General features: G+C 53.1%; 5 protein-coding genes and 1 long non-coding RNA gene across 7 annotated transcripts; 2 read left to right on the plus strand and 4 right to left on the minus strand.

The window, feature by feature from the left end:
- Window positions 1-2,165: 2,165 nt before the first annotated feature.
- On the minus strand, window positions 2,166-6,310 carry MOGAT3 (monoacylglycerol O-acyltransferase 3). Its single transcript, XM_059415926.1, has 7 exons — window positions 5,719-6,310; window positions 5,386-5,493; window positions 5,227-5,297; window positions 4,759-4,963; window positions 4,256-4,430; window positions 2,519-2,721; window positions 2,166-2,424 (listed from the first exon to the last, which is right to left on the minus strand). Exons 1-7 carry the CDS (start codon window positions 6,095-6,097, stop codon window positions 2,270-2,272), a joined length of 1,296 nt encoding a protein of 431 aa, XP_059271909.1. The 5' UTR covers window positions 6,098-6,310; the 3' UTR covers window positions 2,166-2,269.
- A 3,231-nt stretch (window positions 6,311-9,541) lies between these two features.
- Window positions 9,542-16,965, minus strand: PLOD3 (procollagen-lysine,2-oxoglutarate 5-dioxygenase 3). Its single transcript, XM_059414606.1, has 19 exons — window positions 16,415-16,965; window positions 15,920-16,011; window positions 15,624-15,760; window positions 15,355-15,518; window positions 15,072-15,184; window positions 14,875-14,938; window positions 14,439-14,536; window positions 14,096-14,194; window positions 13,830-13,955; window positions 13,530-13,651; window positions 13,025-13,129; window positions 12,781-12,906; window positions 12,380-12,521; window positions 12,181-12,294; window positions 11,912-11,980; window positions 11,343-11,447; window positions 10,702-10,848; window positions 10,362-10,487; window positions 9,542-10,002 (listed from the first exon to the last, which is right to left on the minus strand). The coding sequence occupies exons 1-19, from the start codon at window positions 16,533-16,535 to the stop codon at window positions 9,847-9,849; spliced, it is 2,226 nt and encodes a 741-aa protein (XP_059270589.1). The 5' UTR covers window positions 16,536-16,965; the 3' UTR covers window positions 9,542-9,846.
- A 489-nt stretch (window positions 16,966-17,454) lies between these two features.
- Window positions 17,455-30,002, plus strand: ZNHIT1 (zinc finger HIT-type containing 1). The gene is made up of 5 exons (XM_059414605.1): window positions 17,455-17,559; window positions 28,583-28,753; window positions 29,294-29,373; window positions 29,506-29,675; window positions 29,757-30,002. The coding sequence occupies exons 1-5, from the start codon at window positions 17,538-17,540 to the stop codon at window positions 29,776-29,778; spliced, it is 465 nt and encodes a 154-aa protein (XP_059270588.1). The 5' UTR covers window positions 17,455-17,537; the 3' UTR covers window positions 29,779-30,002.
- A 4,872-nt stretch (window positions 30,003-34,874) lies between these two features.
- CLDN15 (claudin 15) lies at window positions 34,875-40,103 on the minus strand. 2 transcript variants are annotated; one of them, XM_059414609.1, is made up of 6 exons: window positions 40,005-40,103; window positions 39,277-39,734; window positions 36,496-36,591; window positions 35,595-35,676; window positions 35,391-35,507; window positions 34,875-35,308 (listed from the first exon to the last, which is right to left on the minus strand). In XM_059414609.1, exons 2-6 carry the CDS (start codon window positions 39,491-39,493, stop codon window positions 35,191-35,193), a joined length of 630 nt encoding a protein of 209 aa, XP_059270592.1. In that variant the 5' UTR covers window positions 39,494-39,734; window positions 40,005-40,103; the 3' UTR covers window positions 34,875-35,190. The 2 variants fall into 2 exon arrangements, with proteins under 2 accessions (XP_059270592.1, XP_059270591.1); XM_059414608.1 differs by having other exon boundaries at window positions 36,496-36,660.
- On the plus strand, window positions 39,742-43,139 carry LOC132026584 (uncharacterized). Its single transcript, XR_009406940.1, has 2 exons — window positions 39,742-40,052; window positions 42,775-43,139. It is a non-coding gene; the product is annotated as an uncharacterized LOC132026584 (long non-coding RNA).
- FIS1 (fission, mitochondrial 1) lies at window positions 41,488-45,565 on the minus strand. The gene is made up of 5 exons (XM_059414610.1): window positions 45,424-45,565; window positions 44,424-44,556; window positions 42,648-42,724; window positions 42,101-42,206; window positions 41,488-41,790 (listed from the first exon to the last, which is right to left on the minus strand). The coding sequence occupies exons 1-5, from the start codon at window positions 45,466-45,468 to the stop codon at window positions 41,693-41,695; spliced, it is 459 nt and encodes a 152-aa protein (XP_059270593.1). The 5' UTR covers window positions 45,469-45,565; the 3' UTR covers window positions 41,488-41,692.
- Window positions 45,566-67,375: the final 21,810 nt, after the last annotated feature.

Consider the following 67,375-nt stretch of genomic DNA (forward strand, 5'->3'; position numbering starts at 1 on the left):
TCCCCAGAGACAGGCATCTACCACTCACAGAGGAGAAGGGCAGGGGGCTTTTTGGAGGAAGGCCCACAGCGATCCAATCGCCATACCCCCCGCCGTTGGTGGCCAGTTCTCACTAGAAGATGGTGCCTTTGTCCCTCAGGGGAAGAATCCAGAGAAAACACGTGATGCGATCCTTAAACCCCACGCAACAAGCAAGACCACATTTTCTAAGCCAGTGATCGAGAAGTGACCCTTGAGTCCCCAATATCCATGACAAGGATCAGAACTTGGACACCAAGGAGAGAGGTGTCAGGGAAGGACTTCAGAGCTCTGTAAGCCCCCCCCCCCCCCCGGCGGAGGACCAGGCTTCCCTCCACAAGATCAGCGACAAAGGTTGCAAAACTCAAAGAGTGCCGCCTACCCCAGCATTCTCGGAGTATGTCCACCAGAGGAGTCCAACAGCCAGACGGTAGCTGACCGGATGTTCCCATCCAGGAAGGACAAGTGGCTGCATTGAACCTGTATTCTGATGGTCTCCAGGCTAAGCGTGTTCCAGCCTCCGACTGTTTAGTTTCCATCCCTCTCAACCTCTCAGCCTGGAAGAGCAGTGGGATTCCTAAGGAGAAATCCTGTGTCAAGTGCATGAGCAGAAAACCAAGGACAGACGAAGTGGCAGAGAAAGCTAAAAGGGAATACTCCAGAAAATCCAGGAGAGCCCCCCTGAGGACAAGGAATCAGCTTGGAAGGTCTGGAGGCCCGGAGAACATGAAGCTATCTTAGGACAGTGTTGTCTAAAATGTCGGGGATCGGGGCGCCTGGGTGGCTCAGTGGGTTAAGCCGCTGCCTTCGGCTCAGGTCATGATCTCAGGGTCCTGGGATCGAGTCCCGCATCGGGCTCTCTGCTCAGCAGGGAGCCTGCTTCCCTCTATCTCTCTCTGCCTGCCTCTCCATCTACTTGCGATCTCTCTCTGTCAAATAAATAAATAAAATCTTTTAAAAAAAAAATGCCGGGGATCCTCCTTCCCCTCCTCTGCCCCTACCCTCCATCCCAAGGGGTCAGTAACAGTGTCTAGCAAGGGAGGGGGACCCTAGGGAGGGGGAGAGGAGGAGGAAAAAGGGCAACCCCACCCCATTTCCACTGTCCCTAGCTGCCCCTGCTGTTTAGGAAGGCAGCCTGGAGATGGAGGAGTCCCGCCCTTGGACGGAGATCCAAGGGTCGATTACTTCTCAAGCTATAGGTCTGTGTACCAACTAAAGGTGAATGAAGAACTTACCACCCCCGCCCCCCGCTCCCAGAATGACCCAGATAAGCCACAGGGCCACTCAGATTTTCCTCCAGGAACAAGAAAAAAATTCTTCCACTGAATGAATGTATTTTATAGGACAGTGGGAGACTAGTGTAGGTGCATTCCGATTACATTCCAGCAAGTTCTTCTGAATTCTGGGATACAGACGCAGAGCCAGGCAGCAAAGGGGGCAGATGCAGTCAGGGAACACTGTGACCACGCGAGGACCCTTAGACGGGGCGGTCTTACCTCCCCCCCGCCCCCGGGACTGACGACGTGTCTGTGATAAGGGTGATGGTAGTTTGCCAATCTCCGTTCTGAGCCCTTATATTTTAATTCTTCGATCATCACAAGAGTCCTGCGCTTTCTGAGCGGATGGGCTCATGTGGACGTGACGCTGGGCAAGGAGCTGATGTGATGCTGGTCAAACAGGTTCCTGTTTCATTCACTGCCCACCCACAGGGAAACCTAACGGACAGACAGGGGCGTAGTACGGACCAGCATCCTCAGTTCTCCCATCAGAGATCACGGCGTTCCCCATACGGCCAGGAACCCTTCACGAAACTCAGCTTTCCCTCGGGCTGGCTGTTCCACCCTCCGTCCTGTCTTCTCCAGCTCATCCCGCAAAGCCGACTCCCCCCTAGAGCCGCCCTCCGCAACTCAGTCCTGAGGCCCTCCAGCTCTCGGGGAAGCAGAGGCCTTCATTCCCAGAGGGAGAAAGGGCTCCGCAAAGGAAAGAGGTGGTGCAGCCGGATTAAGGCTTGTTGGGATGAGAATTCAGGGTTCCGATCCCCACAGTCCTGGAGGATGAAGGCGGTTCATTCCCGGACCAGCTCAGCCCCCCAGAGCTGGAGGGCGAGCTCTGTAGAAATCCGATTCTACAACATCATGGTGGGAGAGAAGGAGCTTTTATTGGAGCAGTACAGAGAGGCAGTAGGTATAGCTCTCAGTGCCCTGGGGGGAGGGGCTCAGGGCTGGGGGGAGGGGAGGGGGGGCAGCAAGTGCTAGATGAAGGTGAGGTGAGTAGAAGCGGGGACCCCGCAGCTTTCCTTGTGGTCCTCAAAGAGTTGCTCCAGAGCCTCCATAAAAAGCATGTGATAATGGTCCACTTCCTCCTCGGTGGGGTCCAGGCGCTGGGGCACTGGGATGGGGCGGCCCACTGCAGGGAGAGGGGAGACAGAGGTCGGAGGTGGGGGAGGTCCTGCTGCCCGCGCAGCGGACAGCAGTTTTCTTGCCCGGAGAGGGGTACTCACCCACGGTGGTGATGGGCCTGGCGAAGGGGAGCAGGCCCCAGGAGTTGGCCGAGAAGAGCCCCTGGCCCCAGAAGATGCAAGGAGAAAAGCCCATGATCCTCTTAAAGGTGATCTGACACAGATACTGCCAGGAATTTGTGGCAAAGGCCTTAAATTTGAAGATGTCATTCTCCCCAAAGGAGTACACAGGTACCAGGGAGGCTCTGGGAAGGGGCAGAGAGAGAGAGAGAGAGAGAGAGAGGAGGGTGGTCAGGCCCGCGGCTTTTGGAGAGAATCACAAGTCCCTCTCCACACCTCTGGATTCCAATGGCCAAGGCCATTTCAAGCAGATGACCAAGATCTGCAGAGAAGGGACTCATGGTTCTTGAGAAATGAGTGTGTACTGGGCCTTCCTATGTTGACCCTTGAACAACATGGGGTAAGGGGCACTGACCCCCACCCCCAAAATCCTCATATAACTTAATACTCCCCCCAAACTTAACCCCTATAGCATGTCCAATAACATAAATAGTCAATTAAGACATAATTTGTGTATGTACTATATACTGTATTCTTATACTAAAGTAAGCTGGGGGGCCTCTGGGTGGCTCAGTCAGTGAGGCATCTGCATTGGGCTCAGGTCATGATCCTAGGGTCCAGAGATCGAATCCCAGGTCCAGCTCTGCACTCAGCAGGGAGTCTGCTTAAGATTCTCTCTCCCTCTGCCCCTCCCCCAGCTCATGCTCTTACCCACCCCCACCCCCCGCCTTCAAATAAATACAATCTTAAAAAAATCATCAGGGAGTGCCGGGGGGGCTCAGTTGGCTGAGCGGCTAACCCTCGGTTTTGGCTTAGGTCATGATCTCAGGGTCTTGGAACTGAAACCCAAGTTGGATTCTGCAGTCAGGGTGGTATCTGTTTGAGGGTCTCTGCCCCTCCCTCTGCTCCCCTCCCTCATGCCTCTCTCTCTCTCTTTCTCTCAAATAAATGCATCAAATCTCTAAAAAATGAAAATCATCAGGAAGAGAAAATACATTTACAGTACTATATTGTAAAAAAAAAAAAATCCATGTATAAGGGACTGGTGCTGTTCAAACCCATGTTGTTTAAGGGTCAACTGTATACATTTTGTCCTTGAGCCTTTGCAACTACAGCAACTCCTACAACTCCTAGCACAGTAGTGTTAGTCCTATCCCACGGGCAGAGATACATGTCCAGGGTCTTGCCTTTGAGGCAGTGTCAGAAAGGGCTTTGAACTCAGGATTTTGGAGCACAAGGTCCTACTACTTATGCTATGATCCTGCCTCTCTCTCTCTCTCTCTTTTAGATTTTATTTATTTATTTGAGAGAGAGAGAATGAGAGCCAGCGAGCCCAGGAGGCGGAGGGTCAGAGGGAGAAGCAGACCCCCCTCCCCCCCCCGCCAAGCAGGGAGCCCAATGCGGGACCACGACCTGAGCCAAAGGCAGTCACGCAACCAACCAAGCCCCCCACACTCCCCCTGCTCCTGACTCCTTCGGACGGCCCTCTGCCACTGTCTCTGCTGCCAGAAGCCTGGCAGAAGTGGTCATGGTGCTTGGCACAGAGAAAGTGCCCAAGTGTTGATGCGTGCCAGAGGGCACAGAGTGGGCTCTGGGGACACAGAGGCCCAACTACAGGGACCAGGATGGGTGGGGACAAAAGAGTGTGGACCCCCAGACACAATGTCAAGTTCTGACCTCCAGCAGCAGCCCCGGGCTGGGCGCCTGTACCCCACTCACCCGTGCCTCAGTGCCAGGCGCACAAAGCCTTTGCGATTGCGGAGAATGAGGCAGTGCTTCCCCGGGACGGCATACAGGGACTCCTGGGCACCCCCAACCATAATGATGACAGCCTGCCCACGCTGGGGCTGTGACAGGATAAAGTCCAGGCTCTGCCGGCTCACAGGACGCAGTCCTGCACAGGAGAGGAGGTGGGGAGCCGTCACCACCCCCTCCCAGGCTGCCTGGCCCTCAGCTGCCCTTTAGTGAGCCTCACACCCCATTCCCTCCAAACCTGCCATCCCCGTGCCCATGTCAGTGTGACCTAGAGTGCCTTTCCTTGCAAGGATGAGGGTCATTTGCTCTGGAGCTCTTCACTGATGCCCGCTGTGAAGCAGGCCAATGTTCAGGCTGGGTCCCTGCACTGGGTGCCTGGGAGGCAGTCGGGGGTGGGGGCGGGGGTGGGGGTGGGAGTGGGGGTTGGGAGGGAATGGCTGCCTCCTCCTGCTCAGCTCCAGGCTCACCATAGGACATGAGGTATTCACGATAGACGGGAAGGTGGAAGAGGACGCCCAGCCCTGTCATTGAGGTCTGAATCCCGGGGAACTTCTTGGAGAAGCCGGTGACGTCGGTGGAGAAATTGCAGAAGGCTCCCACGCACATGATCCCGTGTGGGTGGACACTCAGCACATAGTTGCGGTCAGGGGGCAACTCTGCGGTTTTCACCAGCTTCAGGGCGGGGGTGGTGGTGAGGGGATGCAGAGAAACAGGTATGGAGGAGGGACACCGGCTGAAAAGAGCTGCCCTCCGCCCTGCCCGACTTCAGAGTCCAAGGTCCTCGAATGCGGTGGGCAGCACAGAGAGCCTACTGTGCAACGCCACTCTGCACCGCCCACCCCGTCTGAGGTTAGGGAGCCCAGGGTGCACAGGCAGGGGTGAGTAAGTGTGGGGGATTGGGAGAGGGAGGAGGAAGAGAGTGGATGACCCGGTACCTTGACAGGATAATAATCCCTGACATGTCTCCACATGGCCAAGTTCCTTATCCACTCAAAGCGCCTTCCACCTTGGGGCAGAGAGATGCGTGGCAGGAACCCCTGGACGGCCCCCTGCCACTGTCTTTGCTTCCTGGGCACAGGTCCTGCAGTGCTTACCTTGCTTGGGTGTGTCCCAGTCCAGGCAGAGCCACACCAGGTACAGAACAGAGACCCACCAGAAGGACGTGAAGAGGAGGAAGAAAATGAGAAGAGAGAAGAACGGCCCTGGGGGAAAGATGAGAAAGATGAGTGCGTTAGCTTTTGAAGAATCATTCCATGCCACCTGCTCTCTCCTACCCCTCACAGATGGCAGATGTGCCCCCAGCCATGGCCCTGACCTCTGGCCGCCTCCTTCTTCCTTTGTCCTCCGGGGCACAAGCGAGTGGAGCCCCAGGCTTTCTCCCTGATGCCCCTCCTCCCCTTGGGGACCCCAGAGCACCAGCCTCTCACCCAGGAAGAGGAAAGTGAGCACGTATTGGTAGGCGCCCACTACTTCTAGCCACTGTTTCTGCACGGACTTCATGGTGGGGCCACGGCTGGTCTGTGCAGATGCCTGTCGCAGTCGCTGCCCTCTGCCAACGGGGGCTCCAGGACCCCGAGCACAATCGAGGAAGGTTTGGGCGCTGCAGGAAGTCTTTCTTGCCGGAGGGACCAAACCCTCGGGGCCTCCCGGTGCTGCGGGTCTGTTGCGTGTGTGTGGAGAGGGAGATCCCTGGATCCGGAGCGCAAGAAGCCTCCAGAATGATCTTTGAACTGACAGTGTTAGTCGGTTTGGGCTGGCCCCTGGCCGCTGGGCGGAGCTGGGAGGTTGCAGGGAATGCATATGCATAGGCGGTTCCGGGACTGATGTGGGGAGGAGGCTCCGAAGAAGTCGGAAAGCCCATCCACCGGGTCCCAGCCGCTGGCCTGGGCAAGAAGCCCGGCTGAGACTGTGGGATCTCCAGGGCGACCGGGCAGGCCCCCGCTGCCGGGTGGTCAAGATCACCCGGAGGCACGGCCGCGTACAAACACGCACACACCGCAGCTCTGTTCCCACGTTTAATTTCCCTGCCCGCACGCAGCCGAGGCGAGCACCGCGGGGGTCGAGGGTCGGGCCGCGCGCCTAGGTGAGGAGGGGGTGCGGGTGGGTCGCGATGCCGGAGCGCGCCTCGTGTGCTTCGAGCCCCTGCGGGAGCCGCTCCACGTCGAGCTCGTGCAGCGTCCACCTGCGCCCCGCTGGGCCGCGCGCTTCGCTGCACGGGGTCCGCCCCCCCACCCCCGGCGGGCAGAACGGGACGCCCGAGGGGCGGTGGTTGGGATCCCCAGCCGGCGCCCTTCCTGCCCAGCCGTTCAGGCCCTGGGCGGTTGCCAAAGAGGGCGAGGCCGGCGTGGCCAAGGCGTAGCCAGCAGCCAGGGACCTTCACCGCCCCGCGCCTCCTGCGCGCTCCGCAGCCACGATCCCGGAGGGTTCGGGAACTGCTGGAAGCACTCGTCGTCCCCGAAAGAGAGGACAGGCACCAGGCCTGCCCTCGAGGGTAGCCCGCGAGCGTCCCGCCGGGCCACTGCGGCATCCTCACCCGTGTTCCAGGGCCAATTCGACAAAGCCCTTCTGATTCCGGATCTGCAAATCGGCTCGCTGCTGGGTTTTGCCTCCAGCGCTTCCAGGGCACCTCCCACGGCGAGGACCGTCACCTGGCCGCCCCCAGGCTGGGACAACAGATAGGCTGCGCCGGCCTTGTCTTAGGACTCCAAACCTGGGGAAGGGGACAAGGGCCCAGATGCCTGGGTCTTTGAGAAAAGAGGGAGGAGGGCACCGTGCAGGTAGAGAGGGGACCAGAGAGGGGGGGGGGGGGGTGACACAGCAGGGACTGGGGGAATCTCCCCTCTTCTCATCACTGCAGGGGAAGAGGGGGCGGCGGAACCGACGAGGCAGCATGAGGAGGTGTGGCGGGAGGCGGGGGGGGGGGGGGGGCAGGCTGGAGAAGCCGGTGGCCTCCCTGCGGATGCTGCTGAACGCCCTGGTAAAGGACCCGGGCCCCCTGGGAGTGGAAGCCAAAGAGAAAGTTGCGAGAGGGATCAGTTCTGGGGTTTTAACCAGCTGGGGCCCCCACTCTGGCCAGATTAGACTCTGGGGGCAGAGGTGGTAACCAGAGAAGAGCCTATTCCAAAGCCTCCCCCCCCACACCACCACCCCACGACCCCCGGTCTCCTCTCCTCCCCCCACAGCACACCATTCTTGGATGGCCTCACTGACACAGGGAAGTAATCTCAGAAATGTCTCCAGATGGCCCAGCTATGGCCCCAGGGAGAGGGGTGGCCTCCTGCCCATGGTGTGTTCCTGTCTCTAGAGCCAGACCAGGTAGAGGGTGGCTAGGATCCAGGCTTGGCTTAGAAGAGCAAGGGGCGACAGGGCCAGGCACACCTGGGCTGGAGGATGAAGTGGGGGTTACTCAGGGCCCAGGCATTTCGTTCCCAGTTACCCGCCTCTGCCCCCGCATCCCTGTTCCATGGTTTCAGGCCCTCCCGCCCAGGCTAATTCCTTCCCATTCCTTCATTGGGCTCCGGAGAGCCCTGTCCTGCTTCCCTCCTGGTAATAGGGAAGCAGAGTGCAAGGTGCTAAGCCTCACTGAGCCCCAAGAAGGAGAAGACCTGTTGAAGGACAGCAACCAGTCAAGGAGCCCAGAGGAGGTGGCTGGAGGGGGCCGGCATACTGTGGAGGGACATCCCATAGGGGCCACTATGAGTTCTTTTGTGGAGGGGTTCTTAAGTACACTCCTTGTGGTCCAACACACTGGCCCTGACCCTTGGCCCTGGTTCAGCTCCTGTGTCCACCCCTGCTTGCTGGCCTGAACCTTGCACCCTCGTGAGCCCTGGCAAGAAAGGGTTAACCACTACTGAGCTCACAGAGTTGTGACCAATGGGACCAAACAGAAATGCCCAGGGGTGTGGCCAGAAACCTGAGAGCCAGGGTATGTGGGCAGGACCTTGGGCCTGGGGGGGAGGGGGGGTGTGGCTTTGAGGAGCTTGCTGGCAGAGGTCTGGGAAAGTGGGGTATCATCAGGGTGGTGTGTGCCATGAATGGCAGGGCTCCCCACATGACTGAGAGCATCTAGACACCCCTTTAGTTGCCACAGTCCAGCCCCTAAGGACTCTGTGGGAGACATTCCAGAAAGAAGGGCTTTTTGGAAAGGGCCAGTGATGGGCCAGCCCAAAAGAGCACACCCTCCATGTGGGCAGGGACCAGTCCTCACATGGCCAGGGTCCTCCCCAACACTGGCCAGGGCTGTGGAACTGGCACCGTCTTGGTTCCCTCTCTGGGTGGGGAAATGCCACTTGTGGGTCATAGGACACACGTTGAGCAAGCCACTGTTCAAACTGGCACACCCTTTCTGCCTGTCCCCTGCTTGTGCCCCCCCCCCCCCACTCCCCGCCTGGAGGTATTTTCTCCTGTCCCTGCTCAACCCACTTCCATCCACAGGGAGACCGGGTGAGACACACTAAAAAGTCTGGCCAGAGAGATGATCAGTCCGCTCGGCAGGGGGACTGGCCCTACCTGTCAGGAAGGCCGGTTTCACCGGGGGGTTTTCCTGGGAGTCCAGGCAATAGGAAGGAAGGGCTGGGTGGCAGGTAAGGTGTTCGAGGCTAGAAATGCCCAAGGACCCGCAAATATTTGGTTTTCAAAAGGCGGTCCGTAGGGCTTCTCCAGGGGTCTTGCTTGCTTGGCAAGGGCTTGATGGGTGCCCCCCAGAGGCTGGAAGACATAAGCTCTCAGGAGGTCTCGCCTCTTTTGAAGGCTACTTCCCATTCCCCTCTTCCAGGAAGCTTTCTTGGGATGATCTTCCAAGCCTTCCCTTTTTCTGATCTTTCCTACCCAAAAGCTTGGGTCCCATAAGCCTCCCGTGTCTTCCCTTGAAACGCATGCTTGCCTTGGCATTGTCCCCAAAGCCCAGCCCTGGGGATCTCCCACCCCCACACTTCACGCAAGGAAGAAAATGCCCTCAAGTGACGAAGCTCAAGAGCTTTAGAGAAGAGGTTGCAGGGGTGGTGGGGGTGGTGCTGAGGTCTTTGGGCCTGGCCCTTCTCAGGCTTCCCCACCCACGCCCCAGTCAACACAGGGGAGTTAGAGATGGCATCCGGGGAAGCTTCTCGGTTCTCACACTGCTCCACAATCTGCTTCTGCCTCCTTTTTTCCTCTCTGTTCTTTTTCTTTGGAGTAACTAACTCCAGGTCTCCCCTCTGCTCTGGGGGCAGGAAGGATTCGGGGTCAGTAGCGAGGGGAAAGACAGACACGGACTCAAGAGTTACAAATCCTCCTTTATTGGGAGGGAGGCTGAGAAACAATAATTTATTGTATGGGGAGCCCCCAGAAGTCTTCTCCCCATGAACGTTTGGGGAACGAGGGGTGGGGCAAGGGGGCTCCCAGGAGCTTCCTGAGAGGGCTGTGTGTTGGGGGGGGCACATTCAGTCCCAGGCACACCCAGCATCCACTCAGGAAGGGAGGCGCCAGACACAACCCCCGCTCCAAGGCTGTCGGGTGGGGGGGGCGCGCACGTGCGGAAAGGCACAATGGTAGGGAGAGTGTGGCAGAGTGGTTGAATGTCAGGGGTCGACAAAGGACACCATGATATAGCGGGTGCCCCGAGTCGTGGGCAGCCCCTCATGGTAGTGGGTGAGGCGGCCGGGGTGCAGGAGCCCCCAGCCCTTCCGTGGGGACGAGACTATGCAGTCATAACGCAGGAAGCGACAGCCACCTCCCTGCAAGAGGACAGGAGATTGGAGGTGGACAGTGAGCGGACAGGGTGCCAGGGGTCAGGCCGCCACAGGGGGGGGGGGGGAGGTGAGAGGCAGGCACAGGAGCTTGGAGGGTTGGCACACAAGGGAGGCACAGGAGGGACAGGCACACAGCCCGGAAGAGGCCCAGGAGATGGCACCTGCGAAGGAACTGGACATGGGAAGAGGGCAGGCCGCGGGGCAGGGCGGGTGACAGAAGGGGGTGTGGGGGTCCTCGGGGGTGGGGGGCAGGCCAGCAAGGTCCCCGGGGCTCACGTGAGCGCGTGCACGTGTGTGGAGGAGCCCTGCTGGTGTCCTGACGCGGGCGGGCGCTAGGGGCTCACCTCATAATCCAGGCCCTTGTGGTTGAGGGCCACGTTGAGGGTGAAGGTGGACGAGTCGTGATGGGGCCGCAGAGAGGGCTGCTCGTCCGGCCGGTAGCGGACCACGAAGTTCATCACCGCCCGGGTCTGTGGGGACACGAGAGAGGACACCGGAAGGATGGCCGCGAGGTCCTGGGGGCCTTCCGAGGAGGGTGGCAGGGGTAGGGCCGCAGGGGTCTCACTGCTAACTGGTGGGACCCCTTCCCACAGGGCTCCGGGTGCTACAGGGGCTGAAGGGGCGCCGTGTGGAGACTTCCAGCAAGGACCGGGCTGTGTGGGGTCGGCAGGGGCGGCGGCCCACCTTGGTGTGGTAGCCTGGGAACAGGCTCTCTGTCATGGGTCCCACGTACGTCCTCAGCAGCTGTAGCCACTCGTCCTCATAGCCCACCTGCTTCATGTGGATGTCCACGGTGGGCACGTTCTCGTAACCTCCGGCCAGCCTCGAGTCCTGCGGGCGGCGGGCACTGAGCCCCGACAGGGCCACGCCAGCCTCCCCCCTCCTCTCGCTCTCAGCCCTGAAAGCTTGCGTGACCTGTGTCTGGGAGCCTCGACCGTTTAGCCTGACCACCCCTACTGGCCCTGAAGATGTCACCTCTTCCGTGAAGCCCCTCGGTCCCCCCACGTCTGGGCCAAGGGCCCCTCCGGTGACTCCCGCAGTGTCTACGCTGCCCGTCATAGCCTTCAGGAGCTGAGACTGTGACGGACGCTAGAAGCTGAAGCGCACAAGGGCAGGGCGTGACCAAGTGTGGCTCAACATGTCACACCCCCTAGGTCAGTGGCCAGCGTCTGGGACCTGCCAGCACTGGGTAAGGAGTTCCTAAACGAATGCATGCACACAGGCACGCAGTTGTGCCCCCTGTGGGTCCCCCCCACCTCTCCTCCCCTCCCCCGGGGTCCCCTTCTCCGGGCACCCCCCCCCTCCCCTGCCCCGGCCCCTCTCACCTCATGCCGGCCCCCTGACCACTGGCCGTAGTGCTCCATTTCCTCCACCAGCTCGTCGCACATCTGCTCGGACAGCAGCGGGAACCAGTACACGTCTGGGCACGGCTGAGGACGGGCAGGGGACGAACAATGGGGCCGGGGGACCCTTGCAGACCTCTCGGGAGGAGACAGGCAGCCAACCCAGGGGGGCGAAAGCCGCAGCAGAAAGGGAAGCCAGGAGTTGGGAGAAGCTGGGGGCACGGGGATCAGAGCACGGGGATGGGCCGGGAAAGGCGGGGCCGGAGAAGGTAGGAGCGGCGCAGGGAGCCCGGTGCAGACGGCGGGGGCATGCCAGAGTCCCAGGTGGGCCTTCTTTACAAAACTGTCACTTCACCCACAACACCAATAGGCCCAACAGATAAGAGAGAATCGCTCTGATGAGTGGCGGGGTGGGGAGCCGAAGGCCTTTCTGCTTGGCCTTTGCCTCTGTCTGCCCGAGGGCAGTCGGTTTGGGAAGCACCCATCCACCCAGCAGCAGCGGACTCAGGGCGGTGTCCACCGGGGCAGTCGGGGTCCTGCTTGGGGCTCACCTGCTCCACAAGTCCCTCCCCTTCGAGGGCCCGGCTGTAGTTCTCATGAATGTACTGTTCCTTCCAGTCCTGCGGGAGAAGGGGGTGGGGTGCGCACCTTGACGTGTGCCCACTTCACTCCCACCGAGGGACCCCCAGGGCCACGACCGTGACGGCCTCTCCCCAGGCAGGAGCAGGACCTGGGAGTGAGCGTGTGTGTGCACCCATGCCTGTGCCCTCCTGTAGCCAAGGGCACGTCCCACGATCTGAGCAAGACGGCTGGCACTTACCAGGGGGTTGTCGAAGATCTGCCAGAGATCAGGGTGCAGATGGTCGGTGTCGTACCGGGAAGTGGCCAGGAGGCGGCCGAATTCGTGCTGATTGCTCAGGTGGAGAAAGATGCCCTGGAGTGGGGCAGGGGGAGGGGGTGAGGAGACACCGGTGGCTTCTGGCCAGCACCCCGCCTTCGGGCACGCAGGCCGCACTCACCTTGTCCCGCAGGCTCTTACAGAAGGCCATGTCGAGGTCAGTGTCGCTGCCCGAGAACACCTCCCTCTGGGGCAGCTCTGTCCTCAGGGTCTCACCACGGATCACGTATGCCTGGGATATATAGGGCACATTCCACACGCCCCTGGAGGCACCCACACGGGGGTCAGTGAGGTGGGGGACCCTTCCCCAAGGCTGCCCAGGTCAACCCCAGAGCCCCTTCCCTTGGGGCACCCCACTCTCCGAGCTGGAAGGTCCACCGGCTTCCCGGTCACAACACCTCAGGCCGGCTGCCCCGTGAGCCCGGCCCCAAAGCTGGGGCCGTTTGCGACGGGTGAGGCTTTGGGGGAGTGTGCAGGGGTGTGTGGGCCCCGACGGATGGGAGGGGCCTTGGCAGGACTCACACTCGCTTCCGCTGTACCAGCTCTACGTAGTCCTCCGAGCGTGCATAGTACTCGTCGGGGCTCAGGGCTCCCCAGAAGTTGGACCACAGCTTCCCGTGACGGGACAGCATGGGCGCTATCACCTTCCTGCGGACAGGCGGAGCGGAGGGCCGGGCACAGGTGAGCCCCGGGTCCCAGGACGGAGGGGGGACAGGGACTTCCTGGGGACTCTCTGGGGACCCTCTGGCTGAGCCGGGCAAGCGACCTGTTCTCTTCGATGAGGATGCGCAGGGTCTGCTGGTTGGTGAGGACGGCGTCGGCATCTAGGCTGAAGTAGAATTCGCACTCCGGGTCCTGCCGACAAGTGTCCCTGGAGGGGCCAGGTCGGTGAGCAGAGGGGTAAAACGGAAGCGGGTGGGGGAGGAGGAAGGACTGTGTGGGGGGTGGGAGAAACCCCCCACTACCCGCTGACGAGGGGAAGAAGAAAGTGGGTAGAAACATCAGCAAGAGAACAGAAGGAAGACTATGGGGGGAGGCTTTGGCTCCCCGCACTGCCACTCATTAGAGTGATTCTCTCTTGTCTCTTGGGCCTATTGGTGTAGGGGGGTGGTGTGCATGCTTCCCCAGGACCCCGAGGTTCTCCTGGTTGCGAAGGTGCCCCCGTGAAGGCTGAGCACAGGCTGCACAGTGTGTGGACGGGAAAGGGCGGGTGCGGTGGCCGGCAGACCCCCTTGGCTCTCACCCGTGCTCCCCGCCCAGTGCTCACTCACATGGCTATGTCCCTGGCCTCGCCTGGCGTCAGGGCCTCCTCTGGCCCCACCAGCTTCACAGCTGAGAAGTGGTCCTGGAGCTGGGGCCAGGAGTCTGCGATGTGGGGCTCATGGTACACCTCCTGGAGAAGCGGGGGGTAGAGAGGGCAGAGAAGATGGGGTCTGAGGGAGAGGAGGGGGCAGGTGGTAAGCAGGAAGGGAGCAGGAAGGAGTCTGGGTGGGCGGGAGTTCCAATCCAGGCAGGGGCAAAGCCCCTCGGGAGGGCGCACAAGGGAGAAGCCGCCTGCAGGGGTGTCTCACGTTGTTATGCAGGAAGAGGGTGATCCTGTCCGGGGGATAGTCCAGGAGCAGCAGCCGCTGCAGGAAGCGGGGCAGGAACGGGGTAGGTTGTTCCACAAACACAGCCAGAAGCACCCGGGGGGGAGGCTAGAAGGTACAAGATGGTGCTCAGAGGAGAGCCCGGGCCCCCACACCGGTGTGTCCTCCACCACCCTGGCAGGCTGGGAGTCCCCAGGAGCTCCGGCCTGTGCCCTCAGCACACTCTCCCTGCACCCCTCCTCACCTGCCCCCCCCGGGAGTGTCCTCCGGTCCCGGCCGCAGAACCCACAGCCTCCCTGGGGGGTCCAGCCGTTAGGGACATAGTTTCCCAGGTAATTCAGCTGGAGCTGTTGGGAGAGGCAGTGAGAGCAGGAAGCAAAGGGGTCCAGCAGCGGAGCTGGGGACGGTCAGGTGGACGGACAGGGGACAGGGCAGGGAGGGGAGAGATGGACACTCAGAACCTCTCCCAGTACCTCTGCCGCTGGGGCTGGGGAGGACTGGCTGCTTGGAAGGGCTGGAGGTACGCAGGGGTGGGGGCTAGGTCTGACGGGGGCAGGGGGGGGGGGCTGAGGGTATGAACCACTGGAGCACCTTAGTGGGACCGTTCCCATGGACCACGACAGGAAGTGTGTCATAGGCCACATTCCGGATACGCACACGGTTCCGATCAAACTTTAAAACCACCTCATCTGGGGAAGAAAAGCCCAGCTTTATACTCTTTTCCTCTCAAAGCTGCCAAGCAACAGATGCTTCTAAATATGGAGGGGGGGCGGGGAGCCCAGCTGCTCTAGAGAGAGGATGGACTGTGGCTCCAGGGGCGTGGGGGGAGCAGCCACTGTCTCTCTCCTGAGGGTACTGACCAGACTCCGGCCACCGTGGGGAGCACCACCCTCCTCCCTGGGTGACCCGGGCAAGTCACCTTCACAAAGGCAGTTTCCTCCCCTGTAACGGGTGGTAACCATAGGTCCTCCTTTCGTAGGGCTGTGGTATTAAATAAAATCACAGAAGCGGTGCCCTTTCTCCTCACCTAAAGCCCCATTGAGGTTCTGAAAGATCCGGGATTTATGATCCAGATTGAGGCTGAGTTTCTCCTGGATGGGATGAAATGGGGTGGGCCATCATTACCCACTCTTTCTAGAACCTCCCTAAAGCCCTAGCCCCCTCATCTCCCCTTCAGGCTGCACCCAGAGCCACAGGTGGCCGCCCTCCACCATCCCTCCCTACCCTGAGCCCCGGGTCCAGGTAGAGTCGTGTATAGAACAGCTGGTCGTCGTCATCGTCTTTGTACTTCCACTGGCGGACGACTTGGTGGATGGTGGGGGCAAAGCCAATGAATCCTGTAGGGGTGGGCGGGCGCTGACCCCAAGACTCTCAGAGTCCCAGGGACCCATCCCCACTCCCTCTCTAGGCTGGGGGCCCCTGGAATGCTCCAGGCCCCAGCACCCCCCCCCCCACGCTCCATGCCCTAGTACCCCCACTCCCATGCCTTGGGCACTCTGCCACTCACCACCAGAGTTGAGGAAGCGCTTCCCCGTGCCCACCTCAGGGTACTGCTCTGCCAGCCCCCACTCGGGCCAGCAGAAGCCCTCCGCAGAGAAGAGCAGGCGGCTGCCGGTCTGGACAAACTTCTTCAGCAGCTCCGAGGGGCTGCCAGCCAGAATCACGTCGTAACTGGGTGAGGAAGACTGGGTGTGAGCGGGGCAACCACGGGAACCTCGGCTCCTTACCCCCTCCTCCTGCTTGCCCCCACCCCCTCCCCGTCAGCGGCCCCTTTACCTGTCCACAAACATGATGACCATGTCCTCCCGGTCTGCGTATTTCTCCATCTCCTTCTTGAGCCACCTGACCTTCTGTCCTCCACCAACTGTTCGGGCCACATCACCCCCTCGCCACTCCTCTCCCAAGCCCAGGGTCTGGGGGGGGGGGGAGACCCGCCAAGCCAGGGAGGGACTCAGTCGGCCAGAGGGGCCCTCCTGACCAGGCTCACCGCCGGGCCCCAAGCATGCAGCTCTCAGCCCACTCCTCGCGCCCCTCCTCCCCTCCTAAGGACCAGCAGGCTTTCCTCTCCTCACCCGCACTGTGTAGTTGAAGAACTCCGCGGACCGCAGGAAACGCCGGTATCCTTCCGTCTCGGCTGTGGCCACCGTGATCACCAGCAGCTTCTCTGTCACCAGCCGGGAATTGGCGCTCGGGACCCACTCACCCAGCTCACCCCCCGCCCCCCGCAACGCGCTCCGCTCACCGCAGACCCCCTTGCCCTCCCTCCGACGCTGCTCCTGTCCTGTTTTTTTCCGATTCCCTCTTAAACTCTTCCCAACCTGGGAAACTTTGGTGTCCGTGGAGAGCTGGATGGGAGTAACACCCAGGAATTCGGTGTCAGTTCACAGGCGAGGCTGGAAATCCCAGCCCAGGGTGGGCAGTGGGCGAGGGGCCGCGTGGTTCACCCTGTGCAGGGCGCACGGCGTGGAGAGGCCGGCCACCCCCTCCCGGCCTTGACCCTTCCCCGGCGCCGCGGGCAGGCACGCCAACCCGGCGCCCGCTCGGCTCGGCGCTCCCGGGGTTCTCACCTGGGTTGACCGGGTCGCTGCCCCGCGGACGGTCGGAGGCCGAGGTTGCAGGAGGCGGCGGCAGCAGCAGCAGCAGCAGGAGCCCCGGCAGGAGCCGGAGTCCCGGGCCGGAGGAGGCCATGGCGTGGGAGCGGGCGGAGACCGCACAGCGGCTCTCAGGGCGCTGGGGCAGTGCGCCCGGATCCCAACTCCGGGGAGGGGCTCTGGGAAGAGGGACCGGGGCTGCCGTGCGGCCAGCCGCGAGGAGGAGCAGGGCTGGGGCGCCGCCCTGGAAAAAAGGCGTAGCCCGAGGCTACTGAAAACTCGAGAAGCCGGCGCCGCGGACAAGGGGAGGATTGTACCCGGGCGTGAGCGCGCGGGTGGCGCGGAACCAGCAGAGGGGGCGCCCGGCCGCGGAGCGGGGGAGGGGCGGGGGCTCGGGCCGGCGATCCGGAGCCGAGGACTGAGGTGAGAGGCAGGCCGGCCCAGTGCCTCCCGACACACGAGGAAACTGAAACCCGGAGAGGGGAAGTGACCCCCTGCAGGTCGGGCGGGATGCGGAGGCGGGTCTTTGCCGCAGCCCAGCCCGGAGCCGTGGGGCGGAAGGCTGGGAGAGCACGGCGGTGGGAGCGCGGGGAGCTTGGGCGAGCGGAGGAGCCGTCGGCAAGGAGGGAGAAGGTCCAGCAGTCTGCGGCCCCAGGGGCAATGGGGGTTGAGCTTTCGGCAGAGGGTCCCGGGGGGCCTCTCGGATTGCCCACTCAAGCCTGCCCACTTTCTTCGGTAGTCCAGCCCATCATCTCTACCGCCCCCAGGAGAAGCTCCAGGGGTTGCCTTTGCGATGATGGCATCTTCAGAAGAACCGAAGGAAAATGACATTTCTCAAAAGACCACTGGCATCGCCTCTTTAAAGTGATACATTTCGGGGAGTCCCACAAAATACACAACCACGCAGACCGGAAGTAGTTTTGCCCCTATAAAATATGGCGGCAAGCTTGTTCGTCTCCTAGGCAACACCACCTCCTGCGTAGGCACGTAGGGATGACTCTGCGCACGCGCAGTAGGACGCGCCGCCGGAAGTGATGGCACCGGGGGTGGTTTATAGCGCGCCGGCGCAGTATGCCCTTCCGGCAGCTGTGTTGTGGAAATGGTGGAGAAGAAAACTTCGGGTATGTGAGCCCCCGCGGTTGACCCCCTACCTCTTCCTGTCCCAGACCGACCCTGGCCTAGGGTGTTCTGACTCAGTTATTAGTCTCAAATCCCCTCCCCGGCCGTCGGGTCCTGGCGTTCCGGTAGAGCCCTTCAGACCATCCATTCGTGTTTTATTGATGCCGGCTCCATGCCCGCGCTGGGGATGCAGAGAGGAAAAAGGTCCCTGTCATCCAGAAGCTGGCTCTCCGGGAGGGGGACAGACACGCGAGCCTACCGTTGCGTTTCAGAGCGAGACGTGCGACGGCAGAGGGGTGTATAGCTCGGGGGCGCGGGCAGCGGTGGCACGTAACCTCGCTTCTGGGACGGAGGGGACTGGGAAGGCTTGGAGGGAGAAAAAACGCTTGGTCTGAATCTGGAAAGTCGAGTCACGGTTTCGCTCAGTGCAGGGGCGCCGAGGCTCATTCCCAGCAGCGTGAACCGCACGTGCAAAGGCAGGAAAGCGAGAATAAGCAAGTCGCTTAGGAAGCCACGTTCACAGTTCGGGGCTTTCGGAGGAATAGTGAGAGTTTGGAGGGTTGGGGAAAGGAGCATTTGAAAGGCATTCTGTACGGCGCCGGGGAGCTTCAGTTCTCTCCGGAGGGCCGTGGAGAACCGTCAGTGGCTCTTTTAAGGCAGAGGCGTGACCCGGATTTATCTTTTAGAGAGGCAGTTCTGGCTTCGGTGCCGCACTGTACGGAGGAACTTTCTAGAATGGTGGGAATGGTCGTAATCAGCACTGTTTAGCTTGGCAGCCTTTAGCCACATGTGGCTTTTGAGCACGTGAAATGCGCCTGGTGCCACCGAGAAAATGAATTTTAAATTTTATTTAATCTTACTTGATCTGCGTTTGAATTTGGGGCGCTGGGTGGCTCAGTTGGTTGGGCGACTGCCTCTGCCTTTGGCAGGGCCCTGGGATCTAGCCCACATTGGGCTCCCTGCTCAGCGGGGAGCCTGTTTTTCCCTCTGTCACTTCCCCTTCTGTAGCCTCCTGCTCTCTCTGTCAAATAAATAAATAAAATCTTTTTTTAAAAAATCTACATTGAATATGTTTTTGTTTTGTTTTGACAGAGAAAGAGAGCACAAGTAGGCAGAGAGGCAGGCGGGGGGGGGGGGCAGGCTCCCCGCTGAGCAGAGAGCTGGATTCTGGGCTGGATCCCAAGACCCTGAGATCATGACCTGAGCGGAAGGCAGAGGCTTAACCCACTGAGCCACCCAGGCACCCCTCTACATTGAATTTGAATAACCACGTGTGAGTAGTGTCTACCTATATTATATAGAACCTTATTATTATATATTTAGAGGCTGGAAGGCCAGTTAGGGAGTGATGGAGTTTAGTCCCCATAAAAAGATAGGGAGGGCGCCTATCTGGAGGCTCCCCATGGAGCAGGGAGCCCAATGCAGGGCTCCATCCCAAGACCCTGGGATCATGACCTGAGCCGAAGGCAGCCACTTAAGCAACTGAACCACCCAGGCGCCCCCATGTCAGTCCTTTCTTAAAACTCCTTGCTGGATCTCCTTTATTCTCATTGTAAATCTCCAGATCCAAATTCCTTTAGATGTGTAAAGGCAAGACTTTTAATGGTCTGCCTGACTTTATATCCACACAGTCTCCCGGACACTGCAACAGACTTGATGTAGGAGCCCTACTGAGCTTCCTTCAATTTACTGAAGGCACTTTGGTCTCCCATTCAAGCTTTCTCTCATGCTGATAGGAAAGCCTGACACACCCATCCCTCTCCCCGAACCAAGCTAACTTCTGTCCCTCAGTCAGATCTCAACCTAGACATTCCGTCCTCTGAAAAATCTTCTGACTACCTCAAGGCCGAGTTAGGTGTTTCTGGCATGTGCTCCATAGTTCTTTGTACTTCTTGTGTGATCATATACTATGCTCTACTCTTCTTGCTTATTTCATTGTTTGTATGCCCCTCCCCTCAACCCCGACTGTAAGCTCATGTATTCCTATGGCCTAGCACACCCCCGGGGACTTGGGGCGGAGGCAGTGTGCAGGGATCCAGAGCTGGGCAGTTCTGGGTCTGAATTCTGACCTAGCCACATACTAGCTATGTGAGCTTTGGACATACTTCTTAACCTTTGTACTTCAGTAAGCGGTATGATGGTAATGATAACTCTCTCATAAGGCTGATAAAGGGTTAAAGCTCTTGCACAAAGAGCCTAGTGAGCCTGGCTCACAGTGCATGCCCGGTAAGCATTAGCCACTGGGCCATCGCTATTATTATGGTTACAGGCACTCCATAAATACTTGTTGAATGAATAAAGAGATATTTTGTGTGGAATTATCAGGCCCTGATAGAGAGATTTAAAATAACTCCTGGGTTTCTTGTTTAGCATGTCTGTGTAGATGATTCCATTTACGTAAAGAGTATACAGGAGGAGAAGGAGACTTTGGGAAGATTTTGAATTTAGAGCTACAGCGACAGTGGGGCCATCTCTGGCTAGTCTCAAACCTCTCATGTGGCCTACTCTCTCCCCACTAAGGAGAGGGCTGGCCCCATGCCTTTCTCAATCTTTTCACTCTTCCTGGGATTTCAAACCCAAACGTGGGGCTCTCTCACCCAAAAGCGAATGACTCCAAAAGTGGTTCTCTCGATTGTGAACTTTCTCCTGAGCCCCAAGGCTGTTGACTGTTCTGTCAGCTGGAAAAATCACCTGCTGACCTCACCATTTTATTTTATTTGTTTGTTTGTTTATTCTTAACATACAATGTATTATTTGCCCCAGGGGTACAGGTCTGTGAATCATCAGACTTAAACACATTTCACAGCACTCACCGTAGCACATACCCTCCCCAGTGTCCATCACCCAGCCACCCTATCCCTACCCCCTCAACCCCCAGCAACCCTCAGTTTGTTTCCTGAGATTTGTAGTCTCTTATGGTTTGTTTCTCCCAATCCCATCTTGTTTCATTTTTTTCCCTCCCTATCCTCCACGAACCCCGACTCTGCCTCTCAGATTCCTCATATCAGAGAGATCATATGATAATTGTCCTTTTCTGATTGACTTATTTCACTTAGCATAATACCTTCTAGTTCCATCCACATCATTGCAAATGGCCAGATTTCGTTTCTTTTGATCTGCTGCATAGTATTCCCGTGTGTGTGTGTATACACACATACCACATCCTCTTTATGCATTCATCTGTTGATGGACATCTAGGTTCTTTCCATAGTTTGGCTATTGTGGACATTGCTGCTATAAACATTCGGGGGCACATACCCATTTGCATGACTGCATTTGTATCTTTAAGGTAAATACCCGGTAGTGCGATTGCTGGGTCATAGGGTAGCTCTTATTTTAAACTTTTGAGGAACCTCCATGCTGTTTTCCAGAGTGGCTGTACCAGCTTGCATTCCCACCAACAGAGTAGGAGGCTTCCCCTTTCTCCGCATCCTCGCCAACATCTGTCGTTTCCTGACTGGTTCATTTTCGTCATTCTGACTGGTGTAAGGTGGTATCTCACTGTGGTTTTGATTTGTATTTCCCTGATGGTGAGTGATGTTGAGCACTTTTTCATGTGTCTGTTGGCCATTTGGATGTTTTTTTGCTGAAATGTCTGTTCGGGTCTTCTGCACATTTCTTGATTGGATTATTTATTCTAAGGAACTTATCAACTCTACACTACACTTTATCAAACTCTTTTGGACACTAGCCCTTTATCTGATACATCATGTGCAAATATCTTCTCCCATTCTGTCACTTGTCTTTTGGTTTTGTTGACTGTTTCCTTTGCTGTGCAGAAGCTTTTGATCTTGATGAAATCCCAATAATTCATTTGTGCCCTTGCTTCCCTTGTCTTTGGTGATGTTTCTAGGAAGAAGTTGCTGCGGCTGAGGTCGAAGAGGTTGCTGCCTGTGTTCTCCTCAAGGATTTTGATGGATTCCTGTCTCACATTGAGGTCTTTCATCCATTTTGAGTCTGTTTTTGTGTGTGGTCTAAGGAAATGGTCCACTTCCATTCTTTTGCATGTGGCTGTCCGATTTTCCCAACACCATTTGTTGGAAGAGACTGTCTTTTTTCCATTGGACATTCTTTTCCTGCTTTGTCAAAGATTAGTTGACCATAGAGTTGAAGGTCCATTTCTGGGCCCTCTGTTCTGTTCCACTGATCTATGTGTCTGTTTTTGTGCCAGTACCATACTGTCTTAACGATTACAGCTTTGTAATAGAGCTTTAAGTCTGGAATTGTGATGCCGCCAACTTTGCTTTTCTTTTTTCAACATTCCTCTGGCTGTTTGGGGTCTTTTCTGGTTCCATATAAATTTTAGGATTATTTGTTCCATTTCTTTGAAAAAAATTGATAGTATTTTGATGGAGATTGCATTAAATGTGTAGATTGCTTTAGGTAGCACAGACATTTTGACAATATTTGTTCTTCCAATCCATGAGCATGGGATGTTTTTCTATTTCTTTGTGTCTTCCTCAGTTTCTTTCATGAGTACTTTATAGTTTTCTAAGTACAGATTCTTTGCCTCTTTGGTTAGGTTTATTTCTGGGTATCTTACTCTTCCATGAGGTTTATTTCTGGGTATATTACTGGTATTTTGGGTGCGACTGTAAATGGAACCGACTCGGTAATTTCTCTTTCTCTGTCTTGCTGTTGGTGTATAGAAATGCAACTGATTTCTGGTCATTGATTTTATATCCTGCCACTTTAATGAATTTCTGTGTAAGTTTGGGCAGTTTTGGAATGGAGTCTTTTGGGTTTTCCACATAAAGAATCATATCACCTGCAAAGAGAGAGTTTGAATTCTTTGCTCATTCCAATGCCTTTCATTTCTTTTTGTTGTCTAATTGCTGAGGCTAGGACTTCAAGTACTAAATTGAATAGCAGTGGTGATAGTGGACAGCCCTGCTGTGTTCCTGACCTTAGCAGAAAAGCTCTCAGTTTTTCCCCATTGAGAATGATACTCGCTGTGGGTTTTCATAGATGGCTTTGATGATATTGAGGTACATACCCTCTGTCCCTACACTGTGAAGAGTTTTGATCAAGAAAGGATGCTGTACTTTGTCAAATGCTTTTGCAGAATCTATTGAGAGTATCATATGGTTCTAGTTCTTTGTTTTATTAATGTTTTGTATCACACTGATTTGTAGATGTTGAACCAGCCTTGCAGCCCAGGAATAAATCCCACTTGGTTGTGGTGAATAATCCTTTTACTGTACTGTTGGATCCTATTGGTGAATATTTTGGTGAGAGTTTTTGCATCCGTATTCATGAAGGATATTGGCCTGTAATTTTCCCTTTTGATGGGGTCTTTGGTTTTGGGATCAAGGTAATGCTGGCCTCATAAAATGAGTTTGGAAGTTTTCCTTCCGTTCCTGTTTTTTGGAATAATTTCAGGAGAATAGGTATTAATTCTTTAAATGTTTGGTAGAATTCCCTTGGAAAGCCATCTAGAGCTGGGCTCTTGTTGGAGGTTTTTAATAACTGCTTCAATCTTCTTACTGGTTATGGGTCTCTTCAGGTTTTCTATTTCTTCCTGGTTCAGTTTTGGTAGTTTAACCCACTGAGCCACCCAGGCGCCCCACAGTTTTGGTAGTTTATTTGTCTCTAGGAATGCATCCATTTCTTCTAGATTCAGATTTGCTGGTGTATAGTTGCTCATAATATGTTCTTATAATTGTATTTTTTTGGTGTTGGTTGTGATCTCTCCTCTTTCATTCATGATTTTATTAATTTGAGTCCTTTCTTTTTTCTTTTTGATAAGTTTGGCCAGGGGTTTATCATTCTTATTAATGCTTTCAAAGAAACAGTTCCCAGTTTCATTGATTTGTTCTTCTGTCCTTTTTGTTTCAATTTCATTGATTTCTGCTCTGATCTTTATTATTTCTCTTCTCCTGCTGGGTTTAGGCTTTCTTTGCTGTTCTTTCTCCAGCTCCTTTAGGTGTAGGGTTAGGTTGTGTACTTGAGACCTTCCTTGTTTCTTGAGAAAGGCTTGTGTTGCTATATACTTTCCTCTCAGGACTTCCTTTCTGTGTCCCAAAGACTTTTGAACAGTTGTGTTTTCATTTTCATTTGTTTCCATGAGTTTTTAAAATTTTCTTTAATTTCCTGGTTGAGCCATTCATTCTTTAGTAGGATGCTCTTTAGTCTCCATGCATTTGAGTTCTTTCCAAGTTTCATCTTGTGGTTGAGTTCTAGTTTCAGAGCATTGTGGTTTGAAAATATGCAGGGAATGATCCCAGTCTTTTGGTATCGATTGAGACCTGATTTGTGGCCCAGAATGTTCCATGTGCACTAGAGAAGAATGTGTATTCTGTTGTTTTGGAATAAAATGTTCTAAATATATCTGTGATGTCCATCTGATCCAGTGTGTCATTTAAAGCCTTTATTTCCTTGTTGATCTTTTGCTTAGATGATCTGTCCATTTCAGTGAGAGGAGTGTTCAAGTCCCCTACTATTATTGTATTATTGTCAATGTGTTTCTTTGATTTTGTTATTAATTGGCTGCTCCCATGTTAGGGCTGTAGATATTTAAAATTGTTCAAGGGTCTGTCCAACAAGAAGATCTAAGTATGGTATAGTGTCCTTCCTCATCTCTTATTATAGTCTTTGGCTTAAAATCTAATTTATCTGATAGAAGGATTGCCACCTCAGCTTTCTTTTGATGTCCCTTAGTGTAGTAAATTGTTTTCCACACCCTCACTTTAAATCTGGAGGTGTTTTGGGGTTTAAAATGAGTTTCTTGAAGACTGCATATCGATGGGTCTTGTTTTTTTAATCCATTCTGATACTGTGTGGTTTTTGATTGGGGCATTTTTAGCCCATTTACATTCACGCTAAGTATCAAAAGATATGAATTTACTGCCATTGTATTGCCTGTAAGGTGTCTGTTACTGTATATTGTCTCTATTCCTTTCTGGTCTGTTATTTTGAGGCTCTGTCTCTGCTTAGAGGACCCTTTTCAGTATTCCTGTAGGGCTGGTTTGATATTTGCAAATTCTTTTAGTTTTTGTTTGTCCTGGAAGTTTTTCTCTGTCCTGTTTTCAGTGAGAGCCTAGCTGGATATAGTATTCTTGGCTGCATATTTTTCTCATTTAGTGCTCTGAATATATCATGCCAGCCCTTTCTGGCCTAACAGGTAGGTCTCTGTGAATAGGTTTGCTGCCAATCTAATATTTCTACCTTTATATGTTACAGACCTCTTGTCCCAAGCTGCTTTCAGGATTTTCTCTTTGTCACTGAGCCTTGAAAGTTTTACTCTTAGATCACAGGGTGTGGACCTATTTTTATTGATTTTGATGGGGGTTCTCTGTGCCTCCAGGATTTTGATGCTTGTTCCCTTTGCCAAATTAGGGAAATTCTCTGGTGTAATTTGCTCCAGTATACCTTCTGCCGTCCTCTCTCCTTCTTCTTCTGGGATTCCAATTATTCTAACATTGTTTCATCTTATGGTATCATTTATCTCTCGAATTCTCCCGTTGTGGTCCAGTAGCTGTCTCTCTTTTCCTTAGCTTCTTTATTCTCCATCATTTGGTCTTCTGTATCACTAATTCTCTCTTCTGCCTCATTTATCCTAGCAGTAAAAGCCTCCATTTTTTTATTGCACCTCCTTAATATCGTTTTTTATTTCAACTTGGTTAGATTTTAGTTCTTTTATTTCTCCAGAAAGGGATTCTCTGCTATCTTCCATGCTTTTTTGGAGCCCAGTTAGCACCTGTTTTTTGGTATTCCGGACATGAGTATGACATTCTGAACTGTAGTTCTGACATATTACTAAGTTCTGTATTGATTAGGTTCCTAGCCATTGGTACTGCCTCTTGTTCTTTTATTTTTGAGGCGAGTTTTTCCACCTTATCATTTTATCCAGATAAGAATAGATGAATGAGCGAACAAAATACTACCAAAGGTAGCAATGACCCCAGAAAAATATACACTAACCAAATCAGAAGAGACCTGATACTGGCGGGAGAAGAAAGGATGGGGGAAAAAAAAAAGAAAAAAAGCATATAAGACTGGTGAACAGAACAGAGCCACACACTTGATTTTGGGTGTATTTTGGTCTGTCAAAAGAAACTGTCTCCCAAAATTTTAAAGAAAAACATATATATACACAAAAGTAAGGGTAAACATGATGAAGGGATCGAATTTGACTATAAAGATGAAAATTTTTAGGGGCGCCTGGGTGGCTCAGTGGGTTAAAGCCTCTGCTTTTGGCTCAGGTCATGGTCCCAGAGTCCTGGGATCGAGCCCCGTATCGGGCTCTCTGCTTAGCAGGGAGCCTGCTTCCCTCTCTCTCTGCCTGCCTCTCTGCTTACTTGTGATCTCTGTCTGTCAAATAAAATCTTTAAAAAATAATAATAAAGATTAAAATTAAAAAAAAATTTTTTAAAAGGTATCGATAATACAAGAAGTTGGTTGAAAAAAAGAGGAGAAAATAATGTGATTAGGCTGGAGACTAGAACAAAGCCATGCGCTTGATTTAGGGTATATTTTGATCTATTAGAAGAAACTGGGAGTGCCTCGGTGGCTCAGTGGGTTAAGCCTCTGCCTTCGGCTCAGGTCATGATCTCAGGGTCCTGGGTTGGAGCCCCGTGTCGGGCTCTCTGCTCAGCAGGGAGCCTACTTCTCCCTCTCCTTCTCCCTCTCTCTCTGCCTGCCTCTCTGCCTACTTGTGATCTCTGTCAAATAAATAAATAAATCTTAAAAAAAAAAAAAACTGTATCCCATAATTTTAAAAGATGAAAAACCTATATGTATACAAAAAGTAAGGTCAAATACATAGAAGGGATAGACTATGACTATAACAATAGAAATTTTAAAATATTTTTTAAAAAGGTATTGGTAAGATAGAATAGTTAAAAGTGTTAAAATAGTAAAGAGGAAAAATTGTTTAAAAAAGAACAAAATATTTTAAAAATTTAGCTTTGGGGGCACCGGGTGGCTCAGTGGGTTGGGCCTTTGCCTTTGGCTCAGATTGTGGTCTTGGGGTCCTAGGATCAGGCCCTGCATCAAGCTCTCTGCTCAGCAGGGAAGACTGCTTCCCCCACTCTCTCTGCCTGCTGCTCTGCCTACTTGTGATCTCTGTCAAATAAATAAATAAAATCTTTAAAAAAAAAAAAACTTTAAAGAAATTTAGCTTTGGAAGACTAAAAAATCATGGGGCAAAGCCATGAATTATATGGGCTGTATTCCCATAGCTCTGAAGTTTTTCAGTTCTCATCAATAGGTGAGCTTGGGCTTGGATGGATGTTCTTGTAGATCTTCTGGGGGAGGGGCCTGTTGTATTGATTCTCAAATATTTTTGCTGGAGGCAGAATTACGCCGCTCTTGCGGGGGACCAGGCTAAGTGGCCTGGTTTGGAGAGCGAATCTGCTCGGGTTCACTTTTGGGAGCTTTTGTTCCCTGAACACTTTCCGTAGAGCTCTGGGGGATGGGAATGAAGATGGCGGCCTCCCTGTCTCTGGCCCGTAGGTGCTGAGAGCTCGGGGACCCCCTCCTCAGCGCGCCCTCAGAGAACAGCAGCAGTCCCTCCTGTCTCCCTGGTCTCTGGCCGTACTCCAAGCTCACCCGGCCTGTGACCAAACGTTTCTGCCTCTGGCGCACAGCCCTGTTTGGAGTCTGCAAACCCAGCAGATTCCTGCCGTTTGCTCCTCCCGGAGTAGGAACCGGGTGGCTTCCTGGATCTGGCACTTGCAGGGTCTTTGCTCGAAGAGCAGTGGCCCGACTGTGCCTCGGATCCTGGTCTCAGGTAACCCTGAGCTGAGAGCCGCCCCCCACCCCAGCTTGGTCTCTGCATCCAGCTCCCCTGCTCCGATTACCTGGGGACTCTGCTGCACTCAGACACCCCCGATCCTTCTGTGACCCCCACGGGACCTGAGCCCACACTGTCCCCGCGAGGGCTCCACCCCCGCTTAGCCTCTGGAGCGATGTCCCTCCATGGAGCAGACTTCTAAAAAGTTCGGATTTTGTGCTCTGCTGCTCCACCCACTTGTCGGGAGCTGGCCCCTCCCCCCGCGGTCTGTCTTCTAGATGTTGCTTCAGATTCACTTCTCTGCGTGTCCTACTTTCTGGAAAGTGGTCGCTTTTCTGTTCCTAGAATTGCTGCCCTTCTCCTTGATCTCCTGTTGGGTTTGCAGGTGTTCGGGATGGTTTGGTAACTGTCTAGCCGAACGCCTCGGACCTGTGATAATTAGGTCTCGCTCCCACTCCAACGCCATCTTGCTCGTCCCCCTGGAAGCTTCCTTCTGACTTCACCATTTTAAACCTCCCTCTCGTTATCATTCCAGCTGTTCACTGGGCTCTGTTAATTCTATACAAAATATCTTTCTTCATTAAACGTATGTCCATCGAGGGCCTGTAGCCATAAGGAAGAGCTGAAGTCATGTCAAGAAAGCAGATGAGGGGTACTTTCCACCCAAGGGGTCACAGGGGGCCATACAAGGAGGATTGTAGAAATACACACTGGATTTGGCCCTAGGAGATCACTGGGGTCTTGAACGTGCGTGGTTGCCTCTGAATGGGAGTCAGTTCACAGGGGGTTGAGGATTGGGTGGGATGTGCAGAAATGGAACATCCCGTGGACCGTTGTGTCAAAGATAAGTCACTGTGATGCCGGGTTGACCTGGGAGAGTTTGGCAGGTTTTTCTAGTGAAGGGAAAGTTCTGTGGGGGACGAGGGGTTGAAGACGCAGGAGGGAGGGAAGGACTGGAGTCCGAGGTGGTGGTCAGGTTTAACAGTGGGCCCCGGAAGGGGTGCGCATACACTTCTGTTTGAGGGTGGGCTGAAAGACGAGTGTCTGCCCATGTGGCCGGCCTGTGTCCTTTGTGGCAGGAAATGGGGCTGCTGAGCGTGAAGGCGGGGTGCATTAAGGTCCCGGTGGAGGTGGGAAGCCCAGAGTGCATGGTTGTGTGCTTTCTGCCAGCAGTGAGCGGTCTCCAGGAGGCGTTTCACGGGTTGGGTCTGGGGGTTGGGAGGAAATGCTGGGGCCACCCCAACTTCTCTCTTCCTGTGTCCCCATGATTCTGGCTCTGCCCCATCCAGTTCGCTCCCAGGACCCTGGACAGCGGCGGGTCCTAGACCGGGCTGCCCGGCAGCGCCGCATCAACAGGCAGCTCGAGGCCTTGGAGAATGACAACTTCCAGGACGACCCCCACGCAGGACTCCCCCAGCTTGGCAAGAGGCTGCCTCAGTTCGATGATGATGCAGATACCGGTAAGGCGGGTGGGGGAGGAGGGAGGAGTCAGCCTGGCTCAGGACCGTAGAAGGACCTGGGCTGTGGGGCAGGCAGATGACGGGAGCTCCTCTGGCTCCGCTGGGACTGGCTCCTGCCACAGCTTCCTCTAGCGGGTGGAGAAGACAGAACGTATGGGAACTGAACTCCCAGAGCCCCTCCAGCTCTGACAGTAACTACAGTTGACCTTGAGCGACACCGGTTTGAACTGAGCAGTTCTGCTCCCTCATGGGTTTTTTACAGTCCGGTCCTGTAAATGTTCTTTCTCTACCTTGCGATTTTTCTACATATTTTGTTTTCTCTACCTTCGTTGCAAGAATATGGTATATAACACATAGAACATATAAAATTTGTGTTAACTGCCTGTTTCCGTTATCAGTAAGGCTTCTGGTCTACAGAAGGCTATTTGGGGGGTTGGGGAGTTGAAAGGTCCCCACAGATTTCTCACTACGTGGAGGAGGTCGGCGCCCCTGAGCCCCTCGTCAGTCAAGGGGTAAACTGTAACTGCCCTTCCTCTGTAGGAAAGAAAAAGAAGAAAACCCGAGGGGATCATTTTAAACTTCGCTTCCGAAAGAACTTTCAGGCCTTGCTGGAGGAGCAGGTGAGGGGGCGCTGGCCCAGCGGCTGGGAGGACCCCACAGGGAAGGAACGAGCCCGCCGAGGTCCTGGTCCTGGTGGGTGTTTTCCGCGTGGGTGGGCGAGGAGCTGTGGACCCTTCCCCTTGTCTCAGCAGAACCTGAGTGTGGCCGAGGGCCCTAACTACCTGACGGCCTGTGCGGGACCCCCGTCCCGGCCCCAGCGCCCATTCTGTGCGGTCTGCGGCTTCCCCTCCCCCTACACGTGTGTCAGCTGCGGCGCCCGCTACTGTACCGTGCGCTGTCTGGGCACCCACCAGGAGACCAGGTGAGCTCGGCACGCCCCGCCCCAGGCCCACGGCTTCTCCCTCGGACCCCCTCCTCTCCTCACCCTGGGCTTCCTCTGCAGGTGCCTGAAGTGGACCGTGTGAGCCTGGGCGTCCCCGGAGGAGAAGGCCTTCGCGCATCACCCCAACCTCAGAGAGGGCTCGGCCAAAGGGGGAGCTGCTCTTCTGGACCTCGCGAGCAGCCGCTCACTCGCCCAGCAGAGCCGTGTCCTTCCCGCCGGAGCAGAGCGGTCTTCCCGCGGACTGTGTGCAGGGCTGCGGGCTGGGCCGTCAGCGTGCTGCTGTGCGGAATAAAAGGTTTCTTGCGACGAGGAGCCTCCTGTTCGGTCCCAGGGTGTTCTGGGGGTGAGGGTCACAGGTCTGTTGTCCTACTCACAGCTCTGTGGCTTTGCCTTCTATCTGTCAATCACCGCTCCCACATCTGCCTCTCTGACCCTGGAAGATTCCCTCCCATTCTCCTGCCACGCCCCGCCTCCGCGTCTCTGGGCTGCTGCTTGGTTTTGTTTTGGGGGGATTTCTGGAGGCCCTTGCTTTTGCTTTTTGTTCCTCTCGTTTTTCTGAGGATCATTTGAGTGTCGCCAGGACCGGGTGACAGGGAAGTAGAGTGAGCGCTGGGGACAGGGTGCAGAATGATACTGCGGAAGGAGCCAGCCCTGCTTCATCCTCTGGTCCTTAACCCAATGGAGAGATCGGCCCTTGACCTTGGTGCGGCCGGTCTGAGGAGCATTTGTCTTGAGGAGGCGGTTGTTAACCGGGAGCTGCAGTGTGTGAAGTTATCAGTATCCGAGAAAACGCGGAAATTCCTGGGAAGCATGAGAAGCATGGGGGAATTCGTCATATAGAGGCCTCTGTTCTTGGTGGCCCTGGATGCTGTAATTTTTTTTTAAGATTTTATTTATTTATTTGAGAGAGAGAAAGAGGGCTAGCGCACAAGCAGGGGCAGAGGGAGAAGAAGACTCCTCACTGAGTGTGGAACCTGATGTGGGGCTCGATTCCAAGACCCGGGTGACGATGATCTAGCAGAAGTCAGACGCTTAACCCACTGAGCCACCCGGGGGCCCCCAGATGCCATAATTTTTAATGCGGTATTAAAGCTTCTTATACCCATGCCGCCTCTAAGTGGATTGCAAGCTGTGAGCTCATAAGCTCCTTGGAGTTGCTGTCTTAAGGCCCTGTACCCCGTTAGGACACAGCATAGCAGATGCTTAGGATGTAAATGTTGTATTTGGTGAACAGATGACCTCGAGATATTAACGGGAGCCAGCAAATCCTGGGTTAGGCACCTTCGTAGGCTCTTCTCTCCCCTTTTGGGTCTTGACAACAGCTGGCCCAAATGCTCGCCGTGTCTTCCTTGCCTTTTCTCTGGAGACATGAGTTTGGGTCCGTGGTGTTGGGGACAGCTCCGAGTCTGATGGTGAGGACATGGTTTGGGGACAGTTCTGGCTGGTGGTTTTAAAAGACGACTGGACATTCTCTGACTGTCCTTTCATCAAGACGTAGAGTCTTTGCTCCCTTCCCCAGGGATCAGGGCAGGATTACGACTTTCAGCCAGGGTGGCAGAAGTGAGACCATGCGACGTAGAAGGATAAGGTAGTAAAAGGCAGAGAAGTTTCTGCTTTGTCAACTAGGACGCTTGTCGTTTTGGATCCCTACGTCACCATGTGAGAAATCCAGCCATCCTGAAGCCGCCGTGCTGTGAGGAACCCCGACTGCATGGGGAGGCCACACGCAGGTGCCCCCGTGCCGGGCGCGGCCGAGTCCGGCCTTCACACCAGCCCAGCCGAGGCTTCCTTCGTGAGAGTGAAGACGCCTCCAGATGGTTCTGGCCATCAGGCATCAAATCACCCTCAGCTGTTTGAGGCTTCCTGGCCATGTGCTCGACATCACAGAGCAGACACAGACGTCTCTACAACGGCCCAGACGCCTCGCCTGCGGAATCCGTGTGTATGACCCGGTGGGCTATGCCGCTGAGGCTCGGGGGTGGGGGTGGGTGTTCCGTGGCGGTGGTAACCGGGACACCAGGAGTCATTTGCTGGCTTCTGACTTCCGGCCTGAGTTTACTGTCTGTCCCATGCAGGGAAACTTCCCTAGATCCTAACCTTTCAGTCTTCCTCTCCATCAGGGAAGAAAATGGAGGGGAAAAAAGAGGAAAGAAGGGAGAAAGGGGAGGGGGGAATGAAAGACTCTGTCTTGGCTGAGAAACGCCTCGTCACCTCGGTGTGATCACCTGCATCGGACTTGCTTTCAGAACACGGTCTCCTCGGCTTAGTTCCTAAATTCACTGGCATTGTTCCATATTTCGCTATTACGAAAAGAATCACATAGATTCTGCCTGGTGTAATTCTGCCTGGTGTAAGATTTGTCTCCTCAGTGACACACTTAGCCTTCCCAGGGGACTGATAGGACAGAGCCAGACCCAAGGGCTCCGCATAGCTCTGATGCCAGGGGGCTCCAGGAGGACGTTCTGTATCTAGGAAGGGTCTCTGGACCCCCACTTAAACCCACACTCCCCCAAGGAAAGGCCTGGAACAATTCTCGCCAGCTTCCTACAGGCTGGGGAGATCAGTCTCTACTTTGGGAGACACCCCGGTCTCCGGGAAATCAGGGTGCCCAAAGCTTGTAGAGGGTCGTCCCCGTGTCCAGTGCCCCGTGTCCAGTGCTCCCTCCTGGGCGCACAAAGGGTGGGAGACGTTAATGCTAGAGCCCGGGGGCTCACTCCTACAGGCCTCTGTGAGAGCTGAATTCAGTTGACATGAATTGGTTGGGAAAGGCCAAAATTCCAGGAAGCAGGCCAGCTGTGTCTTCAGTCTTGGACAAATCCTGGTCCTACTGTTTCCCAACTGTGTGGCTCAGCCAAGTCACAGGTCCCCTTCTCTTAACAGCCTGGTAGTGGGAGGATTAAACAGGACGGCCTGCCCAGCCCAGGGCCTGGCATCTGGAGACTTCTGTCAGTGATAGACGTGCACATGATCACCAAGTCCTCCAGCAGTTTACTGTCCAGCCCGTTCCACAGACCGGCCATTCCTCGCCGTGGCCCTCACACCTTGCCCACCACGCGGCAACCAGCCGTCTACACTTTGCTCCGCTCCTAGCTCGAGGGCGGGAAGCCATGTCTTGGCACCACACTACTTGTAGCAAAAAAGGAAAGAAGTATTGTTTAAAAGGGTCAGTCTGTCGGTAGCTCCTAATAGCCACGTGACAATGCAGGAGGGACAGACGATACCAAAACTTCACCCAGTGCCCGTGTTCAGGGCACGTACTTAGATGCGCAAGTGCGGGAGCTGGCTCACGTGAGCCTTCCTGAGAGCGGGAAGCGCTGAGAAGAGGCAGGCTGGGCTCTGGAAAGGAGGTAGAAGCTGTGGGGCGGGGGACGGGGGGGAAGATTGGGTTGGAAATGTCCCCGGGGGGGGGCGGGGGGGGCCTTATCTTTTGTCCCCTTGGCGGGGGGGGGGGGGGGCACGCAGGATACCGGCCTCCCCGAGGCGCCTCAGAGTTGTAAGAACCTTCGTGAGGTGTAGGTTCTCATTTTTGAGAGAAACCCACTCCCGGTTTGCTAATAAAGCCAACCCTGTGGGTCCGTCCTTGGCACGGCAGACGGGTACATCATGACGCCGGCACCCACGCGCTCGTGCAGTCCCTTACACACGGACTCTCGACTTGGCCATGTAACTGGCTCCACCAGCAGGACATCCACAAATTTTCTGGAAGCAGAGAATTGGGAGGCAAGAGGGTATACAGACTTCTGCAAACTTCTTGACCAGGAACCCCCTTAACAGCTGAAAAGGCACCTGTGCTTCTGCGTAGACCCGTAGGAAACCGCAAGGCCAGTGAGCCATCCAGTTCGCTAGGAGAGCGCCGCTGTACCGAGGAGTAGGGACCCCACACAGAAAGGTGGGCTAGGGCCTGGCAGTGTGTGGGGCCTTAATGGTCTTGGGCTTTATCCCCCCCACCCCAGGCGCTAGGGAGCTGCTAAGGCAGCACAATGCTTGGCGCTCCACGGAGGAAGGGGGGGAAGGGGGAGAGAATTAGCCAGATGAGAAACTCCACCAGGGGAATCCTAGGATGAGGGTCTGACCCAGCAAAGGCAGCAAAGGGAGCCAGTAAGTGGATGTGAGAACCACAGAGGAGGGGGAATCCATGGGATCTGGGGGAGGTGGCAGAGGGGAAGTGAAGGGAGAGCCCGAGGTGACTGACAGTGTCAAGCTGTGTGTGACTCAGGGGTCGACTGTGCTGGTCACAGCAGTCCCGGGAACTGGCTGGGGGAGTGATGAAGTCGGCGAATTCGCCAGCCTGGGGAAGATGCACGGGGGTGCGCGCACTTCAGAGGCTGCGGAGAGAGGGCCCGGTTAGGATGCACAGGGGGGGGGGGGGGGGGGGGGGGGGCTCTACATCGCAGGGGACCAGCAGTGCAGGGGAATAAATAGGATGAAAGAGAAAGTTCAAGGGCGAGATCAGAACCCAGGGCACCCCAGTGACTGGTGGTCAGGGGCCCCCGCGGCCGAGAACCCAGGGCACCCCAGTGACTGGTGGTCAGGGGCCCCCGCGGCCGAGGACAGGTACCGGGCTAGGGCCCTTGACCCCCGCCTTGCATTGGATGCCAGGCTTCTCTCTTGTGGCCTTATTTTCCTGTCTCTCCCCAGCCCTGGTCCAGGCCAGCCCATGACCCACTGCCGTGTCTGAGTTGGACACCGTCAAGTCACACACACACACCACCGAGGTGCAAGCCTCTGGGAAGAGCCCTTGAGAGCCTTTTCTGGAAATCGTTGAAACTTTCCCCCAGAAAACTCTAGGCCCCAGGCCTGCAGGAGACCTGGTTGATTTGACAACTTCAAAGGGCCATTGATCTGTGAGGTCCACCCAGGCACCGCTAAAGGAACTCTGCTCAGGTCAGCTGTCTCCTGGAGAAAGGTCGAGAGTCAAGAGCGGCTTAGCTCTGGCTGGCCAGGGGGATCCCCGCGCCCCTTTCAGTTTCCTAGAGGTGGGTCTTCCCCTGTCCACGCCTTGAGGACTCTTGTAATTATGCGTGCCACACGCGTGAAATTATTTGCAACCCCTCCTCTCCTTTTCGGATGAGACAGTCCAAAGGTGATAAAGAGGGACAAGTGTCCCTTGGGTCCGAGAACTGAGACGGCTCTGGGGGCCACCCCAGCCACCCGTCGCTTGGACAGCCACTTCATCCCTGAACAGTTCACAGTACAAATTTATTCATTCATGTATTTATACACAATACAAACGGTAGGGGACGCCTCCACCCCCTTAGCCAACCAGCGCCCAGACCCAGGTCCTGCCCCAGGAGTCCGCGGTGAGTTCTAAGGAGGCAGGTTCCCGGCCGGATGGAGGAGGCGTGGCCGGGGTGGGAGGCGGGGCCAGAGGAGCGGTCAGAGCTGGGCGTGGCTTCTGGCCATGGGGTGGAGTTGGAGCACGGGCCTGCCGCCCGAGGTTCAGGAGGCCTTTCTCCGCTGGGGCATTGGGAGGGGAATGGGGTCCATCAGCGTCCTACACGTAGGCGTTCTTCCCGTATTTGCCAAAGGTGCTGTCCCCTTCGTCCGAGGCCGCGGGGCGCAGGCCGCCAGTGAGGACAGGGGACCGCATTACGGAGGCCTTGTAGGGGAGCCTGGTTCAGAGGGGCCTAGGTCAGTGGAGGAGCCCCCCCCCCCCATCCCTCCTGCCCCGCCGACGCACGCAACCGCCCTTACCTGGGGGCCTGGTCCGCGTCGGGAGCGCGGCAGCAGCCAGAGCCAAGGCAGAAGCCCCCCAGGATGGCGAGCAGGGAGGCGCTCCAGCCCAGGTAGAGGGCGGGGCCCAGCTCGTACCTGGGGAGAGGAGAGGTGCGGGGCAGCGCTAGCTCTGGCCGGCTGAGGCCCACCCGCAGCCCCCCAGGGTGGGGCTCCCACACTCACTTGGTCCCAGGATACAAGGGGTCAAAGAATTCCTGGGTGATGTTGAAGGCGTACCAGGAGATGGCCACCATCCCACAGAGACCTGCGGAGGGAGAAGAGGGCCACGCTCGAGCCCGAGGCCTGGCGGAGGGGGTGGCAAGTTTCACTCCCTCCCTAGCTCCTGACCTGTCTCCTAGGGTCCCCAAGCACAGCCCCGCTTTCATGTCTAGTCTCCCACACTCTGCCCTTGGCCCCTTCTTTACCTGGCTCTGCCCCACATCTTGATCACCTAGTCACCTCACTGGGAATCTGCCGTCCAAATCCGACCCATCCTGGGAAATGCAGCCGTCCCAGCAGTGGTCCTGCACAGCTGCCCTGAAGCCCCTTCCTCCTGCCTTCCGAAGCCCCCAGAGCCCGTGACACGCCTTTACCACTAGTGCAGTGAAGGCCCGAGGCCAGTGAGACCCAGGACTACAGGCCCAGCCTCACCCCTCTCTGGGGGCTCCTCCAGTTGGTCACCAGAGTTTTCTGAGCCTGTTTCCGCAGCTGGAGAAGAGGGCGAGACCCAGCCTACTCCACAGGTGCGGTGAGTCTGCCCTGGCTGGTCTTCCCGGCCGGGCTGTAAGGTCACTCACCTTGGGGTCTCTCTCATCCCTCACTCATGCCTCTTGAGGCTCCTAGTGGGGCCTCAAGAAACACTGCTGATGGGCGGATTTGTAACTGAGGGACGGGGACAGCAGGAGTGAGGCTGGGTGGGCAGGGGGAGAGGGTAGAGCTGAGCAGGGAGGGCAGGGGTCAGTGTGATGGGAAAGGGGAGACCCTTTTCTCCGGGTGAGCCGGAGAAGACAGGGAACCCCGGGTGCACTGCCACCACAACCCCCCTCCACGACGCAGGGCACACCCGTCCCCTTCCCCCAATTACCAGCCAGTATGTGTAGGGCCCCTGCAGTGGCCGCCAGCTTGGCCTTCCTGGAGAGCTCCATACTCCCAATGTTTACGCAGCGCAGCCCCACTATGCCTAGGAAGAGGCCCAGGAAGCCCAGGAAGATGGCGGTGATCATGAGCGCCCGGCAGGCCTGGATGTACCCTGGGGAGGTGGGGCGCAGCCATGGGTCCCTCAGCTGGCCCCTTGCCCCTCCACGACCGAGCCAGCCCCTGCTCGGGTCTCAGCCCATAAGGGCCCTCAAGTCCTCTCCTTCCCCATCAGGCCCTATTCAGCTGAAGGGGTCCCACGGGCTCCTTCCCAGGAGCTTACCTCGGCCCCCAGGAGTCCTGGCCTCTGCTCCCCACCCCCTGACAGGCTTGTTCCTTGACACTACTGACACGTTGGCCCTCTGTTCTGGGGGTGGGGGGCGTTCTGTGCCCTTGGGATGTCCAGCAGCATCCCTCGCCTTTAGTCATTAGATGTCACTACCAGTCCGTCCCAAGAGGGACAATCAACAGGTCTAGACGCTATCGAAGGATCCCTGAGGGACAAAATCACCCCAGTTGAGAACCTCTGGCCTGTCAGGTCCCCACCATGCCCTGTTGTGAGTTACAGAAATCGCACTGACTATTCCCTCTTCGCTGCGGCGGCTTCTCTCTAGGTCCCACCGGGTGCCTGGCACAGCCCGAGTCAGCCCGAACTGAGCGTTCTCCTGAAGCGACCGGCAGGGGGCAGCAGTGGCCCACAGTCGCTGGACAAGGGCAGTTTCTCCCCGGGAAAGTGGGATGCCGGGGCGCAGGACCCAGCCCAGCCCATCTAGCTCAGGGATGTTGGGTGCCTCGGTTTCCCCTTCTTCAAAGCTGAAGGAAATGGCCACTTTCCTTCCGGGTCCCCATCCCCCTACTCTGTCTTTGATAGTTGCCAAGCGCTCCAAGGACCTTGCTCCCCTTTCCCGGGTGGGGCAGTGCCATTGGTGCTGAAGGAAAAGCTGGGCCTCTGCCAGGAGCGTGCGGAGTGGCCCGGGGTTGGCGGGCAGGAGGAGGACCAAAGTTCTCGCTCGCGGCTACTCCCTCGGGAGTTCCCACCCTCTCCCGTACCCCGAATCCTCTACGCACCCATGTTCATCCACACGCCTCTACCTGGGACTGAACCGGCCCAGGCTTCCCAGGTGGCCCTGGGGGTCAAGGGGGAGATTACCGATGGGTCCCGAGGCAGCGCGGGCTGGACGGGATTAAATGATAGTCAGGAACCCCCTGGGGACCAGAATGGCCTCAGAGGGACTCACCGGCCTGGGTTCCAGCCCCCTTACCACCTGTGGGACTCTGGGCCGGTTCACACTTGTCCCTGGGGCTTCCCGGCTTTGGTACAATGAGGCCACTAAGAGGCCGCAGAGCCAGGCGACCCGCGATGCCAGGCAGAGCTCCCCTGCCCTGCCCCGCCGGCATGCTCGTGCCCCTCCGTCAGCAGATCCATGTGGGGCCCTGCTTGGGTGGACGAGCTCACAGCCAAGGCCCCCGCCCAAGCCACAGGTGTGGTTGGGGTGGGTGCGGGGGCAGTGGCCGCGGCCGCCGAGCAGGCTGCCTCCAGCATTCCTTCAGGCTCCCCAAGCACTCTGAGCTTCTGGCCCAGAGAACACAGCTTTTATACGGAGCTTGGGGGGGGGGGGGGGGGGGGCACTTGCTTGCACACAGAAAGCCCTGGAGAGAGTGAAGGCATGAGGCCCCCGCTGCTGTCTCAGAAGATTCTGGACATAGTGGGGACACAGAGACCCACCCAGATACCCTAACTCCTCAGAGCATCTCTGGCATTCCTGGGGGATTTTGAGGAGCCACGTTCCACACCCAGCGCTGGCTTTGGTTCCATCCCCTACCCCGCACCCGCAGCAGGGGACCCGAAAGAGCGAGATGGCTCCAAGGAAGGCGTGGGAGCGACACCAAATAGGGTACCTGGTCCCCTACTCTTGGTCTCTGGCTTGGGGCCAACTGACGGGAGACTCCCCTGGGGGGGCTCTGGGGAGCTACTCATAGGGTGAACAGGAAGCAAGAAGGAGCGACAGCCACCAGGGAGAACCTTCTGGGCCAAAAGAGCGGTAGTCTCCAAGCCACCAAGAACTTCAAAAAACACACTGCCCGGGACCGCGGAGCACACACATGCACGCACACCCCCCGACCTGCTTCCAGCGGGACGCTCGGGAGGGGCAGGAGGCTCCCTTTCAAAGGGCCCTTTAGAACTCGCCAAGGCAGTGGGACTAGTGGCCCAGTGGGACCCTGAAGGTCTTCCGTGTCTCATGCCCCAAGATGGGGCATCCTCTTCACCCCGCAGATCCCAGCGCTCCCACACCAGAGCTAAGAGGCAGAAACTGGCTGCGTGCGTACACACGCTGACGTCTCCCGCTAACGCTCGGTGCGCTTGATCCCGACCCGGGAGCATCCGTAAGCCCGTGCTGTGAGGACGAGGGTCCTACAGACGGGACCGACGAAGGCTCCCGTTCTGACCTGCCTGGGGCGCGGAGGCGGTAAACCGAGCCCGGCAGGCGGATCCTGCTGCGCCCGTAACCACTAGGAGTGTCCCGTCAGGGCCGGGGGACACGTGGGACGAAGCCTCTCCCGCACTTCCAGACGCTGCCCCCCCCCCACAGCCCGCTGAGCCCGATCCAGACCCCCTTTACGGTCTGGTGCCGGAGGCCCGACCACGGGCAGCGCCCACCGTCCCCGGGGGCCTCCCCCTCCTCCAGCCTCCCGCCAGCGTCTGCCCCCTGGCGCTGTCCCCAGCGCCTACCGGAGAGAGCCAGCAAGGACGGAAACTCGCGGCAGTTGGAGACGCCCATGGAGTCCGTGGCACAGCTGAACCAGAGGTTCTCGAAGATGGTGTTGGTGGTGATGACGCTCCCGTGCACGGTGGACACGCGCCAGGAGCTGTGGGACAGGGTCACCCCCAGCATCAGCAGCCCCAGGGCTCCCATGAAGAAGCCGAAGGTCTCCACGGCCAGCGACATGGTGGGACGCAGGGCCCCGAGGGGCGCCGGGGGCCCCAGAGAAGGGGAGGGGCTGAGCCCCGCGAGACCTTGAGGGGCTTCGGCTAAGGTGGGGTGCTAAGGCAGGCTGCGGCGCGAGAAAGGGAGGTCAGCTGCGGTCTGGGTCTCGGCTCTGTCTCCCGGTTTCCGCCCCGGCCCTCTCTCCGGGTTCTCTGCTTCCTGGAAGGTCTGGGCAGAGGAATGAGCCTCCAGCACCAGGCAGCTGTTGACGAAGAGATGGAGGGAATAAAAGAAACAGGCCAAAAGTCCACCCCCTCCCCCAGCCTCCGGGCTCCCCGCCCCAGGAGGGGGGCGGAGAGGACTTCTGGGAGTGACGGAACAAACGGATACGGTCAAGGAGGGGCCCCCCCGGAGGCCGTGGGAGCTAAGGGGAAGCGTCTCTGACTCAGCCTTCATCGGGGGGCCAGAGAATGGGCAGAGAGGGACGTGACAGAGAAGGTGACCGAGAGACCGTGCGTGCTCCCAGACGTACCTTCGGTGTGGCAGAATCCGCGGCACAGAACCACTCTCCTGGATGTTGGTGAGAACAATTTAGGAGACGCAAAAGACCTAATGTTTGGGCCCCATCTTTCCAAGGTAGGTTAAGGCTGCATAAGGGAACAGGGCATAGGCACCGTACCCAGCGCTCTGGAGTCCAGCCAACCCAGACTCAAACCAGACCCAGCGTCTCCCAGAGCCCTGCGAGCTTGCTTCTGCTTCTGTGAACCAGAACTAGCTTCCTCACCTGTGACCCCAGATCAGAAGCTCCCCGAAAGTGTGAACTGCTCCCTCCTTGGTACCCACCCCCAGGCTGGGGTGAGGCCACCAGGGGGCTGCCTTCCTCCAAACTTCAACTTCCTGAACTTAAACCTCCCCTCTTGTTGGGCTGATCTTCTGCCTCTCGGCACCAAGCTTGATCTTGCTGCCAAGGGCCGTCGAGGGGGATAAATCGCAGGCCCAGAAAGTGATCCCGTCGCTAATCTAAGCAGCTCAGTTATCAGAACTGTCACCAGCTCTATTAATTATGACGGATTAGAAACCTCCGGGTCCCCACCCCACACCAACGCTGAGCACCTGTCCTGGCGCATTTCCTGCCCCGAGGCCGCGGCCAGGACAGCTCGGGTTCTCCTCCTGCAAACGCCACAGGGGCCCAGTCTCCGGGGGCCAGGGGCCGGATGCTACCCCCAGGCAGTCACCCAGGACATGGCTGAGCCAGAGTGGGTCCCCCTCTGCCCCCCTCACGGTATCAGGCTCCCCGTGCGCTCCCCTCAGCTGCCGCCTCCCCAGGCCCCCCAACCAGGCTGGCTGGGCTGCGGAACGAGAGGTATGCAGTGAAGCAAGACAGGCCCGGGCTGAGCCTGGCACCGGGCGGGTGTGGGGCAAAGCCGGCTGGGTGGGGACTGGGCTCCGACCTTCCGTCTCTGAGCCGACAGTCGGGATGTCCTGAGTTTGTACCTTCTCTCAAGAACTCTGACAGACTCCGTGCCAAACCCCCAGGCCTGCCCCTGGGCAGCGGCCCATCCCCCAGGAGGATGGCGAGTGGGGAAGGCAGGAGGACAAAGAGAGGGAAGGGCGGAGGTTTCGGAGGAAACTGAATGGGGGGGGGCCCTGGTGTGGAAAACTCCGCGTGCTGCGACGCAGCTGTGCGGGTCAGAGGAGACCGGAGACATAAATCCTGGCCTGTCCCCCCCAGCTCTGCCCTTCCCGTCTCTAGTCAGATTTCTCCCAGGACTCTTACGCCACGCAAAGGCCTCGTCCCCGTCCCCTGTGCCCGATCTGCTTTGGGGGTGGGGGAGGAAGGAAGGGCGTGGGGTCTGGGCAGCTCGGCGGACAAAGGCGCACCCCACGGCGCACCCCGGCGCACCCCACACCAGCCGTGGGGCACAGGAGTAGGAAAGTGAGCAGGAAAGGACCGCGCATGACCACCACCTTTGGGCCCAAAAGAGCCCACCCCTTCCTCACCACGGACACAGCAGTTCCCAAGCCAAGGCTGTTTTATTTACACTCCTCCTGGAGCACATGGTTTGGGGCTACCGGACACATCTCTGGGGAAAGGAGGCTGAACGCCAGAGGGCAGTGATGGGGCGCAGAAGACCGGGACAGCCAGGACGGACGGGTCCCCCCCCTCTCCGAGTGTCCTCCACAGGCTCCCACTATCCTCGGGCAGAGGCGCGGTTTCATTCAGGATTTGGACTTGGACACAGCAAGTCCGATGAGTCCAGCCAGGCCTGCCACGCCCAGGGCCATGCCTCCAACAATGGCCATGCCCACTAGGCCATCTGGGGAAGGGAAAAGGGAGACTGTCAGGAGCCCGGCCCCCCCAGGGACGCTGCCCAGCACCTTCTTTCTCCCGGCCCGAGGCGCCTCAACAGACGTGCCTCCTCCCCCGGAGTCATGAGGTGAGGGCCTCGGGCTTGGAGAAGGGCCTGTGAGGCACTGAGCAGCTGCCTGGAGAGGAGGGCGTCATTCAAAGGGAGACCAGAGAGCCCAGGCCTGGGGAAGGAAGAGGACTTAACCAAGAGCCGAGAGGCACGAGGGGGCCCGCGAGCAAGGGGAGTGGGCGGGGGAGGGCAGAGGGGCAGGGTTCACCTTTCTTCATGGCCTTGTCAATGAGCCGTTCCAGTTCCTTGGCCTGGTTGTTCTGGGGCTCCGTCTGCAGCAGCCCCCGCACGTACTTCAACGCCTTCTCGTATTCCTGCTCTCGGGGAAAACACACCACGCACGCCCCCGCCTCAGCATCTATGGCTTCTCCTGCTCATCAGAGGGGCCTTCCCTTCACCGGCCCCGGGGGCTCCTCCCTCCACCTCCTCCCCGACTCCAGCCCCACCCAGCGGAGTAGAGTCCACAAACAACCCCAACTGTGTGGGGGTGATAAGCTGGGGGAGATAACAACCCGAGGCTTGGGGCTGCACCCCAACCTGAGGTCACCTTGCTCCCCACGACCTCAGCAGCTGGAATCTGTCTCTTGCCTTCCGCCAGCCGACTCTCACCCTGCACCTCTGTACCCCCCACCCCCGCACAGCCCTCCTCAGCCTTCCTGGCGGCCAGGGCTCTGGAGGGCCCCCGGAGGAGCAGCGAGCTGGCGCTGCAGCCCACCCCGGCAGGGTGCCGTGGGAGAAGGGACGCTCCGCCTTACCTTGAGCCGGTAGTTGCCCACGGCCAGGTAGAAGACATAATCCCGCTGTTCCTCTTTACTCCCTTTGGGCAGCAGCTCTGCAGAGGGCGGAAGCAGAAGGGTGAACACCGCGTCTCTCCTTCTCTAGCGCTGGTGTCCCAGACACCCCTTCCACTCTCCGAATCCCTGTCTGGTCCTGGCTGGAAGGCACCGTCCTACGCTTCTGTTTCAGCTCCGGTCCCTCCCGGCGTCCCAGTCAGACCTCGGGGGCGGTACGGGCGCAGGCTGCCAGACACCCGGCCGCTGCTGTGCACCCTGGTCTCAATGCTGCCGTCTGCTCGGGCTCATCCAAGGGAACCGAGGGGAAACCGAGGCGCCGGAGAAGCCAAAGACCGCTCTCCTCACCGCTGGTCCCTGCTGTACGTTCTCACTGCAGCCGTCCGCGGCCCAGACTAGTGTTCGAGGAAGTCTGCCCTACCTCCCCCTTAAAATAAAAGATCAGCTCGAAACCCATCTTCTTAAATGACTTAACCTGATTCTTTTTTTTTTTTTTTTTTAGATTTATTTATTCATTTGACAGACAGCGATCACAAGTACGCAGAGAGGCAGGCAGAGAGGGGGAAGCAGGCTCCCTGCTGAGCAGAGACCCCCGATAAAGGGCTTGATCCCAGGACCCTGAGATCATGACCTGAGCCGAAGGCAGAGGCTTTAACCCACTGAGCCACCCAGGCGCCCCCACCCGATTCTTTCTCAATTTAGTGACTTCCCAGGGGCCTATGTGCTGAGCTGTACACTATGCAGTAGAATTTGTGGCTAAATAGTTTCGCAGGTGTTTATAAATCTCCCCACGTGTCTGTTCAGTCTCCTCCACTGGAACTGGCAACGCTTAGAGACCCCATCTACAGCTGCGCCGAGCTGCAGAGGGAAGCTGAAAAATCTGAAAGAGCCAAACGGGCAAATGCAGGGTGAGGTTATTTGCATTAGAAAAGATTCTTATTTTTATCGACTGACAATGGCCATCCTTTGCTAGCACGCTGTTTGCCTGCACATGATTACCTGGCCAAGAAAAGGGGGTAGAGGGAACAGAGGAATTTAAAAGTCAGGTATTGTGGCCTCTGACAAACGGTGACCCATCCAAAACCAACAGGAAATAGGATTCCAGTGAAAACAGTCCCATCTGCCCCCAGGATCCGGGGCCCGTCTTCCGTACTTCTTCCACACCGCCCTCATGGAAGGTTTTCAAGAGCTGCTGAATAAGCAACATGGTGAGGCCAAAGAGCAAGACAGGAGCTTCCAGTCCTCACTCAGCCGCTAATTCACGAGCTGTGTGACCTCAGACTAAGTCACTCTCCCGGTCAGGCTACCAGATCGCCAGAGGCCAGCGGGACTGATATACGCTGGCAAAACAAGGATGGGGTGGTAATTAGCCAAAAGCACACTGGGAGAAGCCAGGTGAAGGGGCAGCCCTTTGTTGCAATAACTGCCATGTCGAGAAAGAATCCTGGGGCACCTGGGTGGCTCAGCGGGTTAAGCCTCTGCTTTCGGCTTGGGTCATGATCTCGGGGTCCTGGGATCGAGCCCCACATCGGGCTCTCTGCTCCGTGGGGAACCTGCTTCTCCCTCTCTCTCTGCCTGCCTCTCTGCCTGCTTGTGATCTCCGTCTGTCTCTCTGTCAAATAAATAAATAAATAATATATTTTTTTTTAAAAAGAGAAATCCCAGCACTGGAGATGGAGGGAGTGAACGAGGCCATGGCAGCAGCTGGGAAGGGGAGGGTGGGGTAGCCTAGAAACTCACCCTCCAGCAGTGCGATGCCTTTACGGATGTCATCGTTGTACTTGCTTCGCACCAGGCACCAGGCATACTCAAACTGCGTGCTCTTGGACACAGAGCCTGCTGCCTTCTCAGACTGAAATTTCTTTTCAAACTTCTGCCAAGGAGAGGAGAGGAGTCATTTAGAAATGAAGGGGCACACCGTTCTCTACCAGGGCCTACGGGTTAATTCCTAGTTACACCCCATCTTCCCCAGTCTCTGCCTCATTTTCCTGGCGGGTCTTGGCATCTGGCATCCCAGGTTCCTCTAGCTTCATCCCTGGGACCCAGACCCAGCGATTCTGCTGCTTAGCGACGGGCCGTCTCCTTGGACAGTAACCCCGTCCGCTTCCCTCCCCCTAGTGGTGCCGAGCGGAGATGCCACCTGGTGGCGGCTCCAGGCACCGCTCCCGAAGCAGCTGACCCCAGAGGCTAAACAGTAAACACGCTGTCAGAACTTCTCAACAACCCACGCAGCTGCTTCCCCCAACCAGCCCCACCCTGTTGGGCCTGGACCTTTTCTTAACTGCAAATTGGGAGTAAAAACAGTGCCCACACTAGCCCACAGAGCTACAAAGACTGAGATATGGCCTGCAATGCAATTAGCACCGTGCTGCATTCAGTGAGTAATATAAGAAACTTCATGGTAGTTGCTATATTCCCCCCCCACACACTGAAGGAACAGAAAGTGTCCGCACCCTGACCTCCTAACTCCTCCACGCACCCAGCACCTGTCAGTCTTTCAACGCCAGACCGCAGGCCCCGAGTCTGGGGCGTGTCGGCGCAGAAAACTACAACTCCCATTAGGCTACTGGACAAAGTAGAGCCTCTGGGCAGGGGCCGGACGCTGCAGAGGATGCCGGGAGCCGTAGTTCGGCTTCCCTAGGCAAAACTGATGCTGGGTTGAGGGTCTGGCCCCAACCGGACGCTCCTCGGGACCCGCCCGTCGAATGTCTCCTTTCCCTCCCTCGAGGCCAGGCCTCACCAGCAAGTCATCCACAGACACCAGGTCGTTCAGTACGGCCTCCATGGCCGCCGCCCCTGCAATCTTCACACCTAGCTCGCTACTGTGCCACCGTCTCCATGGCCTACTGGCAGAGCTGGAGAGCCGCTTCCGTCGTCCGGCGGAAACCGGCCCCCTCCCCGTCGCGGAGCCAATCACCTCACACAGCTGATGCCGAACCCGCCCCCCCGCTGCCGGTAGCGCCCCGCCCCTTCCCCCCCGCGCCGCCCGCGCGCACGTTGAGGCACTAATGCGCACGCTCCGAACGGCCCCCCTTTCAGCCCCCACCGGCGGATAGCCACAGTGCAACTTCAAGTTCCACGTTCGTCCTCGCGAGTGACCCGACCCGCGTGTGCCTTCCTCCACCGAGGCTGCCTTAATAGAGTTTGGACCTATCTTGGTGGTTAGCCCTTGGGCTGAAAAACAGCAGAAAGAGGACTGGGGGACCAATCCAAACCTACCTCCCCTCGAGCCCCACCCCGTCTGTGTCTGGGAAACCCGAGGCTACGAGACCTTTCGGTGCCTGTAACAAAATCATAACTGGTACCAAGGGGTTTGGGGCCTCCGCTGATTTACAAGAGGATTGACAACAGGACCTGCTAACCATACACGCAGGGACTGGGGTACATACGAATAGGGGATACTATATAGATCTTTAAATGGGAATTTAAAGAGAAGCTGTGACCCCAGTAGTGGCAGAGGGGGTCCAGTCTTTTAATACTTAGGTAAAGGCTTCCTCTGCGTGTGTCCAAGGGGGGAAGATCTGCTGTGGGTCATGGGCAGGAGTAGTCAAAAGATGGGAAAGGTAGATGTTCACTCCTCTGGCACCGGAGCTGTGCAGTGGAAGGACTGGGTAGGTAGCGACTCTCCGATTCTTTTCACCTTGACCCACAGTGCTCCAGTGCACATCACAATGTAAGTTCCATGAGGGCAGAGCCTGCATCCCCAGCGCCGGACACAAGATCAATGTCCAGTAAGTATTTGTTGAATAGACACGAAATAAACAGCTGTAAAGCGGGCAGTGCAAATGCAAGGGATTATCATGTGAAAACCTTTCACGTTTGCAGAGTCCCTTTAATTTTTTTTTTTTTTTAAATTCCCACAATAGTCTTGTGAGTTAGGGAAGAGACGTCTTTCCTACTTAGTTCGAACAGCTGAAATGACTTTGATATAGGGAGTCTGTTAAAGAATAAAGAGAGGACAGAACAAGTTCTTAAGTACACTCTAACTATTCATCTTGAAACAATTCAGGTCTAAATTTGTATTTGTATTTTTTTTTTTTTTTTTGCTGGTTTAGAACGGAGGACTTACCTTAAGCAGCAGGATGAGCCAGGGAGGAACAACGCGGGTTAATTTAAAACCTAGAAGGCAAAGCAATCCCGTGAAACCATTTGTTTCAAGTACAGCAGGAAAATTTTAAATGAAGGCAGTTCAGTAGGAAAACTAAAAATGAAACCCTGCAAACTACCACCAGGGCTGAGATTGTAATACTAGTCTTCATGCTACTTGTCGGTTTGTAATTATACGCTTGTGTGATAACTTGATGAATGAGACCCTCTCGTACAAGAGTGGAGGCCGCATGGGAACGGGGTCTGTATTAAATTGTTCATATTATGCTCCTAGAGCCCAGCTCAGAGCCTACCACCAGCAAATACTCAATTTATAAGGATTGCGTAAATAGACATTGCTGTTGCCATTATTAACGTTTTGGAAAGCAGTGAGGGAATATGAGTAAGAGCAAAACGATATACCATTATCTGACTAGTGATCCGTGGAAACATTCAACAAAAGCCAAACCAAAAAAAAAAAAAAAAAAAGGAAAAGCAAGACATGAAGACATTCGTTCCTGCATTATTTGTGGCGGTAAACAAAAGCGCCAGGGAATGGTTTCATTAAACGAGGACACGGCAATATAATGAAATAACAAACAGCCTTCAAGGCACAGTCCTATGGATTCTTTGCGTGTGGATGGTAGTAGTCAAAACAAAACAAAAAAGCAGGCACTTGTCAAATTTGGTCCTGAGAGTGGGCAGAAAGGAAACTGCCATTTTTGGGCTGGTGGCCCAGGAAGCCCTTCAGGGTCATCCCCTCCTACCTTCCCAACTTCCTCTCCAGGCACCCTCCAGTCCTGCACGGCCAGACGCCTTCCGGGCAACCAGCTTGCTTCCAGCCGGAATGCTCTCCACTCACGCGGCAAACCCCCGAGCGCCTACAGGGCGGGCGACCGCCAGCCCCGGGCCGTTACCGCTCCGGGACAGCTTCCTTCGATCCGGTCCCCGTGGTACAGAGCTTATCCCCCCATCCTGCCGTCCTTGATGTGGACGGGGACGGGGCCTCCTTCATCTCTCTGCCAAAGACCAGGAGTCCAGGCATCGTTTGTGGCGTGAATGGAACAGTAACGACAGGAGCCCTGAAGACGACTCTAGAAACTGCGGGGCCGTCTGCACTTCCGGGTGCCGGTTAAATTGGCACGGGAGGAAGCGACGAGTCGGCCGGGGGTCTCCTCCCGGGCTGCTCTAGGAAGAGGGCTCGGTGGTCCGGAGGACCCTGGGAGCGGCGGGCATGTTGCGTGGGTGGGAGCCGCACGCCGCGCCAGCCCCCTCCTCGGGGAGGCGGGGCCGAGCGGAATCCGGGGCGGGGCACGGGGGGGGGCGGTCCGAGGACTCTGATGGCCAATTAAAGGGCTGGGCTCGGTGAGAGAGGCGGGGCGGGGCGGGGCGCGACTTGGAGGCGGAGCGGGGGACGCCGAGGCCTGGGAGTCTCCAACCTCCGATGGGTGTCCGAAGTGCTCCCGGCTCAGTCTTGCCCAAGAGACGCTCTCTGTAAATTCAGTTACTTGTCCACTTTAGAGTCTGTCTCGGTACAAAAGTGTGCTATGGATACACACCAACTACGGGCTCGTGAATCACTTGGAATCGTTAAAAATGCAGAGTCTGAGTAGGGCTAGGGTGAAGCCCGAGATGCTTCATTTCTAAGAAACTCCCAGGAGATGCTGCTGCTGTGCATTCTCTAAGACGCTTTCAGGAGCAAAAGTGTGAAACAGTGGTTCTCCAAGTGCAGTCCCAGGACTGGCAGCAGAGGCATCCCCTGGGAATTGTTTGGAAATGAAGATTATTGGACCCCACTCCTGCACCTACTGAATCAAAAAGTCCGGGAGTGGGGTGGGCAGGCAGTCCATGTTCCTGCAATCCCAATGGGTAATTTTGATGCGGGCTGGAATCTGGGAACCAGCGGACAGTGGAAAAGTCAAATAGCCTCGACTGTCTATAACTTGTGACCATGGTCAGTTTGCCTTAATCTGCCTTAGTCTAGCTAAACTTCAGCTGAAAAATCAGGATGAAAATGCTAATGCCTTCCTAGTGCATCTCTTATAATGAGGAAATGTGAGATGACAGTAAAGAACTTGGCACACCTAACAAGCATTCTAGAAATTTAAGCTGTCATTTCCGTTCAAATGGATTGCCAAAGGGCAATTCAAGAAGGGGTAACTCACCTGGCTGGAGGTGTTAGGAAATTCCTTGGCTAAGAAATGTGAGCTGACGTTCGAACCAGGATCTTGAAGGATAGGAACCCCCGGTGAAGGTGAGAAAAGGCATTCCGGGAGCAGGGAGCACCCTAGGCAGTCTTAAGAAAGGACCCGCGGTGGGAGGGAAAATCACCTGGTTGACAGGTGATTGCAGAATAAATCACAGAGACCTTGCAAGCCATCCAGTGATGCTTACACTCGTTTCTTAGGCAGAGAAAATGCCTTTACAAGAAGGGCAGGATCTGCCCTATTTCTTAGAACAGCAGATCTTGTGACTATAGTGGGGAGGCTGTTCTGAAGGGCAGAGAGACCGGTTTAATACAGATGATGACAGGTCAGGCTAGAATCAGCAAAGGTTTAATCGAAGGCGCTGGTCCTGAAAGTAATGGGAAGATACTAGGAGGAGGAAAGGCTTCTCTGATAAAATGGGCAGAACTTGGTGGCCCAAATGAATATGGAAGATGAGGGGGTGAGAGGACTCCTTGACCGTGTCTAGGTTTCTACCGGTCTCTAAACAGTAGAACATGTAAGTGGAGGTTGTACAAATAGAAGCCTCAACTCCAGGGACCAGAAAAACCTTTTAGAAGTAGGCAGGAGAGAAAACAGACAAGGAGCATAAGAAGTGGACCTAAGAGCTGCCAAGAGGAAGTCCAGGAAGGCTGGTGTCCTGAGAGCCAAGAGAGATTTCAGTCAATACTGGTGGATAATTTTTTTTTTATATTTTATTTATTTGTCCGAGAGAGAGAGAGTGCACACAAGCAAGCAGTGAGGCAGGCAGAGGCAGAGAGAGAAGCAGGCTCCCCGCTGAGCAAGGAGCCTGATGTGGGACTCAATCCTAGGACCCTGGGATCATGGTGTTCCCAGTGGACAATTATTTTAAAAGTTGCAAAGACCTTAAATAAGATGAGGACCCAAAATAGGCCACTAGATTGGGCAGACACCGGTTGGTTACTTGTGGAGAGCTTAGAGTCATTTCGCTACTGCAAGAAGGATGGAAGAGATTTTTTGAAGGATGAGGCATAGGGGAACAAGCATATGGAAAATAACTTTAAACTATTTTGCTGGAAAGTGGAAAAGATGGGGTTCCAATGGTAGTGACTCCAACAATTTTACCTTTCAATGATGGTGATTATTTATCTACAAAGTCATTCATTTGGGGACGATGACTAATTTCATTTATTTCAGGCACCTCTTGCAAATGACTGAATTTTGGAGAGCCATGAAACAGACAAAGAGGGTTTTGTTTTGTATTTTTTTTTTGGTTTTTCCAACAACGGATGTACCTTAAATTAAACTATGTAGGTGTGATTTTCCTGCTTGTCTATTCTGGGAAGAACATCACCTTTGCCATTTGCCACTTTGGTTTTAGAATTTGAGAAAGAGAAGAAGGAGGACAAATCAAAAAGAGGCGAGAGAAGTTTCTGGGTCAGTGAGTTTTCATTCATTTCATTCAACAATGAATTCAAGGGGCCAAAAAAAGAACCGGAGCATATTTAACCCCAACCTTATACACTGCCCTCGTCCAGCTCTGAGCTACTGACTCTAGGATTCTTTCAGGATTCACTGACCTTCCAGAAGGGTTGTATACATCACCAAAGATGAATGGGGTTGCTTGGATCAGGGTCAGGGACCTTTTTCCAGAATGTCATGCTGAAGAATTATAGGAATACCAGCTTATTGGGTAAAGATTCTGTCACATAGATGGGAAGCTTTTGAAGGTTTTTTGTTTTGTTGTTTTTTAGTGTTTTTTGTTTGTTTTTTTTTGTTGTTGTTGTTTTTTTTTGAGAGAGAGAAAGAGCACACAAGCAGGGGGAGAGAGAGAGAGGGAGAATCTTGGGTGGGAAGCCCTGATGTGGGGCTAGATCTCACAACCTTGAGATCATGACCTGAAATGAAATCAAGAGTCAGATGCTTAACTGCCTGAGCCACCCTGGTGCCCCAGCTTTTGAGTTTTTGTTGTAATTAACATGCATTGCTTCCATAATCACAAATCCTCATTGAGCCATGAGTCGCCCAAGTTCCATTTTGTTGATGTCAGCTGAGATCATGGAGCATGTACTGGGTGCAAAGGAAAAGGAGAGGTTGTGAGGGACTGTCTGTGCCTTTCAACCAACAAGTTGCCCCAACAAGTAATGTTGTCATTAACTGAGCAGATTTGGAGAGGAGCCAGTCAGGTGGCCTAAGGCTCTCCTGACTAATAATCAAGCCAAACAGTGACGTGTTGACTTTTAATTTTTTTTTTTTAATTTTATTTACTTGAGAGAGGGAGATAGAGATATAACATGGGAGAGCATGAGTGGGGAGGAGAGGGGGAAGCAGGCTCCCCGCGGAGCAAGGAGCCCAATGCGGGGCTTGATTCCAGGACCCTGGTGTAAGGAAGACATGGGCCAAAAGAAACAGCTTGACCGACTGAGCCACCCAGGTGCCCCTGACCTTTTAATTTTAGTCCAATGTGAAATATTTATTTTGCAATAGATTTTGTGAGTGATTTTGTTGTCGTTGTTGTTAATGACTTTTTGGCTTTACTGTGTTTTTAAATGTCTTTGTATTTTAGTGACTGTTATGTTTTTTGTTTGTTTGTTTGTTTTACTTTGTTAAAGATTTTCTGCAAAGAACTAGAAAAAAAATCCTTGGATATTCAAATGGAGGCAAAACCAAAAAAGATTCCTAAATCCATAATTAATTTCATATATCCTATATGAAATGCATTTAGTCTATTAAGTGCCTCCATAAATTAAAATTTAACATGGAAATACACTTAATGAATTGACTGAAAACCCCATGAAATACTCAAAACTAAGTGAAAGATTTAAAAAGCATGAATGTAAAAACATAAACATTCTCAAATGAGGAGGAATCATTGTATTTCACAAATGTTGGGAGAAAGCTTCTTGACATTGGCCTTGGCAATGATTTTTTTGGATAGGACACCCAAAGCACAAGCAATAAAAGCAAAAATAAACAAGTGGGCTGACATCAAACCAAAAGGCTTTGGAGCCACAAAAGAAACAATCAACAAAATGAAAAGGCAACCTATGGAATGGGAAAGAAATATTCGCAAATCATGTATCTGAGAAGAGTTAATCTCCAAAATATATAAAGAACTCCTATAACTCAATAGCAAGCCCACAAATGATTCAATTTAAAAACGGCCAAGGACCTGAAAAGATATTTTTCTAAAGAAGACATCCCAATGGCCAAGAGGTACATGAAAAGGTGCTCAACATTGTTAATCATCCGAGAAATGAAAATTGAAACCACCATGAACTATCACCTTGCACCTGTTAAAATGGCTATTATTCAAAAGACCAGTGATAACGAGCCCTGTGCAATGTTGGTGGAATGTAACTTGGTGCAGCGGCTATGGAAAAACAGTATGAAAATTCCTCAAAATATTAAAAATAGAACTACCAGACTATCTGGCAATCCCACTTCTGGGTATATACCCAAAGGAAATAAAATCACTACATGGAAGAGAGATCTGTAGCCCCATGTTCTTGTAGCATTATTCCCAACAGCCAAGACAGGGAAACAACCTAAGTGTCCCTTCATGAATGAATAGATAAAATGTGATACACACAGACACACACACACATACACTGGATTATTAATTATTTAGCCTTAAAAAGAAGGAAATCCTGCCATCTGGCGACAACATGGATGGAACTTGAGGGCACTATGCTAAGTGAAATTAGCAGAAAAAGAAAATGCTGTATGATCTCACTTATATATGGGATCTAAAAAAAACCAGAATTCATAGAAACAGGAGAATGGTGGTTGCCAGCGGCAGGAGCTGGGGGACGTGGGGAAATGTTGGCCAAAGGGCACAAGCTTCCAGGTATGAGATGAATAAGTTCCAAGAGTCTACTGCGAAGCATTCAGACTATAGTTCGCAACACTGTATGGTTTGTTCGAAGTTACTCAAGAGTAAACCTAAAACGTTCTCGCTACAAACACAGGAGTTGGTAATTATGTGAGATGGATGGATTAACTAACTTTGCTGTGATCATTTCACATATATACGTCTACTGAATCATCACGTCGTACACCTTAAGCTTACACAACGGTGTATTTCTTTCTTTCTTTCTTTAAAGATTTTATTTATTTATTTGAGAGGGAGAGAGAGCATGAGAGGAGAGATGTCATCGGGAAAAGCAGGCTCCCCGCTGAGCAGAGAGCCTGATGTGGGACTTGATCCCAGGACTCCAGGATCATGACCTGAGCCAAAGGAGTCGCTTAACCAACCGAGCCACCCAGGCGCCCCCACAATGGTGTATTTCAATTATATCTCCACAAAGCTGGGCGAAACTTGATAAGCGAGACATGTAAGACTTTTAAAGTGTTCTTTTGTAAGTAAATGTATCAATAGATTGACTAAACCATTGGCTAGAAATGGCTTGAAGTGAATTATCTTTAGGCCGCTGACTTTAAGCTAGCTGGCCTAGAGTTACTTAGATTGTGTTGCATTTCAGTAGATTTTGTTACTTAAATAGTTGGTAGATTAAGAGAGATCAGAGTCATTGACCATTTAATGATGTAAATTGATCAGAAGTCACAAACACCAATTCTTTTAGAGTCTGTGGGTAATAAGACTGCATCAAGGGGCACCTGGGTGGCTCAGTGGGTTAAGCCTCTGCTTTCGGCTCATGATCTCAGGGTCCTGGGATGGAGCCCTGCGTTGGGCTCCCGGCTCAGTGGGGGATCTGCTTCTCCCTCTTCTTCTGTTCCTCCCCCCAGGGAGTGCACACTCTCTCTCTCTCTCTCTCACATAAATAGATAAAATCTTTAAAAAAAAAAAAAAAAAAAAAAAAGGACTGCACTGGGAGAACTTTCTAGGCGCAAGATGGAGGGAGCCCTTCCTGTCCATGCTGCTCCGTCAGCACACCGAAACTAAGACAGTTTCTATGTCCCTGTAAATGCTCAGGAACACAGCTGATGCAGTTAGCCAATCCCCAAACGCCGGGCCAACTCACCCCAAGCCAGGCTGACTGATGGCCCCAGCCAATCAACTATTTTCTATCTTGTCTTCCTCGTTCTTTAATCTTTATCTTATCAAAGCTTCCCGCCTTCTTTTTTTTTTTTTTTTAAAGATTTTATTTATTTATTTGACAGACAGAGATCACAAGTAGGCAGAGAGACAGGCAGAGAGAGAGGGGAAGCAGGCTCCCCGCTGAGCAGAGAGCCCGATGCGGGGCTCGATCCCAGGACCCTGGGATCATGACCTGAGCTGAAGGCAGAGGCCCAACCCACTGAGCCACCCAGGCGCCCATTTTGCAGTTTACGTCTTCAAGTGTTAAATAAAGTTTGTATCACTTCAATGGTCTCCTTCTTTTATTTTTTAATAATTGTTCATCCGTAGGATCAGAGTTAATAAGCGAGGAGCGGGGGGAGCTCATGGGGTTCTCGAGGGCATGTGTGTAGCCTCTGGGCTTAGAATTCGGATTTTAGGATAACACCACGGTAAGGTCCACAAGACAAGTCTAAGGTCAGGTCAGTATGCTGAAGTCCAGTACCTGACCTCTGCTCTTTGTGAATTGGTTTTTCACATGCTGATTATCCCTAATTTACTGTGAAGTACAGTTTCTTTTTGTGGATTTCTCCTTGGGACAGCGATTTAATTTTAAAACCTTAAGTAATTCCTGGGGTGCCTGGGTGGCTCAGTGAGTTAAGCCGCTGCCTTCGGCTCAGGTCATGATCTCAGAGTCCTGGGATCGAGCCCCGAATCGGGCTCTCTACTCAGCAGGGAGCCTGCTTCCCTCTCTCTCTCTGCCTGCCTCTCTGCCTGCTTGTGATCTCTCTCTGTCAAATAAATAAATAAAATCTTAAAAACAAAACAAAACAAAAAACCTTAAGTAATTCCTTATTTATTTATTTTTTCCAAAGATTTTATTCATTTGAGAGAGATACAGAGACAGAGACTGTGAAAGCACAAGCAGGGAGAGAGACAGAGGGAGAGGGAGAAGCAGACTCCCCACTGAGCTGGGAGCGGGACATGGGGCTTGATCCCAGGATCCTGAGATCATGACCTAAGCCGAAGGCAAATGCTTAACAATTGAACCACCCAGGCGCCCCTAATCCCTTATTTAAAATAAGAAACCTATGGCAGGGGGGGAGTGGCTGGATTGGACAGTGGCAACCTTTAGTTCAGAGGTCATTTTCTTTCCCGACTCTCTAAAATATGAAGATAGTTACTTTTTTTTTTTAAGGTTTGGTTTTATTTATTTATTTGAGAGACAGAGATCACAAATAGGCAGAGAGGCAGGCAAAGAGAGAAAGGAGAAAGCAGGCTCCCAAGGAGTGGAGAGCCCAATGCGGGGCTCGATCCCAGGACCCTGGGACCATGACCTGAGCCGAAGGCAGAGGCCTTAACCCAGTGAGCCACCCAGGTGCCCCAAGATAGTTACTCTTTAAAAACATCTGAGTGTGTGATGCGTGCAATCATGACTGCCCTCTTATCATTTGGGAGCTGATTTCTTTCTGCCCCAGACTCTTTCTTGGACCATCCGAGCAGTTCATCATTATGTCTTCTCTTTGAAAAATGGCACCCTACACCTGGGGATGGCCCACAGTTTGCAGGTGAGGCGGAGACAGCCATACTCTTGGGACTTAATCGTAGTTAGTCTCGGGACAAGCCTCCGGCCGTAGTTGGGCCGGAGGTAGATACAAACTCAACAACCGTGGGGAGCCCGTATCCTGCAACAGAGAAGCAGGTAGGGGCCCTCTCACTACAAAAAGACAAGAATGAAATGGATGTGCAGAGAAAAGCAGGGGCAGGAGTACCCAAGGACCCAAACAAGAAAGATCCTGAGCTGCCCTGGTGGGGCTGTTGCCTTTTCAGATTCTGGTTTTAGTCCCTCCCGAAGGCAGCTACAACCTTCTGGGTAGATTCTGGGAACTGGGAAAAGGTTCCTACTCTTTTTTTCTTAAGCTAACTCCCGTTGGTTTCCAGTATTTGCTATAAATATATAATAGGGAGTTCCCTTCTGATCCCCACGGTGGAAAATTACAAAATGAAGCCTAGCATCGAGCCTGCCAGCAGACTTGGAGTGCTCTCAGACAGACCCCGGATGTAGAGCCAGCTGGTACTAATCACAGGTTTTCACATTTTTAGGCAATATTATGAATTCCCAGGGTAACCAAACCTCTATTATGGATTAGAGTCATACCACTTAGCTAAGCACGTTTAAAACCTTTTTGTTGTGAAGTGTAGCACATGCAAACAAAAGGGTGCATAGAAGAATGGACAGCTCAATGACTTTATAGAATGAACCACTATGTAACCACCACCGAGTGGAGAAATAGGACATTACCTATCTTCCAAAAACCCCTCTCCCTGACTTGGACCCACTGCCAAAATTATAAACCCCTACTTTTCTAAGAGTGACCAATATCCTGATTTTTGTGGCCACAACCCCCCCCCCCATCTAAGCATGCATCTGTAATGCTATAGTTTACCTTTGTCTGGGTTTCTTTGTGACCCCTACTTTCAGGGTCCGTCTTATCTCACTGAATGTCATGTTTGTGCGATTCGTTCACACTGCCGTAGATAACTTCAGTTTGTTCCTTTTTCATCGCTGCAGACTTTTCCATTGTTTGGATGTACGAAAGCAACTATACGTTGCACAAGCGCATTTCAATAGAATGCAAAATCAAACCAAAGGCATCTCTATTTTAGAAACTGTTAGTGGTCCTTCTTTGTGGGGAGCAGGTGGAGATGGGAAAGGACAGTGAGGGGGCTTCTGGGATGGTGTTCTAGTCTCTGTTGGGGGTGCCCACATTTAACTGAGCTGTGATAAATGAATTCAGTAAAGCCCCCAATACAAAATTAATATAGAGAAATCTGTTGCATTTCCATATGCTAATAATGAAGTGGCAGAAAGGCAAATTAAGAAAATAATCTCACCAAAACCAATAAAATACCTAGAAATAAACCTAACCAAGGAGGTTCTGTACTCCAAAACCATAAAACACGGATGAAAGAAATTGAAGAAGGCATAAACAAACGGGGAGAGATTCTGTGCTGTGGACTGGAAGAACCAACATTGTTAAAATGTCCCTATTATCCAAAGCAATCTAAAGGATTAATGCAATCCATATTAAAATACCAAGAGGGTTTTGAAGGGGTGGGGGGTGGGAGGTCGGGGTACAAGGTGGTGGGTATTATAGAGGACATGGATTGCATGGAGCACTGGGTGTGGTGCAAAAATAAGGAATACTGTTATGCTGAAAATAAAAAATAAATTAAAAAAAATACCAAGAGCATTTTTTTTTCACAGAACTAGAAAACTACTGAAATTTGGATGGAACCACAAAAGACCACAAGAGTTAAAACAATCTTGAGAAAGAAGAACAAAGCTGGAGGAATCACAATACCAGATTTCAAGATAAACCTCCAAGCTGCAGTGATAGAAACAGTATAGTAGCGGCACAAAAATAGACATGTAGGTCAGTGACATGGAATAGGGAGCCCCAAAATAATAATAACCCACACTTATCTGGCCAATTAACCTTTGACAAAGGAGGCAAGAATATGTAATGGGGGAAAGACAGTCTCTCGAACAAATGGTGCTGGGAAAACTGGACAAGCTACATGCAGAAGAATGACACTGGACCACTTTCTTACACCGTACACAAAAATAAACTCAAAAGGGATTAAAGACCTACAGGAGAGACCTGAAGCCATAAAATTCCTAGAAGAAAACATGGGCAGTAATTCCTTTGACATTGGCTGCAGGAAACATTTTTCTAGAGATGTCTCCTCCGGCAAGGGAAACACAAAGCAAAGATCCACCACTGAGATGACACCAAAACAAAAAGCTTTCACACAGTGAAGGAAATCAACAAAAGGGCAAGGTAACCTGTTGAATGGGAGAAGATATTTGCAAATGACCTATCCAATAAGGGATTAGTATCCAAAATATATAAAGAAGTCATACAACTCAACACCAATGAAACAATCTGATTCAAATGGGCAGAGGACCTGAATATATATTTTATTTATTTATTTGACAGACAGAGATCACAAGTAGGCAGAGAGGCAGGTAGAGAGAAAGAGGTGGGGAAAGCAGGCTCCCTGTTGAGGAGAGAGCCTGATGCGGGGCTTGATCCCAGGACCCTGTGACCATGACCTGAGCTGAGGGCAGAGGCTTTAACCTACTGAGCCACCCAGGCACCCTGAATAGACATTTTTCTAAAGAAGACACACACATGGCTAGCATAGGCAAAAAGATACTCAACATCCCTCATCATCAGGGAAATGCGAATCAAAACCATTCTGACACTAGAATGGCCAGAATAAAAAAGATAAGAAAATAGAAGAAAGTCAAATGTCAGGAAGGATGTGGAGAAAGAGGAACCCTCATGCACTGGTGTTGGAAATGCACACTGCTGCAACCGCTGTGGAAAACAGTATGGAGGTTCCTCAAAAAATTAAAAATAGAGACACCCTATGATCCAGTAATTCTATGACTGAGTATAGACCCAAAGTAAATGAAAACACTAATTCAAAAAGATAGATGCTTCCCTATGTTTATTCCAGCATTGTTTATAATAGCTAAGATATGGAAACAGCCCAGGGGTCCATCAGGAGAAGGACAGATAAAGAATATGTCTTATATACACACAATGGAATGTTAAGCATAGAAAAGAGCGAGATCTTGTCACTTGCAACCACATGGATGGACCTAGAGGGTATAATGCTAAGTGAAATGAGTCGAAGGCAAGTACTGTATGATTTCATTCATATGTGGAATTTACGAAACAGAATAAACAAAGACCCTTAAATACAGAGAATCATTTGGCGGTTGCCAGAGGGGAGGTGGGTAGGAGGTTGGGTAAAACAGATAAATGGGATTAAGGAGTACAGACTTCCAGTTACCAAAATAAGTAAGTCATGGTGGCGAAGAGTACAGCATAGGGAAATTGGCTGTAAGATGGTAATAATGCTGCTTGGTGACATTGTGACTACTCTTACCACAATGAGCACTGAATAATGTAGGATTGTGGAATCACTATGTTGTATGCCTGAAACTCATGTGACACTGTATGTTAATTATACTTCCATTTAGGGGCACCTCGGTGGCTCAGTGGGTTAAAGCCTCTGCCTTCCGCTCGGGTCATGATCTCAGGGTTCTGGGATCGAGCCCCGCATCGGGCTCTCTGCTCAGCGGGGAACCTGCTTCCTCCTGCTCTCTCTCTCTGCCTGCCTCTCTGCCTACTTGTGATCTCTGTCTGTCAAATAAAGAAGTAAAATCTGGGACGCCTGGGTGGCTCAGTTGGTTAAGCAGCTGCCTTTGGCTCAGGTCATGATCCCAGCGTCCTGGGATCGAGTCCCGCATCGGGCTCCTTGCTCCGCAGGGAGCCTGCTTCTCCCTCTGATTCTGCCTTCCACTCTGTCTGCCTGTGCTGGCTCTCGCTCGCTCTCTCTCTGACAAAAAAAAAAAAAAAAAAAAAAAAGTTACCTGCAGCTAATAATATTTGGGGCGCCTGGGTGGCTCAGTGGGTTAAGCCGCTGCCTTCGGCTCAGGTCATGATCCCAGGGACCTGGGATCGAGCCCCGCATCAGGCTCTCTGCTCAGCAGGGAGCCTGCTTCCTCCTCTCTCTCTGCCTGCCTCTCTGCCTGTTTGTGATTTCTCTCTGTCAAATAAATAAATAAAATCTTTAAAAAAAAAATAAAGAAGTAAAATCTTTAAAAATAAACAAAAAAATAAAGAATTGGTTAAGCTGTAGAGATATGATCTGTGCGCCTTGCAGAATGTATAATTCCCTTCAATATAATTAATGTTTAAAAAAAAAAAAAGAAAAAGAAAGTTGAAGGACATCCCAGCCAACAATGGCTCTGGAACTGGGGGATGTCCCCAGAAGAAAGGCAGCCCTCCCGGCCAGGCTCCCATTGCAGAACCTCTGTCCTTTTCTTGGACTTGGAACTGGTGATTCTTCAGTCATATGCTAGCTCTCTGGTGCCTTCAAGTGGATTTTTTTATATTCTGTTTTTTTTTTTTTCCCCTAATCTCCTCGGGAGGAAAGATGGGCTGAATCACCTAGCCTACTTTTATCAGAAGCAGAAGTTAGCACAGTAGTTCTCTCTCGCTTTCAAATGAAATTGAAACCCTGGAAAATGGTAGAGTCACACCTGTTAAATTTGGGGGGAAATCTTCATGTTATTGGTGATTGCTACTCAATGCCATTTCCGAGAAGAAAATGTCTCTTATTGGTCACTGAAACATTTATGTTGTAAAGTCAGATTTTGCTTAAGAATTTACTTAATCATGTTTATCGGAGGAGAAGACGTATTTTTTTGTTTGTTTGTTTGTTTTACTGAAGTACAATACTTCCAAAATTTTCCATTTAAACATTTCCCTAGTCTGGTCAACAATCTTAAACGCAGCAAGACTTTATCCTATAAATATAAACCAACCATCAACACAAACCAATAATGAAATGTGCCTGTCTAGGCTTTGGCAACAACAGGAACTTCTGTAAGCTTTATGTTACATTTTAAACTTTAGAAATCCCAGGTGCCTGGGTGGCTCAGTGGGTTAAAACCTCTGCCTTCAGCTCAGGTCATGATCCCAGGGCCCTGGGACTGAGTCCTGCATCGGGCTCTCTGCTCAGTGGGGAGCCTGCTTCCTTCTCTCTCTCTGCCTGCCACTCTGCCTACTTGTGATCTCTATCTATCAAATAAATAAAACCTTTAAAAAAAAAATAAACTTCAGAAATCTCCATGGAGGGGTGCCCAGGTGGCTCAGTGGGTTAAGAGTCTGCCTTTGGCTCGGGTCATGATCTCAGGATCCTGGGATCGAGTCCCGCATCAGGCTCTCTGCTTAGCAGGGAACCTGCTTCCCTTCCTCTCTCTCTGCCTGCCTCTCTGCCTGCTTGTGATCTCTGTCTGTTAAATAAATAAAATCTTTTAAAAAATTAAAATTAAAGGGACTCCTGGGTGGCTCAGTGGGTTAGGCCACTGCCTTCGGCTCAGGTCATGATCCCAGGGTCCTGGGATTGAGTCCTGCATCGGGCTCCTTGCTTGGCAAAGAGCCTGCTTCTCTCTCCACCTCTGCCTGCCTCTCTGACTACTTGTGTGCTCTCTCTCTCTCTTTCTGACAAATAAATAAATTAATTAAATATTTTTTAAAAATTAAAATTAAAATCCATGGAAGGTGCTTTTCCTTTCTCTCAGCCCTTTAATTTGGATATACTTACTTGAGAACCAATCGATTCAAGTTGTCCTTGAAGTTCAGATTATTTGACCTACTTTTTTTTGTAAATTAAAAAAATGATTTTATTTATTCATTTGAGAAAGAGAGAAAGAATGAATTGAGGGGGCAGAGGGAGAGAGAGAAGAGGACTCCCCACTGAGCAGGGAGCCCAATGCCAGGCTCGATTCCAGGACTCCGAGATCATGACCTGAGCTGAAGGCAGATGCCACCCAAGTACCCCTATTTTGTCTACCTTCTTAAAGGAACTTCCTGAGAATCATCACCTCCGAGTCCTCTTTGACCAACTCATGGTCACCCTTCTGGTCATTTCTTTTTCCACTCTATTCAAGACCTAAGATCGACCTTGGATGGCCCCAGCTGCATGTCCCATTATGAAGCACATCTTCCCACTTCCTTTGTCAACATGAGAACTGGCAGTTAACAAATCTGCTCTGACCTTCCAGCTAGAGCAAGAACAGGACCACAGAGGGGACATGAAAGGGTCCATCACAGGTAAGTGAAGGGAACAGGACAAAGCAGATGGGAAAGATAGAAAGAATCAGAAGTCTTAAGGACTTGGTTGTTGGGCTTGCACATAAGGGATGGACAGGTCTTCTCAGTGATGCTCTCCTTCCCACATGTCTACTAAAATGAAGCATCATGGTGGCAGCCATATAATTTATTATCCAAACGGGGACACTTTTGAAGGTGACACAGTGATGATATCAATCATTGCATGAGAATAGTAAAAGTAGACTGGCACATTTTGGCAAACCGGCTATCTGATCACCCTAGTCATATAGGACTAGCTTGGGACGGGCTCCTTATGTCATGACCCCTTTCCCGAACCCTACATGGCAAGTTCACACAGATGTTACCGTTAGCCTCATTATTTAGACTTGATTTTAGCTGACACAGAGCCTCAGGGTTTTACTTGAGTTCTAGAACAGGGGTTTTCAAATCTGAGATGTACCAGAAGAGCTGGTACAGATGCACCTGGATAGCTTATTAAAATCGAGTGCTAGATCATACTCCCCAGTCTCTGATTCCATAAGCCTGGGGTAGGGTCCAAGAATCTGTATTTTTTTTAAAGATTTTATTTATTTGACACACAGAGAGAGATCACAAGTAGGCAGAGCAGCAGACAGAGAGAGAGAGGGAAACAGGCTCCCTGCTGAGCAGAGAGCCCGATGTGGGGCTCGATCCCAGGACCCTGAGACCATGACCCAAGCCAAAGGCAGAGGCTTAACTCACTGAGCCCTCCAGGTGTCCCTAGAATCTGTGTTTCTTAACAAGTTCCAAGGGGTACTCATGCATCTGGGGACTGGTTTTTGTTTTTGTTGTTGTTGTAGTTTATTGTTGTTTTGTTTCGTTTTCTTGGTTTGTTTGTTTTGTTCTCAAGGCTCTAGAGCTTGTTTCATGCAACTCAGTATTGGTCCATGTTCTGACTGAACCTTAACTGATGTATACCAATCTAATTTGAAGGAGACTGTTACTGCAGAGTCCCGATTTATAGGAGTTAATTGTGAAAAGTGTTGGACTTTTATATCCCCCACAAATGAGGCCTTCTGATTTTTGTAGGATGTTGATGTGGAGATATCTCATACCATGTGAAATACCGTAAGGTATACTCTCCATACAATCGCATCAGCAGGGCCCTTTATGGCCATCCCAAGGCTTTACTGGTCAATTTCCAAGCTCAGTGCCTTTTCTTTTCCTTTTTCGTTTCTTTCCCTTTCTTTTTCTTTCTTTCTTCTTTCCCCTTTCTTTCTAAGACATTTGCTTACTTATTTACTGACACGCACACACACACACGCGCGCGCGCACACACACACACACTCAGAGGATGTCAGAGTGGCAAGGGGTAGAGGGGAGGGAGGGTGAAAGGCTCAGGCGTGGGGCTCGATCTCGCGACCCTACGATCGTGACCTGAGCCAAAACCAAGAGTCAGACGCTTAACTGACTGAGCCGCCCAGGCATCCCTGAAATGCTTTTGTCTGTGTAGTTTGCCAGGATTATCTGAACAGCAAGGGCATCATGACCCATTATGGGACTGAAAATGTTTTCAACATGTTTATTTTTTATTTTTTTTATTATTTATTTACTTATTTGACAGAGATCACAAGTAGGCAGAGAGGAAGGGAAGCAGGCTCCCTGTTGAGCAGAGAGCTTGATGTGGGGCTCGATCCCAGGACCCCGGGATCATGACCTGAGCTGAAAAGGCAGAGGCTTTGACCCACTGAGCCACCCAGGCACCCCTGTTTTCAACATTTGAATCACTAAACCCTTAGTTCTATTCTCTTGAACTTGACCAGCAATAGGCCAGTGGGCCACAGGGCTGTAGGGAGAATAAAAGGAACTGCACCTATTTTTTTTTTTTTTTTTTTGGTGCAGCATTTACATATGGGAGGAAGAAGGGGGTCCAGAGTTTTGATAGGATCTTTAAAGTTATATAGGAAAGCAAGGACCTTTCTGAGTTATGGGGGTGGGACTCCATGAGACACAGAGGGAACACGAGGGCCGATCTGAAGAATCTTCTGGCATGAGATGGGGGATCCGGTGGCACAATTGTGGCTGCTGGTTAATATCACTGGTTACTATCACCGTTCACTGTTGAGCCCTCCAGGCGGCTCACCGCCCCCCACCCACCGTGAGCTCCCTCTTTGCGTTGCTATGGAGTATATGAGATGGGTAATAACTGAGTAACAAGGCATAAGGTCTAAATGTAATGGAATAAACTATTTTAAGCATGAATTAGGAGGATGCCAGGGTGACAAAGCCTGCATGGTTGTGTTACACTGAACTTTTAGATTTTATAGCCAAAAGGACAAGAAGGCGTCTAATTCACCCACTCATGTTTCATGTGAATAAAACAGGATTAGGGAGGCGAAGCGACTTTCTCAAAATCCCTAGGTCTCCTGACTCACAGTCCAAGGCAGTTTTTCTAGGCACCATTGTCTCTTCCAAAACGTGGTAGAACAACTTAAAAAAAAAAAAAAAAAGGAATTCTGATGCAAAATCATCTGTTTCTGGTAAAAAGGCAGGTAGCTCAGTCGTGCAGAACGTTTGCAGGAGTTGGATTACTTAAAATGTTCCAGGCTAAAAAACAACCCCTCCCACCACTTCAGATGGTAAGGATGTTCCAGAAGGCCAGCTGTGACTAAGCGCTGAAGAGATGTGGCTTCCTTTGAAACAGGAGGTCATATCAAGCTGGGCAAATCTAAGAGCTCGAGGTGGCACTGAACCTTCCTGGTTGTCAAAATGGTTCAGCTATTTTTAAAACGCTGCGATTTGTATTGATTTGACAGCCAGGATGAGATAAAAGGAGTAGAAAAAGCCTGAAGAAATGTGTAACTTGGCTAACTTTTTCTATACTCGGGAGACTTCTCTTTCATGTGGAATTGTCCGAGACTTACGTGTGTGTGTGTGTGTGTGTGTGTGTGTGTGACGGGGCTGAACTGTGGCCCCTGTCCCACTTCCTGTCGTCTCCAGTATCTCCGAATGGCTGTCCTTGGAGATAAGGTCTTTACAGAGATAATTAAGTTAAAATGAGGTCATTAAGGTAGCCCGTAATCCAGTATGACTGGTGCCCTTAGCAGAAGAAATTAGGACACACACACACATACACACACATACACACACATACACACACAAAAGAGGGAAGACCCTTGGGGACACAGGGAGAAGGAGTCCATCTACATAAACCAAGGAGAGACCCTCAGCAGGAGCAAGCCTGTCAAAGCGATATTGGGCTTTCAGTCTCTGGAAGTCCAAGTCCAGTCCAGAGGAAAATACATCTCTGTTTGGGAAGCTACCCAGCCTGTGTGTTTTGTGACAGCAGTCCCAGCAAGCTAACCCAACACGCCAACGCCATTTTGCACGAGAAGACTCATTTCTTTTTGCAATTCTACAGAGATGTTCTCCACAGAGTCTTGGTGAGGGCACGACATGCTTCTTCTCCCTTGGTTGAGTTTTGCTGTTCCAGAGCTTTCTGGATCTGATTCCCACACAAGCCTTGTGTGTTCTGGGCCTTTCTGCTTCTGCCGTTCACCCTGAGTGTGGAATGCAGGGATGCTTTTCCAGACACTGGCTCTTAACTGCAAAAGGCTCTAAGATGAAGCTCTTTGTCTGTCTCTTGGGATTGCTGAGGCTCTGAACAGCGCTCTTGTGGCCCCTTGCCATTCTGGAAACCCTACTGAGTGTTCTGCCACAGGGAGTTGTGGGGCTCCCTCCCTTGGTGAGGTTGGAAGAGCTGGAGAGAGAGGCGCAGAGCCGGGCTTCAGAGGCCTGTGGGGTGGTAGGTCTTGTGCTCAGTGAGGGGCAAGACTGGAGACCTAGGATTCCCTATCACACCTTCCTCCCTGCTCTGGCCAGGCTGGAGTGTGTCTTTTTTTTTTTTTTTTAAGATTTTATTTATTTATCTGACATAGAGAGATCACAAATAGGCAGAGAGGCAGGCAGAGTGAGAGAGGAGGAAGCAGGCTCCCTGCTGAGCAGAGAACCCAATGCGGGGCTCGATCCTGGGACCCTGGGATCATGACCGGAGCTGAAGGCAGAGGCTTTAATCCACTGAGCCACCCGGGTGCCCCTGGGGTGTGTGTTATTGAGCACTTACTGTATGCCTGCCTGGAGACGAACTCTTCCTTCGTCCTTACAGTGACATTCCATAGTGACTACTGTTATACCCATTTTACAGATAAGGACACGAGTTCAGATGAGAACACTGAGGCACAAAGACTTGACATAAGTTGCCCAAGTTTACACACGCTAGCAAGTAGCAGAGCCAGAAATTCCACCCAGCAACTGTTGACTCAGGACCCACTGCATGCCCGCTGCTATGTTAAGTGTGAGAACTACAAGGATAAAGTAAAACCCAGGCCCTTCTCAACACAAACTGGCCGTCAGGTGAGGCAGAGTGGTGCAGAACAGTGATTACTCTATGACGGGCAAAGTGTTCTTATTCGGTCATGCCTATGATCAGGGCGCCGGGGGGAAGGGTCTCGAATGCAAGACTGGGAAGTTCCTTAAAGTTCTGAAGGGGTGATCGCAGAGCTGAGTTGGGAAAGCTGGCCTGATGTAGGAGGGGAACAAGTACAGTTTACTGCAAAGGCTAAGAATGGGACCTTGGAGTCGTGTCTGGGCTGGATCCAGGTCCAGCACCCAAGAGCTGAATGACCTTGAGCAAGTGTCCCAACCTCTGTCGGCCTCGGTTTTATCATCTCTAAAATGGAAATAATCATCTCATACTATTTTGAGGATCAAATGAGATAATGCGTATTGCCTGGGGGGCAAAGTAGGTGCTCAGTAAATCATAAAGCATTTCCCAAAAAATGAAAGTGAAGGACTTGTTATATAATAAACAGGGGAGTAGCAGGAATGAGGCAGAAGAGGCAGCAGGGTCCAGATGATGGGGTGGGGGCCATGCCAGGACCCGGGAGATCATGGCCTTGAGCAATCAAGTGTCATACACTCAACCCACTGAGCCACCCAGGAGCCCCTCCTCAGGCTCTTCTGCCCCCAGCTTTCGAAGCTCACATCACGCTCACTCACAAATAGCCGTTTCTTCTTTAGACCAATGACTTCCTTGAGGTGTCAGGGACTGAAGTTCACATTCCTAAGGCCAATGCCCGATCCGTGTAGACACTACAAAATAACATAGTGCTTCTTGGCGCTCATCCCAACAACACAGAAGGAGAAAGCCCGTGATGGAGCAGTGCACACAGTGCTTGGGCAAGCCTTCTTAGAAGAGATGGGAAACTTTTCCCAGAGGTCCTGTTTGGGCTGAGTCTTGAAGGAAAAGCACCTCAGATGGAGAAAGTTCTTTTTTATGGCTGAAAAATATTCCTGTGTGTGTGTGTGTATCTCACATCTTCTTTATCTGTTCATCCGTCAGTGGACACTTGGACTGTTTCCATGCCTTAGTTACTGTACACAATGTTGCAGTGAACTTGGGCACGCGGGTAGCTTTTCGAATTAGTGCTTTCGTTTCCTTCAGATAAATATCCAGAAGTGGAATTGCTAGATCATATGGTAGTTTCATTTTTAATTTTTTTTTAAGATTTTTATTTGTCAGAGAGAGAGAGGGAGAGAGAGCGAGCACAGGCAGACGGAATGGCAGGCAGAGGCAGAGGGAGAAGCAGACTCCCTGCTGAGCAAGGAGCCCAATGCGGGACTCGATCCCAGGATGCTGGGATCATGACCTGAGCCGAAGGC

The sequence above is a fragment of the Mustela nigripes genome, chromosome 11 (genome assembly GCF_022355385.1).
Source record: "Mustela nigripes isolate SB6536 chromosome 11, MUSNIG.SB6536, whole genome shotgun sequence".
Taxonomy (NCBI): Eukaryota; Metazoa; Chordata; class Mammalia; order Carnivora; family Mustelidae; genus Mustela; species Mustela nigripes.

Excerpts from the sequence above, each read along its gene's own strand:
- MOGAT3 (XM_059415926.1), bottom strand. The coding sequence starts at position 6,097 with ATGCATATGCATTCCCTGCAACCTCCCAGCTCCGCCCAGCGGCCAGGG. Across the intron at positions 4,964-5,226 it reads GGGATTATTATCCTGTCAAG|CTGGTGAAAACCGCAGAGTT; the intron begins GTACCGGGTCAT and ends CCCGCCCTGAAG. Across the intron at positions 2,722-4,255 it reads CGCCTGGCACTGAGGCACGG|AGCCTCCCTGGTACCTGTGT; the intron begins GTGAGTGGGGTA and ends GCCCCTTCCCAG.
- PLOD3 (XM_059414606.1), bottom strand. The coding sequence starts at position 16,535 with ATGGCCTCCTCCGGCCCGGGACTCCGGCTCCTGCCGGGGCTCCTGCTG. Across the intron at positions 11,448-11,911 it reads GGGAGGGACTTGTGGAGCAG|CCGTGCCCAGACGTGTACTG; the intron begins GTGAGCCCCAAG and ends GCCCGTCCTCAG. Across the intron at positions 10,849-11,342 it reads GGTCAGGGGGCCGGCATGAG|GACTCGAGGCTGGCCGGAGG; the intron begins GTGAGAGGGGCC and ends CGCCGCCCGCAG.
- ZNHIT1 (XM_059414605.1), top strand. The coding sequence starts at position 17,538 with ATGGTGGAGAAGAAAACTTCGG. Across the intron at positions 28,754-29,293 it reads CGATGATGATGCAGATACCG|GAAAGAAAAAGAAGAAAACC; the intron begins GTAAGGCGGGTG and ends CTTCCTCTGTAG. Across the intron at positions 29,676-29,756 it reads GGCACCCACCAGGAGACCAG|GTGCCTGAAGTGGACCGTGT; the intron begins GTGAGCTCGGCA and ends CTTCCTCTGCAG.
- CLDN15 (XM_059414608.1), bottom strand. The coding sequence starts at position 39,493 with ATGTCGCTGGCCGTGGAGACCTTCGGCTTCTTCATGGGAGCCCTGGGG. Across the intron at positions 35,677-36,495 it reads GGCCCTACACATACTGGCTG|GTCTCTGTGGGATGGTGGCC; the intron begins GTAATTGGGGGA and ends CTCCCTCCGCAG. Across the intron at positions 35,508-35,594 it reads CCCTTGTATCCTGGGACCAA|GTACGAGCTGGGCCCCGCCC; the intron begins GTGAGTGTGGGA and ends TCCTCTCCCCAG.
- FIS1 (XM_059414610.1), bottom strand. The coding sequence starts at position 45,468 with ATGGAGGCCGTACTGAACGACCTGGTGTCTGTGGATGACTTGCTG. Across the intron at positions 42,725-44,423 it reads AGGCATCGCACTGCTGGAGG|AGCTGCTGCCCAAAGGGAGT; the intron begins GTGAGTTTCTAG and ends CGCCCTCTGCAG. Across the intron at positions 42,207-42,647 it reads TGGGCAACTACCGGCTCAAG|GAATACGAGAAGGCGTTGAA; the intron begins GTAAGGCGGAGC and ends CCCCGAGAGCAG.